Source organism: Oncorhynchus keta, chromosome 3 (genome assembly GCF_023373465.1).
Source record: "Oncorhynchus keta strain PuntledgeMale-10-30-2019 chromosome 3, Oket_V2, whole genome shotgun sequence".
Lineage (NCBI taxonomy): Eukaryota > Metazoa > Chordata > Actinopteri > Salmoniformes > Salmonidae > Oncorhynchus > Oncorhynchus keta.
In genome coordinates, this window is record NC_068423.1 from 14,488,423 (window position 1) to 14,554,651 (window position 66,229).

At 42.7% G+C, this 66,229-nt stretch overlaps 6 protein-coding genes across 10 annotated transcripts in view; 2 read left to right on the plus strand and 4 right to left on the minus strand.

Moving 5' to 3' along the window:
* Nucleotides 1–1,929, minus strand: part of LOC118367281 (uncharacterized) — a 6,815-nt gene extending 4,886 nt beyond the window's left edge. For 2 of the 3 annotated variants that reach the window (XM_035750607.1, XM_035750588.1), the window contains exons 1-2: nt 1,780–1,929; nt 330–602 (exon numbers count right to left, since the gene is read on the minus strand). In XM_035750607.1, coding sequence (XP_035606500.1) covers nt 330–573 — 244 coding nt within the window. In that variant the 5' untranslated portion in view covers nt 574–602; nt 1,780–1,929. Of the gene's footprint in view, nt 1–329; nt 603–910; nt 936–1,779 lie in introns of all 3 variants that reach the window. The other variant, XM_035750598.1, reaches the window with a different exon arrangement.
* A 1,942-nt stretch (nt 1,930–3,871) lies between these two features.
* On the minus strand, nt 3,872–16,375 carry LOC118367296 (progranulin-like). 2 transcript variants are annotated; one of them, XM_035750617.2, is made up of 15 exons: nt 16,167–16,375; nt 15,908–15,967; nt 14,737–14,877; nt 14,451–14,588; nt 14,155–14,268; nt 11,418–11,553; nt 11,095–11,204; nt 10,450–10,579; nt 8,828–8,925; nt 8,305–8,556; nt 7,753–7,989; nt 7,173–7,442; nt 6,193–6,426; nt 5,805–6,062; nt 3,872–5,420 (listed from the first exon to the last, which is right to left on the minus strand). In XM_035750617.2, the coding sequence occupies exons 2-15, from the start codon at nt 15,908–15,910 to the stop codon at nt 5,271–5,273; spliced, it is 2,271 nt and encodes a 756-aa protein (XP_035606510.1). In that variant the 5' UTR covers nt 15,911–15,967; nt 16,167–16,375; the 3' UTR covers nt 3,872–5,270. The 2 variants fall into 2 exon arrangements, with proteins under 2 accessions (XP_035606510.1, XP_035606518.1); XM_035750625.2 differs by having other exon boundaries at nt 11,095–11,201; nt 16,167–16,374.
* A 3,655-nt stretch (nt 16,376–20,030) lies between these two features.
* LOC118367308 (general transcription factor II-I repeat domain-containing protein 2-like) lies at nt 20,031–23,504 on the plus strand. The gene is made up of 2 exons (XM_052490616.1): nt 20,031–22,036; nt 22,217–23,504. The coding sequence occupies exon 1, from the start codon at nt 21,105–21,107 to the stop codon at nt 22,017–22,019; it is 915 nt and encodes a 304-aa protein (XP_052346576.1). The 5' UTR covers nt 20,031–21,104; the 3' UTR covers nt 22,020–22,036; nt 22,217–23,504.
* Nucleotides 23,505–32,513: 9,009 nt separating this feature from the next.
* On the plus strand, nt 32,514–46,648 carry LOC118367313 (delta-1-pyrroline-5-carboxylate synthase-like). 2 transcript variants are annotated; one of them, XM_035750645.2, is made up of 18 exons: nt 32,514–32,662; nt 32,863–32,997; nt 34,210–34,361; nt 34,534–34,683; nt 34,866–34,970; nt 35,076–35,234; nt 35,830–35,920; nt 36,474–36,598; nt 38,886–39,030; nt 39,835–39,908; nt 40,318–40,417; nt 40,662–40,882; nt 41,599–41,736; nt 42,053–42,248; nt 43,067–43,188; nt 44,351–44,537; nt 45,147–45,242; nt 45,334–46,648. In XM_035750645.2, the coding sequence occupies exons 1-18, from the start codon at nt 32,644–32,646 to the stop codon at nt 45,537–45,539; spliced, it is 2,421 nt and encodes an 806-aa protein (XP_035606538.1). In that variant the 5' UTR covers nt 32,514–32,643; the 3' UTR covers nt 45,540–46,648. The 2 variants fall into 2 exon arrangements, with proteins under 2 accessions (XP_035606538.1, XP_035606547.1); XM_035750654.2 differs by having other exon boundaries at nt 35,076–35,228.
* A 1,623-nt stretch (nt 46,649–48,271) lies between these two features.
* On the minus strand, nt 48,272–52,956 carry LOC118367327 (gamma-crystallin M2-like). The gene is made up of 3 exons (XM_035750677.2): nt 52,795–52,956; nt 49,219–49,461; nt 48,272–48,894 (listed from the first exon to the last, which is right to left on the minus strand). The coding sequence occupies exons 1-3, from the start codon at nt 52,801–52,803 to the stop codon at nt 48,619–48,621; spliced, it is 528 nt and encodes a 175-aa protein (XP_035606570.1). The 5' UTR covers nt 52,804–52,956; the 3' UTR covers nt 48,272–48,618.
* A 995-nt stretch (nt 52,957–53,951) lies between these two features.
* On the minus strand, nt 53,952–56,048 carry LOC118367333 (gamma-crystallin M2). The gene is made up of 3 exons (XM_035750690.2): nt 55,890–56,048; nt 54,710–54,952; nt 53,952–54,278 (listed from the first exon to the last, which is right to left on the minus strand). Exons 1-3 carry the CDS (start codon nt 55,896–55,898, stop codon nt 54,003–54,005), a joined length of 528 nt encoding a protein of 175 aa, XP_035606583.1. The 5' UTR covers nt 55,899–56,048; the 3' UTR covers nt 53,952–54,002.
* Between the last annotated feature and the right edge of the window lie 10,181 nt (nt 56,049–66,229).

Here is a 66,229-nt window from a genome sequence, read left to right on the forward strand (position 1 = left end):
GGAGGGCCACTAGGAGGCACTCTTTCCTCTGGTCTAAAAATAATATCCCAATGCCCCAGGGCAGTGATTGGGGACTTTGCCCTGTGTAGGGTGCCCTCTTTGACTCTCTGTGGTCACTAACGTATCCCATGGCACTTATTGTAAGTCTAGGGGTGTTAACCCCCGTGTCCTGGCTAAATTCAAAATCTGGCCTTCATACCATCATGGTGACTAAATCATCCCCAGCTTACAATTGGCTAATTCATTCAAAATGTTTCCAAAAAAATGTGTCACTGTGTAACTACTATGCATTTTGGAAAATAAGAGTTCTCCATTAGTTACTGGCTTACCCTCTGCTTGGGCGATGATGGAGACACATGGCACTTGGTAACTGTCATCATGCCCCCCTGTGCCCACCTGCTTGGCAGTGCCCTGCTCCATCACCAGGCTCAGGGTAGGAAGGACGGTCCGCACCAACGGGTCCTTGTTCTCTTCACCCTCCATGATGTTTTCCTTCCCCAAAGAGAACAACAGTGACACCCCCTTCACATCAATGAATGGCGGGTTTGAGTTGAACATCCTGGGTATGGCCATTCCTCTTGCACTTGGCACCCTTAGAGAAACTGAGATCAAATCAAAGACATGATAAATAAAAAGTCAAATGAGTGCCAACATGCTACTGGAGAGAAATGGGGTAAGTTTGCTTTTGGGAATAGTGAGAATGGTGACAAGCCCTCTCCTCAAGGTCTTCTTCAAGGAGATCTTTGTGGCAATAAGCACTGATGCTCAAGAGCTAAGGCTATGTGGTAGTTAGTAGTAGAATTTCATTTGAAGAGCTCTAGGAAATGTAAAGGGATACCAAACACCGAACAAGAAGCATTATGTCAATTAACCAAATTGTCTTATAATATACGGCAAAAATAATTCTCACCATGTCATAAGAGAGTTCTTGACCCCTAAGGGAGGGAAAATGTACATAACTCAACAGGCTTATTCACTGTGCGTATATGCTGGCGTTAGCTATGCATTTGGCAGGTATTTTAATGTGATGGCATTTGGTATGGTCGGTGTGAATGAACTGAGATGGCTAGTGATCCAAGCGAACATGTATAAATAGCATGCAGAGTTTCAGCATGCTCTGAACTAGTTACATGCCTTCCACTGGGCTGCTCAGCTGTCAAAGTCTCTCTTTCTTAGCGCCACCATATTGACAGTGAAGGCCGGGATCACAACAATCCTTTGTCAACTTACACACAGACAATGCTACACAGGTTATGTGTCCTTGTCCTCTCATAACTGCATTTGCAACTTGGACTAACTTATCCACTAACTTAACTTAGTTCAAGTATTTCGTATGTTTCTTAGTCCAAGTGTTTCGTATGTTTCTTAGTCCATGTTTTGGGAAACAATAATAAGTAGTATTTCTTAGGTTCTTCATTACATCTTTGTTCATTGTTATGTGTGTGTGTGGTTCCACTGCAAAGTTGTCGGAAGTTTAGATCGCCATCCTGATTCTTGAACATGCACCACTGTAACGTTCCCATTCCCTGTGAAGTTGGCATTCAACTAACACCCTCAACCCTCAAATCTTACTGTATGAGAACCTTTATATCTAAGTCTTCTGTTCACTTCAGGGAAAATAATGGCCCATCTTTCCCATTACTTCCTGTTATCTTCGTTGTCTGCCAACACCTACACTCACATCCCCTTCCTAGCCCTAGTAGAAATAAAACATTAATACCAAGAAAATACATTGGTTTGAATGACAATAAAACATCAATAGGTAGTAATCCAACATACCGTAAAGGCGAAACAGTTGCTCCTTTTCTGTGAGAAGTTATCTTTGTATTAGTAGAAGTAGAGACAGAGTACTTCAGCCAGTTGGACTAAGCTATTTGCTTCTGTTCTGTCAATGTGTGTGGGTGTCTGTGTATGTCTGTATGTGCTGTCTCCAAGTGTAACCCACCGGCTTTCTGCTGACAGGCCGTGCTGATTGGTGGGCCATATGTGAGAGTTATGAGACAACGTTCACCCCCGACCCCCGGCACACATTACTGTTAGTGAATCGAGACTCGGGTACTGTCTTGAGTCTATCCATTTTTTCCCCTTTCAATGTGTCTTTTGACTAACGATGTAGTCATTGTTAATTAAATAAACAAACACATACATCCACCTCCCCTCATGAAACTGTGCTCCCCAGTCTCTGTCCTCATCTCATTCTTTTGTACAATCACCTCCAAACAAACGTTCAAGTTTGTATTGATAGCCATGGCAGTCCTAGATAATGAAATGCATTGGTATAACATGGATATAACGTCAATAAATAAGCAACAAAAGAAAGGTAAGAACCACAAGTGCAAAGAAGTGTAACTCAATGTATGTAGAATATCAGTATTGAGACTGATTGACAAAAAAAGTGGAATTTAGTAACAGATTTAATCAAAGTGACGCTGGTAAAAGTTATTGTAGCGTCAAGTCAAACTTTTCATACAAGTCTGGTAGTTGGCACTGTTTCAGTTATTCCTTCCCATTCAACACCTGTGTGCTGCCCTTTCCCAAATTCGGATCGGCAGAATTTGCACATTCCTATGGGAATTAGCAACATGCCAGAGGAGGGGGTGTCAGCAAAAAACACATACTACCCATGAGCCATTTTCCCTGGCAACATCTGAATGGCGTAGGGACAAACCAATGGTGAGGCACTCAGCAGAAGTACACATAGGCAGGTCAGCGAGTTTCATCCGTGTACTGGTCGAGTGCCCTGGGATCTATCTATACATAGACTTGGAAAAGGTCCATTATCAGAACTCCGTCTCAGAGTGGTGCTCAAATTCAATTCTGTTTCTAACCATTCATGACAAAGTGGTACAGTTGTACTTTATCTAATTACGGTACAAAATGTATGAATCGTATTCTTCAATCATGAATTGAAATGACTGGAAACCTTGGACTTGTGGCCCTTTTACAATCGTGTCCATTGGGCAAATACAACAAAGGGTTGTAAAAAGCCAAAGGGGCCATGGGCCAGAGCATTATAGTGCAGACGTGCCTCATTGGAGTTAAACCTCGTTCTCTCTACCCGTGCTCTCCACTGAGGCTGATTAGTCCATGGCTCTTAGCTGCCAGCAGAGAGCACCAGAGCCAAGCTTGGCTGTGTCCACTGGTAACTGGGACACATCTCACCAGCTGTGATATGCCAGGGTAGGGTCAAGGCTTCTGTTACTCTTCATGCCTCTGCTTGCTACTCACACCTCTTGTTTTCATTGGTCGTCATAACAACTTCTAAGGGGAACAGGGAAAGGGGGAAAGCAAATAAACATAATGCGTTTCTATGGGCTTATTTTGGACCTAAGCTTGTCACCTGCCTTTTCGCCTTCGGGACGATTCCCATTGTTAGAGCGGAGACATGAGCATCTTGTCATTATATACAGATCTCTGTGTAAAGGGAGAGGGGAGAAGTGCATAGGAAGTGAGGTGTCCTTTCCTTGGGAATCTCTATGAACAATACCCTCCAAGGTTCAGGCAAAAATATGACTCATACATTGAGTGTAGGCAGCCTAGCGCGTTGTGCATTGGGCCAGTAGCGAAAGGTCGATGTTTAAAATCCCTGAGCGGACTAGGTGAAAAATCATTCAATGTGCCCTTGAGCAAGGCACTTAACCCTAATTGCTCCTGTAAGTCACTCTGGATAAAGGCATCTGCTAAAGGACTAAAATGCAGTTGTCCTACAGTACAGCTCAGGAAATATGACGTCTAAATTCAAGCACACAAATGTAAAGAATGTCAGATAATCCATTCACACATGAATGACTGGAAAAGGACTAGTCCCCAATGGAGTTATATATAGTACAACATAACAATAATTTTAAAAAACACAAATAAACTAGGCATGTCAGTTAAGAACAAACTTTTATTTACAATGACGGCCTACACCGGCCAAACCCGGACGACACTGGGCCAAATGTGCACCGCCCTACAATGCCACAAATACACCCAAAATGGTTGTTTTTCAAACGAAAACGATGAAATATATTAAAGATATTTCACCTCAGTTTGCATACACTTAGTGATGTAAATTCACCCCCTCTTCAATGTCCTTTAGAAGGAATTTATTTTTTTAATTAAAAATAAATAAGAACAGAATGTTTGGTGTAGATTTGTGTACATTTTGATATCAACTAACATTGTGCAAAACAATCATACATAATTCCTATGAACTAGACGTACTATGAAATAGGGACGTCTATCACTTTTGTAAAAGCACCACAAATTTCATGAGGAAATCATTTAACTGGGGTTTACCAGTAATTCCTATACTGAAAATCAAAAAAGGCACAACCATAGAATTAGGAATTAGAATAATTTAATAATATCTCTATGGGCACAATCCTGTTTAAATAAAGTTATTTATGATCATTTGTATTGATCACAATAGTGATCAACAATAAGTATTATGACATCAAGATAAAATGACTAATTAAAAAGTTTTGCTTTAAATAAATTGTATGCAACTGATTGTAATGTATTCCAACTATATGATTATAAAGATGTACATAGATCGATCGATGGAAATTACACATTTAAGAAAATGTCTATGACTTGATGGGTTTGAGTGACAGCATTCTAAGTTTAAAATGACAGAAAACTGTCAGAGGTTGGACCATCCATCTCGATCCTCACTTCACAGAAAGTAAAGAACCAGCAGCCAAAACATACATAAAATCGCAAAAAATGTTTAAATTACATTAACACTGTCGGATGATCAATGGCTATATAAGTACTTCCAGGCAATAAACTAACAGTCACTTACTAATGCTAGGTTGTGCCCTGCATCAACGAAACATGAAAATCAGCTTCCTTATACTATGTAGCTGTGTTCTTAAGAGTTTGGTATAGAAATACATTTTTGATGCGTCTCAAAGCAGTTCCAACAAGAGGCTATAATACATTCATGTTTCTCATATGCATAGAGAAAATGGCATGATCTGGGGCAGTAGTAACTAAACGTAAATCTAAAAGACATTAAGGATAAACGGAGAAGCTAGCTACATAAAAAAAATAAAAACACTTCTGGATGTACATTGGGTGGAGATGCTGAATTTTCAAACATTTCTATTTCCTGGTTCTACCCCAAATAAAAATCAGGTCAAAAAAAAGAAAAGAGGATGGATAGAAAAATACAAAATCTTCAGTCCCTTGTCCATAAGGTCGTGTTCCTCCTATGGCATGTTCTGCAGGTAGGTAAGTGTGCTGGAGGGAGGAACATCAGATCAATGCTGCTCCTGATTGGCTCAGAGTCCAAAAGGAACAAAGTCTCTCTTTTTGTTGTGAGTGAAGAAAATATCCCAGGTCAACTCAGTCTGCTGGGAGCAGCCTCCCTGCCCTAGGTTGCATGTGTATCCCATGGGGCAGCAGTGCTTGGCGTCTGCACAGCATACTGCCTGTGAAGAGAAAGCGAGTTTAAAGGAGTAGTTCAAGATTTTTCAACTTGATGTTAGATGGTTCCTCACCCTGAAAGTAGTCTATGGGTCGGGAGAAACTGTAATCCATGGTAGGTTCTCTTTAAACAACCACCACAAACGTCAGCATATTTTATCCACAACAAGCTAACAATCAATGGAAGTGATGGGGGCTTGTAAGCATGTTGTTTTTGTATTTTTATGCATTTACCGCCCACATATTGGAGGCCTATTCACTTGAATTGACGGGCATGTTACCGCCTAAATGGGCAGAACGTTGTATAAAAAGTTGAATGGCACTTTACGGTCAAAATCCAAAGTTACATATGTCAAGTTAATATTCAAAGAAGCCATGTCGCTCGCTACCTTTGGTTCGGGGCAGCAGGACCATTCTGTGGGGGAGGTCTTGCAGCATGTCTGCAGTTTGGGACAGCTGTACTCTCCAGCACCGTCACACTTCACATCTATCCCCGCCTCCGCTGCTCTCTGCTGGGACTCTGACACCTTTGTCTGGGGAATTGTATGGGGGAGAACACCCTCTACCGGTTTCTCACAGGTCCCAGTCTGCATGTTGCAGCTGTAGCCCTGTGGGCAGCAGTGCTCGTGGTCGGTACAGCAAACAGCCTGTGGATAGAGGGAAATAAAGAGAGATAGAAAAAGAAAGAGAGAGAAGGAAGGAAAGTGTCCCAATTATACAAAGTGTGTGTACTATATAAATCCAACCCATTATCACAGAAAGTCAATAGAGACGCACCTTGACCAGAGGACAGCAGCCCCATTCTTCTGTGGACAGCTTACAGCAGGTGGTCCTAGAGGCACAGCTGCTCTTGTTGTCACACTTGACGTCTTTCAACATGGCTCCCACAGTCAGGGCCTTCTCCTTGCGGTACCAGGGGATGGTCAGGCGGCCCTTAGTGCAGCAGGTCTTTTGGTCGTCACAGCTGTAGCCGCTGGGGCAGCAGTGGTCTCCGTCGGCACAGCACACCGCCTGGGGAGGAGAAGAACCTTACACTGAGGTTACACAGAGATTACTACCGTATAATCACCATTTTACCACATCATTTCAAATAAAACTTTGTCACATGTGCCGAATACAAGTGTAGACCTTAGCATGAAATGCTTATTTACAAGCCCGTAACCAAAAGTGCAGTTCAAAAAAAGAGTTAAGAAAATATTTACCAAATAAACAAAAGTTAAAAATGATAAAAAGTAACAATAAAATAACAACGAGGCTATTTATAGGGGGTAGCGGTACTGAGTCAATGGGTACAGGTTAGTTGAGGTCATTTGTACATGTAGGTAGGGGTGAAGTGACTATGCATAGATAATAAAGTGAGTAGCAGCAGTGTAAAAACAAATGGGGGGGGGTCAATGTAAATAGTCCAGTGATCATTTGATTAATTGTTCAGCAGTCTTATGGCTTGGTAGTAAAAGCTGTTAAGGAGCATTTTGGTCCTAGACTTGGCGCTCCGGTACCGCTTGCCGTGCGGTAGCAGAGAAAACAGGTCATCAATCAGGTGACTTGGCCCCAGTGATGTACTGGGCCGTACGCCCCACAAGGAGTAAAGATGAGTGAGTAACCCCAAATACTATTTTCATAACTTCAACTATGTGGTAATTTTCTGTTATGTAAAATAACGACAACTTCCAATTGCCTTGTTCATCATAAATAATAATATTTTGAAAAGGTTGCCGAGGTTGCCACAGGTAAAGGATCCATAGTAAACTCCTTACCTTGGGTAAGGGGCAGCACCCCCACTTGCCAGCCTTTTTCACGAAGCAGCAGGTGGTATCTTTGGGGCAGCTGGTGTGGGGGTCACACATGTTCCTGACTGGGTGGACGGAGGGGGCACTGGCCTGGGGAAGCCCTCTGTGCAGTGGCAGACCTGGCAGCTTGGGGACCCAGGGCAGGCTGAGGAGCCCGGGCTTGTCACAGGTCTGTTCGGCCACGTTACATGTGTAGCCTTTAGGGCAGCAGTGCTCGTGGTCATCGCAGCACACCGCCTAAGGGGCAACAATAACATTATTGCAATGCGGAACTTCTACTTAAGAGCACCTTGTTTTGTAACCACAACAAATCTGCGCCGGTATTCATAAAGAGTAGGCATGTTGAGACACTATGAATATTGGCCCTAATCTACAGTATCTAGTATCTTAAAGTGAGAAAACATAAGATATGGCAGCTTAGGACACTTCTGTAACACACACCCTGGGCCCGAAGTCGAAAAACAACGTTTCTCCAGAATTATACACAAGTCTTCAATTCTTCTCAGTCTCTATGAAGGGAGTCATTGAATGGGAAAGTTAAACTCACATGAGGTAGAGGACAGCATGCCGACTGTCCCGAGTTCTGCCTGCAGCAGGTGGTGCCCCTGGGGCACATGGTCTGTTCGTCACACTTCTCAGTGGCCAGTGGTGTCTGGGTGGCAAGGGCTGGCACCTTGGCGACCCACGGCATGGTGAAGCCTGAGGGATCATCACAGGTACTGGCCTCCAGGTTACACACGGTGCCGTGGGGGCAGCAGTGGAGGTGGTCGTTGCAACACATCGCCTGAAGGACACAGAACGCACAGGCTTGTTATCACTGAGATAAGTTAGGCTAAAACGCGATGCTTATTTGCCTCTAATTTAATGAAATTACTTACTGAGATGACTGGAATAAAAAGACTACTCATGTACAGGGACAGTTGTGGTTTTCAATTATTAGAGTCGAGAAAATTCAATTTCATGTCTAGTTACTTCCAGAGTAGAATTTAACATTGACATCATTCAAATCAGATTCAACCTAAGGCAAAGTTGCCTAAAGGTTAGACCCTTAACTTAGCAAGGAACAAGTCAATGGGGGTATATGTGGAAATGGCCGTACATTGGGCAGGGGGCAGCAGGCCCAGTTTCCCGTGGTGGTCTCGCAGCACGTGGATTGGCCTGGACACGATGTGGACTCGTCACATTTGCTGTTGGGCAGCGGCTTCTCCTCCGACACGTAGCTGAAGGTGGGCACCTTGTCCAGCATGGGAACCAGGGCAGAGCCCGAGGAAGGGTCATCACACGTACTCTCTGCCAGGTTACAGATGGTCCCGTGGGGGCAGCAGTGGAGATGGTCATCACAACACACAGCCTATGGGGGAGCTCAAAGGAATCAGTGTGGGGTTCGCTGGTTCAGAAGAGTCCACAGTTTATATAGTGTTTCTGTTCGCATATCTTTAACGTTACAAGACAAATTTAACACCACCGACCGTAAAAGAATGGCAACACTTGCAACATGAATAAAGGGAATTACGCAAGATTTCATAATCACGCGAGTCTCAAGGGCTGAGCTCTACTGTCAAGTGTGATAGGAATTATAACGGACTGACTCTCTCACACACATACACACACACACACAGTACCTTGGGCAGGGGGCAGCAGACCCATTCTCCATCTAGTGATTTACAGCACGTACTCCCATCAGCACAGGCCACAGAGTCGTTGCAGGGCACAGCATTGACTGGAGGACACAGACCTTCACATGTTAACGTATGGATTTGACACCTCTGGCGAGATGCAGAATAACAACAGATCTGCCCAAATATAAACTTTCATTCCATTGGTCACTATGCAGCCGTCTATCTTGAATAGCCCGACTTTGATAGTCGGTTGCAAATTGATGTTAACATCACGTGCTAATGTTTGATTGATTGTGTTACGTTACAGCCTGTTGGATCGTTGTCCTGTTGGAAGGTGAACCTTTGCCCCAGTCTGAGGTCCTGAGCAGGTTTCCAGCAAGGATATCTCTGTACTTTGCTCCGTTCATCTTTCCCTCGATCCTGACTAATCTCCCAGTCCCTGCCACTGAAAAACATCCCCACGGCATGATGCTGCCACCACCACCACGCCACACCGTAGGGATGGTGCCAGGTTTCCTCCAGACGTGACGCTTGGCTTTCAGGCAAACGAGTTCAATCTTGATTTCATCAGTCCAGAGAATCTTGTCTCTCATGGTCTGCGTCCTTTAGATGCCTTTTGGCAAACTCCAAGCGGGCTGTCATGTGCCTTTTACTTAGGAGTGGCTTCCGTCCGGCCACTCTACCATAAAGGCCTGATTGGTGGAGTGCTGCGGAGATGGCTGTCCTTTTGGAAGGTTCTCCCATCTGAACAGAGCAACTCTGAAGCTCTGTCAGAGTGACTATCAGGTTCTTGGTCACCTCCCTGACTAAGGCCGTTCTCCCCTGATTGCTCAGTTTGGCCGGGCGGCCGGCTCTAGGAAGAGTCTTGGTGGTTCCAAACTTCTTCCTTTTAAAAAATGATGCCACTGTGTTCTTGGGGACCTTCAACGCTGCATAGTACCCTTCCCCAGATCTGTGCCGACACAATCCTGTCTCGGAGCTCTATGGACAATTCCTTCGTCCTAATGGCTTCATTTTTGCTCTGACATGCACTGTCAACAGTGAGACCTGTTGCTTGGGTGCCTTTCAAAATCATGTCCAATCAATTGAATTTACCACAGGTGGACTTCAATCAAGTTGTAGAAACATCAAGGACGATCAATGGAAACAGGATGCACCGGAGCTCAATATAGAGTCTCATAATTTTTTTTATTTTACCTTTATTTATCTAGGCAAGTCAGTTAAGAACAAATTCAGCTCAGGTATTCGAACTTGCAACCTTTCGGTTGCTAGTCCAACGCTCTAACCACTAGGCTACCCTGCCGCCACTAACAAAGGGTCTGAATAATTATGTAAATAACGTATTTCTGTTTGTAATTTGTATTAAATTTGCCCCCAAAAACTAAAAACCTATTTTCGCTTTTACATTATGGGTTATTATTGTGTGTAGATTGACGAGGATTTTTTATTTAATCAATTTTAGAATGCTGTAACGTAACAAAATGTGGAAAAAGTGAAGGGGTCTGAATATTTTCCAAATGCACTGTAACCACTCATTCCACTGGAAAGTTACACGCTTACACTACAAACTCAATTAGTAACATCCCAGTAGCCAGGGATTAGGGTGAGAAGTGGTGGTGCCTCACCATCGTTGGGGATTGCAGGGATCTTCTTGGCCAATGGAGTCTGTGTATTGGGAGAAGTGCAAATCTCATGCTCCAGGTCACAGGTTGTGTTGCCAGGGCAACAGTGGAGTTTGTCAAAACAGCACACAGCCTGTACAGAACACATGATTTAAGACAGTACATCAGTTTTTAAAAGTTCAATCTCTACATCTCCCTTTAGCTTCACTTTCCTCACATTGAAACACTTTTTCTTAGACTAAGACATATGTGACTGACAGTTACTACACATCCGCCTGTGTGTAACACACATTGTGCAACACACAGCTGAACAAAATGGCTTAAGATTGTGTGACCCAGGATCTACTATGAATTATAAACTGGGTGGTTTGAGCTCTGAATGCTGATTGGCTGACAGCCATCGTATATCAGAACATTTATTTCTACTGCTCTAATTACATTCGTAACCAGTTTATACTAACATTACGGCACTTTGGGGGTTTGTGGTATATCGCCAATATACCAAGGCTAAGGGCTGTATCCAGACACTCAGCGTTGCGTCGTGCGTAAGAACGAGCCTTAGCTGTGGTATATTACCATATAATATTACCATATACCACACCTGCTCATGCCTTATTGTTTAAATGACCCAGCACCAGCTCCACTCACCTCAGGGTAGGGGCAGCAGCCAAAGTCTCCACTGGCCAGCAGGCAACATGTGGTTCCGTCTGGGCACAAGCTCTTACCACCTGGGCAGGTCACTGCTCGTCCAACAGCTACTGAGACACCAGGAAGAGAACTGTGTTGTGTTCATTGGGCACCAAATTGAAGAAAACAGAAAAAGGAAGGGACTGTGGACTTTTCCCATTAAGAAACAAAATATTGATTTTTACGTTTTCCTTTGTGTGCCCTAATGAACACAACCCTGGAACATAATTCAAAAACAACTTCCTGGTGATCTTGTAGTTTATTTCAGTCTGTCCCTTCAGTACCTGACTGCCTCTTTCTTGAAGGTACTTTCTCCCTCATTGGGAACGTGTCTAGGGTGGGCGACACACACTTGGAGTGGGCTAGGTCACATTTGGTGCTCTCTGGACAGCAGTGCATCTTGTCCTCACAGCACACCGCCTTGAGAGAGAAGACAAGGTTTAGAATTAGTTCAGGTGGGCATTCACGCTTCAGCAAACAAAGGAAAGGAGCTTAACAATTACAAAAAGGGCTTGCCCTCACATCAAATTACTTCCAATAATATAATAATAATATAATAATATATGCCATTTAGCTGACGCTTTTATCCAAAGCGACTTACAGTCATGTGTGCATACATTCTATGTATGGGTGGTCCCGGGAATCGAACCCACTACCCTGGCGTTACAAGCGCCATGCTCTACCAACTGAGCCACAGAAGGACCATAGGCTGGCAGTTTCCACCAACAGATTCGGGGTACCCCGATGTGAGCTGCATTCACGATGTGAGCTGCATATGTGAATGTATTATGGTACACTGGAACGAGACCTTCATTTATATTTATATTTATATATATATATAAAAATATATATTTATTTATATTTATATATATAAATATATATAAATATAAATATAAATATAAATATATATATATATATATATCAATATAAATATAAATAAATAAATAAATAAATAAATATATTTTTTTATTTTATTTTTTTATTTTATTTTAATTTGTAACCCTTTTTCTCCCCAATTTCGTGGTACCCAATTGTTGTAGTAGCTACTATCTTGTCTCATCGCTACAATTCCCGTACGGGCTCGGGAGAGACAAAGGTTGAAAGTCATGCGTCCTCCGATACACAACCCAACCAAGCCGCACTGCTTCTTAACACAGCGCGCATCCAACCCGGAAGCCAGCTGCACCAATGTGTCGGAGGAAACACTGTGCACCTGGCAACCTTGGTTAGCGCGCACTGCGCCCGGCCCGCCACAGGAGTCACTGGTGCGCGATGAGACAAGGACATCCCTACCGACCAATCCCTCCCTAACCCGGACGATGCTAGGCCAATTGTGCGTCGCCCCACGGACCTCCCGGTCGCGGCCGGTTACGACAACGAGACCTTAATTTAACCCATATTTTCAGAGCGTCGCCCTTTGGAAAAGATACATAGACGACATCCTACTGGTATGGAGCAGTACTGATGTTCTCCTTAATTTCTTATATTAACTTATCTGACCTCAATTTCAAATTTACAGCAGAGAGAAGAAGTCGGTAGAAAATAGACTTCTTGGATCTTACAATTCACAAAAATAAAGAAAACAAGTTGGAGTTTGCTTCTTGGGGGAGATGGTAGAGTAGGAATAAACTTTTACATGTAACCAGTAACCATCCGGTACACCTTAAGTGGAACATAACGGTGGGTCAATTCCTAAGACTCCTACATAACTGTAGTAAAGACATAGATTTCGAGCACAAAGCTAATGATATGCGCACCAGGTTCCTGCAACGCGTGTATGATAAGAGTGTCGTTGAACAGACAAATACCCATGCTAGAGAGACTGAAAGTCAAAGCCCATTGACTGGCACTAATTAAAACAAGAACAACACAGCCCCACATGTGGGTATGGAGTACAGACTATGTGCGGGTCACATCAAACCCATTGTATTGAAACACTGGAACATCCTCAAAAAGTGATCCAGGGCTTGGGCCCCTCTCTCAGGCGAACCCATTCCAGGGTGCCCTGCCTCAGAAACGTGGGGGCAAGTTGACATAGGGTCACAAAACTGTGAACCGCTATATAAAAATTTGAAATAAAATTGTAGGAAAGTATTTTGAAATACAAAACACCATTCTCTGAAGCATCTTGCTCCAAATGACATGATGATTTTTTCCCCAAGACCTTCAACTACATATGACTAAATACTCAAAAGTAATTCAAATACCTATTTCAAATACATGAAGCTAAAAGAAATAGGCCAACTGCCCATCTCTGTGTATATGCACACCCAAGTCAACTCAAATACACTTGCCAACTGGCACAAGCACGGTTTCAAAGTATTAATACCCTAGGCTGAAGTAGCATTTTGCTCCCTATTCTGGAGTGTTAACCATTACAATCAAATATTTACCAGCAAAATTCAGAGACCAAGGGAGTATTTCACAAGGCAAGGGTCAGTGTGCGCACATTTGCAAATACTATATAAAAAGGAAGTAAAAAAACATTACATTTTCACGTATTGTAACCAGCTCCATGCTTCTGATTAGTGAAAAACCCCTCCAGCCATCAAGGGGACTAGCTTCATTAACTATGTCTCATCTGCTGCATAGTAGTCAGGTCAAGTCACTTTCTAAACAAAGGCTTACTCTGTTAATAGCTGAAGCCAAGCTTACCATTTTATTATCATGCTCAAGAAGACCAGAGGAACTTAGAATGTGCAGATGAATCAATTATTTCAATAAATGTCCCTGTGGTATTTTAGTGCGCAGTGTTGACAGTTGCAGAATCAACTGAAACATTGTTTCAACACATTACAGTGGTTGTTCCAGGTGTATATTGTACGACCACAGGAAGAAAGAATGGTCCTGAGGCAGCAGTTAAACGCAAGGAGCCTCATTTTGACAGCAATCAAACATGCAAAACACTACGGTATTATTCACCTACAGATTTTTGATCAACGCAATTTTATACTCTCAAAATGTCACCCAATGAGAACTTCCAAATATGGAATAGGCCTTATGGAAAAGTATGTAACGTACCTTGGCCAGGGGACAGCAGCCCCAGGAACCACCTGGGAGTTCACAGCAGGTAGTGTCGTCTGGACACTCCGCCTCGCCGTCGGGACAAATGACTGCCTTCACTCCCTCCAGCATCTAAAGGAGTGAAAGGCAACGCATATCAAATGAGCGAGTTTGAAATATGTGTTACATTTATTCAGGCAACAAAGTTAATTACCATGAATGAATAGGCTTGATAAAATGAAGACAAAACAGACACAATAGATTATAATAGACAGAGATACACAGATATATGGATATGGTTGTATTTCCTTTACCAGGGGGCCGATTAGGCGTTTGGCAGGAACTCTTCTGACCCACGGCAGAGAGACGGTTTTATTAAGGCACTTGGAGTGCACTAAATCACACGCTGTCCCCTCATAACAGCAATGCAGGTGGTCCGAGCAGCACTCCGCCTGGAGACGGGATTTAAAACAGCGTCATGTTTCACACTATGGGTACGATTCAAAGCAGGGTCTGCTGGACCATCAATATGTCCTGCAGTAACCTCATTTCATCAAGCAATCACACAAACAAACTTTAGACCAGAGACTAGTCACTTACATTCGGTAGTGGACAGCAGCCATATCCACCGCTGGGTGTCTTGCAACAGGTGTTCCCCTCTGCACACATCCCACCGTCGGGACAAATCAGGGCTGAGGTCAGGCCTAGCAGAGCCAGACACGCCACCCCTATCTGCACAGTCTGAGGAGAGATGAAGAAAACATTTACATTACATTTACATTTAAGTCATTTAGCAGACGCTCTTATCCAGAGCGACTTACAAATTGGTGCATACACCTTATGACATCCAGTGGAACAGCCACTTTACAATAGTGCATCTAAATCTTTTTAGGGGGGTGAGAAGGATTACTTACCCTATCCTAGGTATTCTGAGACTGTGTGCTTGTGTGTGTTTGAGATATGTTTCTTCATTTGTTTGATGATGCTATGTCAATAGGTGGGTGGTGGTGAATAACGGTTGAGCACAGGGTGATCAATGTTTCAGCTGTAAGCCTACTGGGTTCACCCACATTAGGAATGCAGAAGTCTGTGCTTAACTCCATACATTTGCTCTGAGGTTCATGTCCTTTCTAGGCAAATATATGTGTGTGCTGGATCACACTAGAACATTTAAACTACAATATTTAAGTCTTTATCTACACAAAACCGCAATAGATAGTATGTCATCTGGGGACTTATGAACCTGAAATGGACTACTTCACTCACTCACTCTAGCCTAGTCAGCCATTTCGAGAAACATGATTGCCAAAATGTTATCAGAATGGACTTTTAGCACATCCAACTCATTCCAAATAAGTACTGTAGCTTGCTAACTAACTAAGCTACAATACTTATTTAATACTATGGTGCTCAAAGCGGGGTCTGCTGGACCGTCAATATGTCCTGCAGTAACCTCATTTAATCAAGAAATCACACATATGACATATTACCTCGACTAACCGGTGCCCCCCGCACATTGACTCTGTACCGGTAACACCCCCCTGTATATAGTCTCGCTATTGTTATTTTACTGCAGCTATTTAATTACTTGTTAAATGTATTTGTTCTTATTATTATTTTTTTCATTTAAACGTAATTGTTGATTAGGGGCTCGTAAGTAAGCATTTCACCTGTTATATTCGGCGCACGTGAATAATAAAACATTTAATTTTAATACTACTACAATGCTTTTAATTTAGTCTCAACAAAGTGTTAGAGGGGAATATCTTACCATTGCCAGAGAGTCTGAGAAGAGGGCTTATGGGGGAATATTGTCATATAAATTAGCCTTCTAAAAGATGAAAGAAAACAAGAGTAACATTACGCCATTATCAGACGATCACAACAACAATGAATGACAGCGCTGACAGTTGTCGCTAGCGAACGTTAGATAGCTGGCAGTGGCTAGTAGCATATTAGCTCGCAAGTTAAGCAAACTCAATTGGTCAGGCGTGACACCCGACAAAAAAAGTATGAAATGTGTTATCTACCTTCGTGTGCGATGTACAAGTTCAGACTTGTTAAATTATCATTCATTCGAAGCGACGTTGGGAGTATTTTGCGATCTGGGGTGACTTCGGCTTTTTTCTGAAAACAAGATACGCGCACCGTGTGACCATGGGCCTGGTTCCAAATCGTTATCCGTCGTCCTGCTGGGGAGCGAGGCGACGCAGCAACCAACGTTGACTGTGTCATCGACTGACAAATGGCTACGACATATGATGTGGTTAGCTGATAGTTAAAATACCTATCCAGGCGTTGTAAGATCTGTTAGGCGTCAGCAACGTCAAAGTATCGGAACCGCCCATTAACTGTCATATTTTTCTCTCAAAGTTGGAGAACCTGTAGCACTGACTTCTCAGCAAGGAACTACATCAATATAATACATTATTGTTAAATGTATTTGTCAATACTGTAACTAACCAAGCGTTGATAAAACCGTACCAAATTGGTACAGGAATAACACAGATAGAACAAAGGGACACGTTTCACCACATGTATAAATCAGAAGCATCAGTTTGGGATGTCCATTCCCCTCCAAATATAGTGAGGAGAGGAAGCCCAGTGACTGGCAGTGGGAGAGTTTGGAGTGAGATGGAACTGGGACGACATTCTACAGATTTAATGTGTTATGACTTTTTAACCTCTGTCATATTGTGGATTCAGAGCTATCTATCTAATAGAAAACAGAAGGTTTTATTTTATGGAAGCTTATCTAATGTTAAACATGTCAAGTGTGGTGTATCGCAGGACAGCTATCTTGGCCTTCTACTCTTTTCTATTTACCAATGACCTGCCACTGGCATTAAACAAGCCTGTGTGTCAAGGTATGCTGATGATTCAACCCTATACGTGCCAGCAACCACATATTTAGATCAAGTTTATTATTCCACCAGGGGGAAATTCATTGGGTAATGTGCTCAACAAGACAGGACATAAACCATGAAAACACAGAAACTACACAACAGAATCCAATCAAAGTGCCACAGCTACACACTTAAAGTGAACGTGCATTATGGTGTATACTCAAGGGACCAACAGACTATGTATTATACAGCCTAATGGCTGTTGAAATAAAAGAGTCCCCATATCTATCTGTTTTAATTGTCTTTTGAAGAAGTCTCTTTCCCCTTGTTCGGCTGCTGCTGTGACTGAGTTTTGAGTGCAGGGGATGAGTACTGTCCTGTAAAATGCTTTTAAGTTTTAGGAGGATGAGTTTTGTGTACATGTTGGTGGCTGATTCTTGATCTATACAAATTATCCTTCCAGTCGTCTTAATCGAGAGCTGAAGCTTGACTTGGTCTTGCACTCGCATGTTTCCAAACACGCATATCAGACCAAAGGACAGCACACTCTGCAGGACAGATTTATAGAACATTTGTAAGATGTGGCGGTCGACATTAAAAAAATAATTCTCTGTTGCAGTTTCTTTATCTTTGCAAAGGCACAATCATTGAATTTCAGTTTATTGTCTATTTAGATTACCAGTACTTATATGTGGTCACTCTAATGACTGATTCCCTATTGATCTTTGTAGGGGTTAGTGGTGTTGTTCCTTCTGAAATCCATTTCCATCTCTTTTGTTTTCTCAGCGTTTATTTCAAGAAAGTTATCTACCACTGGATGAATTTGACAATTTCTATGTCAAAACCTTGAAGAGAGACTTGGTCTGGGTGGAGCAAATCCACAACAGCTGTGTCATCTGCATACTAAAAATGTGTGGGCTGCGTCAAAGGCTTGACAATCATTTGTATACAGTGTGTACAATATCGGTAAAGGACCCAACCTTGAGGGGCTCCCTTATTCACCAATCTAGATGTAGAGATTGTGGAGTTAAACTTCACTTGTTGAGTACAGTTCGCAAGGTAACGATTAATCCACTTGATCAGTAAAGCGTTGACACCCAAATTTACCAGTTTATCCACTAGTAGGTGTGGATGGATGATCTTAAACGCGCTACTGAAGTCAATCAATACAATTTTCACTAGGCTATTTGCCTTTTCTAAATGTTCGTAGATATTGTTCTGCATCACCAGTATCGCATCATCAACACCTCTGGAGGCACAGTAGGCAAATTGGTTTGAGTGTAATTGGGATGAAAGACAGCAAGTGAAATCACTACAACCCTTAACAAAGTTTTGCAGTCAGTTTTAGAATGGGTTGCCAGTAATAAACTGGTCCTGAACATCTCTAAAACTAAGAGCATTTTATTTGGTACAAATAATTCCCTAAATTCGAGACCTCCGCTGAATCTGGTGTGGCTGTTGACCCAGTTTAGGAGACTAAATTACTTGGTGTTACCTGAGAAGCTGTCATTGTCAAAACATATTGATTCAATGGTTGTAAAGATGTGGAGAGGTCTGTCCGTGATAAAGAGATGTTCTGCTTTTTTGACACCACACTGCACAAAGCAAGTCCTGCAGGTTCTAGTTTTATCTTATCTTAATTATTATCCAGTCATATGGTCAAGAGCTGCAAAGAAGGACCTAGTAAAGTTGCAGCTGGCCCAGAACAGAGTGGCATGTTTTGCTCTTCATTGTAATCAGAGGGTTAATATCAATAATATGCATGCCAGTCTCTCTTGGCTAAGAGTTGAGGAAAGACTGACTACTGTATCCCTTCTTGTATTTCTAAGAAACATGAATGTTTTGGAAATTCCAAATTGTTTACTTACACACAGCACTGACACACACATTTATGGAAATGTACAGTATTATACAGAGCCATGATTTCACGGAACTCCCTTCCATATCATATAGCGCAAGTGAACAGCAAAACTGGTTTCAAAAAACAGATAAAGCAACACCTCATGGCACAAGGCATCTCCCCAATGTGTCCTACTTTTTGTGTGTATTTTTGTACTGACAATGTATGTGTAACTGATAGATGCAATCACACACACTACATGTTAATGTTTTAAAATGTATGTAAATTGTAATGGGGATCATAAAAATCTAATCCAAAAAGATCTAATTGAAGAAAAGCCCAATATCAATACAGTTTTTACTTCCCACAACTATAATCTGTTATGAACATAGTGCACTAAGTTATGTAGACATGACCCTTTGTCAAAGTTTCTGAAAATGGCATTATTTACCAGGAGCCAGCAGCATACAACCCTGCATACCACTACTGGCTTGCTTGGAAGCTAAGCAGGGTTGGTCCTGGTCAGTTCCTGGATGGGTGACCAGATGCTGCTGGAAGTGGTGTTGGAGGGCCAGTAGGAGGCACTCTTTCCTCTGGTATAAAAAAAAAATATCCCAATGCCCCATGGCAGTGATTGGGGACACTGCCCTGTGTTGTGTGCTGTCGTTCAGATAGGAAGTTAAACGGGTGTCCTGACTCTCTGAGGTCATTAAAGATCCAATGGCACTTATCGTAAGAGTAGGGGTGTTAACCCCGGTGTTCTGGCTAAATTCCCAATCTGGCCCTTAAACCATCCCGGTCACCTAATAATCCCCAGTTTACAATTGGCTCATTCATCCCCCTCCTTTCATCTGTAACTATTCCCCAGGTTATTGCTGCAAATGACAATGTGTTCTCAGTCAATTTACCTGGTAAAATAATGGATAAATAAAAAATCTAATAAAAAGGAGCACAAGGGTGAAATGAGCTATTGTGCACATCACAGAGAAGGTGTTCCTTAACGGAAAAATAAATGCTAGAATGTGCCAATAGGATCTCGCTTGGCTCTTCCCACCTCCTTGCTTTTCTGCCCACTATGCTTCATTTGCTCCCATTGAAAACAAAATAGATGAACTATTTTGGGTTAGTTATGTGACAATCTTTCAAAACAGGGCTAAAATGAAGATGACCTGGAACGCGCCCAATCTTTGCCTACAGCTGATTTCTGACCAATCACTGGTTAGGTGTATGGTTCGCTACTTCCGTTTCCGCTCCGCTATCGAAGCCCTCTCCCTTTACGGATACGGCCCTCTGAACAATACCAGAGACCCTATCGATTTTTTTTTCCTATTTGGCCTCCAGAAAAAAAATCCTAGGCCCGGCCCTGTCAAAGAGAGAACGGAATAATGGCGAAAAGGTTAGGTAAGAGAAAAATTGATTCAGAATGCAGGGTATTTAACCTGCAGTGGACAAACGATTATTTTTTTGTTCAATGCAAAGAAAAGGCTGTGTGTCTCATCTGTCAAGAGACGGTGGCGGTATTCAACGAATACAATCTTCGCCGACACTATGAATCCCGTCACAAAGACAAGTACGATAGCTTGCAAGGCCAAATACGAGCAGACAAACTCTCAAAGCTAAAAAGTGGACTACTATCTCAGCAGAATACATTTGTACGCCAAGCTCAGCTGAACCAGGCATCCGTTCGGGCCAGCTTTCGGGTTGCTAAACTGATAGCAAGAAGCGGTAAACCTTTCACTGACGGAGAGTTTGTTAAGAAATGTATGGATGCTGTCGCGGAGGAGGTGTGTCCCGAGAAGAAAGATGCATTTAATGCCGTAAGTCTGTCGGCGAGTACAATCACCAGACGCGTTGAAGAAATCGGGAGTAATGTATATGCCCAGCTGCAGCAGAAGACGAAAGAATTTGACTTTTTTCATTAGCACTGGATGAGAGCACGGACGTGCAAGACACAGCGCAACTGCTCATTTTTATTCGTGGAGTTAGCGCAAACTTTGAGATATGCGAGGAGCTGGCAGCCCTCCAAAGTCTCAAAGGGACTACAACGGGAGAGGATATTTTTGACAAAGTGTGCCAAACCATGGAGAAGTTGGACCTGGACTGGTCAAAGCTAGCTAGCATCACGACTGACGGGGCTCCTAGCATGGTGGGCGAAACTCGCGGTCTAATAGGACGCATGAACCGGGAGTTGGAAAAAAAGGGGTCTCACCGCCCCGCTACGAGTCCACTGCCTAATTCACCAGCAAGCACTGTGCTGCAAAGTGTTGACGTGGGATTCTGTAATGAAGGTTGTGGTGTCGTGCATAAACTTCATCAGAGCAAAGGGACTTAAACACAGGCAGTTCCAAGAATTCCTGTCTGAACTGGAGTCTACGCACGGAGATGTGCTGTACTACACAGAGGTCCGATGGCTGAGCCGGGGCAGAGTTTTGAGGCGTTTTTACGAGCTGCTACCCGAAATTAACGCATTTCTTCATTTAAAAGACAAAACGGTCCCAGAGCTGATCGACCCAGAATGGAAATGGCACCTCGCATTTTTAACAGACGTGACAGAAATACTTAACAGCCTTAACTTGCAGCTACAAGGCGAGGGGAAACTCATTTGCGACATGTATTCACACATAAAAGCATTTGAGGTGAAATTAGCGCTGCTTTTGGAACAAGTGAAAAAGCGCAACTTCGTCCATCTTCCTGCTACCCAAAACCTGTCGACAGAGAACCCAGCGGTCCCGTTCCCAGCTGAAAAGTGCGTGGAAGCACTGGAAATGCTGAAGGCGGAGTTCGGTGTGCGATTCAGTGAACTACATGTTCATGCAAAAGAAATCCGTCTTTTTCAGAACCCCTTTGTTGCCGACATTGATGAAGCCCAGCCTTCATATCAGTTTGAGTTGGCTGAGTTACAGAACTGTGATGTTCTGAAAGACTCATTCAAGCCCAACAGTCTCATTGACTTCTATGCCGCCCTCCCAAACGACACATATCCAAACATCAAAAAACACGCAATGAAAATGTCCACAGTTTTTGGCAGCACGTATATCTGCGAGAAAACCTTTTCTCGCATGAAACTGCTGAAAACCCCGATGAGATCAAGATTGACAGATGAACATTTGCATCAGTGCTTGAGACTGGCTGTAACTAGAATGGAACCTGATATTCAACTTCTCACCAGCCAGATGCAGGCCCACAGTTCACACTGATGAACATACATAGATAGGTAAGCTCACTTTTCTGACTTGAATGAGTCATTCTGAGCATAAACAAATATAATCATAATAAAATCTACTGGGATAAAATCCATCTTTACAACCATACTGGTAGTGAAATGTATTGTGCTGTGTAGGTGCTGTATCACTTAGTTCAGTTTCTCAACCTGCTTCTTTTGTGGTTTTCACAGGGAAGTTAATGAGAGAGAGAGCTGCAAACAGCGGTGTCTACAAGCCTACTGGAACCTACAAAAGGATTATAAGGAAGGAACACAAGAACTTTAAGAGACTGCTCATATGTGTCAGAGAGATTCTGCTCTGACAACTGAGCTGAACTTTTATCTGTTAAGATTGTGCATGGCACGACAGAAAGTTAATGTTCCATGGCTTTTTTTTTCTATGAAGAACCAAGAGAGAGTTATTTAGTTATTATTTATTTCCTGTTTTTTCTGTGAAGAACTCAGAGAGGGTTATTTAGTTATTATTTATTTCATTAATAGTGTTATTATTTGTTTCCTGACTTTTTTTCTGTAAAGAACCTGGAAAGGGTTATTTGGTTATGTGTGGCTTTCTGGAAAACAATACATTTTTTAAGCTCCCCTACGATCGTCACACTTTTTCTGTTACAAACTGACACCGGCCCCCCATCAGAGAAGGGAAAAGTTATGTGGCCCTCACAGGAAAAAGTTTGGGGACCCCTGCTTTACAGGCAGAAAGAGAATCGAGAACACCCAAAATAGTTTTAAAAAGCTTCTAACAGCTCGCATTTAAATAAAATAAACCACTGAGCGTAACGTGTGTGTGTTGAGGCAGGCGGAGTTTGCAATAATTTGTTACGAATTCAGGTGATGAGTAAACGCACCTGTCTAGCCACAGTAGCTAGCTGGCTAGGTACAGTAGCTAGCTGGCTAGGTACAGTAGCTAGCTGCCAGCACATAGACGTGACCCTTTGCCACATTTTCTTTAAATGGCGTTGTTTACAAGGAGTGCAAGGGCACTTCACAGAGAAGGCATTCCCTAGCGGAAATATACATGCTAGAATGCGCCAATAGGATCTCGTTAGCTCATGCTTGGCTCTGGCCACCTCCTTGCTTGTTCTGCCCACCATGCTTTATTTTAATTTGCTTTCATTGAAAACGACATAGATTAACTATTTGGGGTTATTTATTTACTTTGTGATAATCTGTCGTGACAGGGTTAAATTAAGCTGACCTGGAACGCGCCCATTCTTCGCCTACAGCTGATTTCCGTTTCTGCTCCGCTATTGAAGCCCTTCCCCCGTGCCGGCCAGAAAGAGAACCTAAAACACCCAAAATAGTTTTACAAAGCTTCAAACAGCTGTTTAAACCGAGAACCCCCAACACACAATGTCATGGTTTAATTATCACTAGTCTCTGATGTAACCCATACACATTAATCGAAGAATGGAGGTAGTTTTGTGGCAACGAAAATAAAGAGTTAAATAATAAACCACACCTATTTATTGCTATTTGGTATTTTATTAGGACCACGGTAGCTGTTGCAAAAGCAGCAGGAACTCTTCCTGGGATCCACACAAAACATGAAACATGACATAATACAGAACATATAGACAAGAACAGCTCAAGGACAGAACTACATGCATTTTTTCAAAGGCACACATAGCCTCCATATAAATACATACACACAAACTGGTGAAAAAAGTAACCAATTGTCATACTTGAGTAAAAGTGGAGATACCATAATAGAAAATTACTCAAGTAAAAGTGAAAGTCACTCAGTAAAATACTACTTGAGTAAAAGTCTAAAAGTATTTGGTTTTAAATATAATTTGAAATATAATAAATGTAATTGCAAAAATATACGTAAGTAGTAGTGGTTAGAGCGTTGGGCCAGTAACCGAAAGGTTGCTGGATTGAATCCTGGAACTGACAAGGTAAACATCTGTCGTTCAGCCACTGAACAAGACTGTTAACCCACTGTTCTCCTGTCATTGTAAATAAGAACTTGTTCTTAAACTGACTTGCCTAGTTAAATAAAGGTTACGTTTAAAAAATGTTAAAGTATAAATCATTTAAAATTCTTAATATTAAGCAAACCATTTTCTTGCCAGGGGCACACTTCAACACTCAAACATCATTTATAAAAGAAAGCATTTATGTTTAGTGACTCCGCCAGATTAGAGGCAGTAGGGAATGACCAGGCATGTTGTTTTGACAAGTGTGTGAATCGGACCATTTGAGTACTTTTGGGTGTCGGGAAAATGTAAAAAGTACATTATTTTCTTTAGGTATGTAGTGAAGTAAAAGTAAACGTTGTGAAAAATATAAACAGTTGAAGTACAGATACCCCAAAAAACGACTTAAGTAGTACTTTACACCACTGCACACAAACTATCTAGGTCAATTAGGGGAGAGGTGCTGTGCCATGAGGTGTTGCTTTATCTGGTTTTTGAAACAGGTTTGCTGTTTATTTGAGGAATATGAGATGGAACGGAGTTCCATGCAACAATAGCTCTATATAATACTGTACGCTTTCTTGAATTTGGGGACTGTGAAAAGACCCCTGGTGGCATGTCTGGTGGGGTAAGTGTGTGTGTCAGAGCTGTGTGTGAGTTTACTATGCAAACAATTTGGGATTTTCAATACATGAATATTTCTTATAAAAAGAACAAGTGATGTAGTTAGTCTCTCCTCAACTCTTAGCCAAGAGAGACTGGCATACATAGTATTTATATCAGCCATCTGATTACAATGAAGAGCAAGACATGCCGCTCTGTTCTGGGCCAGCTGAAGCTTAACTAGGTCTTTCCTTGCAGCACTCGGCCAGACCTGGACTAAAGCATCCGCCAACTCCTGGACAGTCTGTGGTGCAACGTGGCGTTGGTGGATGGAGCGAGATATGATGTCCCAGATGTGCTCAATTGGATTCAGGTCTGGGGAACGGGCAGGCCAGTCCATAGCATCAATGCCTTCCTCTTGCAGGAACTGCTGACACACTCCAGCCACATGAGGTCTAGCATTGTCTTGCATTAGGAGGAACCCAGGGCCAACCGCACCAGCATATGGTCTCACAAGGTGTCTGAGGATCTCATCTCGGTACCTAATGGCAGTCAGGCTACCTCTGGCGAGCACATGGAGGGCTGTGCGGCCCCTCAAAAAAATGCCACCCCACACCATGACTGACCCACCACCAAACCGGTCATGCTGGAGGATGTTGCAGGCAGCAGAACGTTCTCCACGGCGTCTCCAGACTCTGTCACGTCTGTCACATGTGCTCAGTTTGAACCTGCTTTCATCTGTGAAGAGCACAGGGCGCCAGTGGCGAATTTGCCGATCTTGGTGTTCTCTGGCAAATGCCAAACGTCCTGCACGGTGTTGGGCTGTAAGCACAACCCCCACCTGTGGACGTCGGGCCCTCATACCACCCTCATGGAGTCTGTTTCTGACCATTTGAGCAGACACATGCACATTTGTGGCCTGCTGGAGGTCATTTTGCAGGGCTCTGGCAGTGCTCCTCCTGCTCCTCCTTGCACAACGACAGAGGTAGCGGCCCTGCTGCTGGGTTGTTGCCCTCCTACGACCTCCTCCACATCTCCTGATGTACTGGCCTGTCTCCTGGTAGCACCTCCATGCTCTGGACACTATGCTGACAGACACAGCAAACCTTCTTGCCACAGCTCGCATTGATGTGCCATCCTGGATGAGCTGCACTACCTGAGCCACTGAGCCACAAGTGGAAAACCATACTACAGGCTGATCCAACTTTGATGTAAGGTCCTTAAAACAAGTCAAAATGAGGCTCAGTAGTGTGTGTGGCCTCCACGTGTCTGTATGACCTCCCTACAACGCCTGGGCATGCTCCTGATGAGGTGGCGGATGGTCTCCTGAGGGATCTCCTCCCAGACCTGGACTAAAGCATCCGCCAACTCCTGGACAGTCTGTGGTGCAACGTGGCGTTGGTGAATGGAACGAGACATGATGTCCCAGATGTGCTCAATTGGATTCAGGTCTGGGGAACGGGCAAGCCAGTCCATAGCATCAATGCCTTCCTCTTGCAGGAACTGCTGACACACTCCAGCCACATGAGGTGCACTACCTGAGCCACTTGTGTGGGTTGTAGACTCCGTCTCATACTACCACTAGAGTGAAAGCACCGCCAGCATTCAAAAGTGACCAAACATCAGCCAGGAAGCATAGGAACTGAGAAATGGTCTGTGGTCACCACCTGCAGAACCACTCCCTTATTGGGGGTGTCTTGCTAATTGTCTATAATTTCCACCTGTTGTCCAACCATTTGCATAACAGCATGTGAAATGTATTGTCAATCAGTGTTGCTTCTTAAGTGGACAGTTTGATTTCACAGAAATGTGATTGACTTGGAGTTACATTGTGTTGTTTAAGTGTTCCCTTTATTTGTTTGAGCAGTGTATATCCTAGATATAAGACAGACACTTTAAAACCTTTTTCATTTTGACTGTCTTTTTTTCTCCATTTATGAATGTGTTATTCAATGCGTTTCTATGGGCTAAATTGAAATATTATCCCAAAAAATGTATATACCTAAAGGAGTCCTACAATTCAAAATCAAATAGCTAAATGATCCAACCATCTTAAAATAATTTCATATGTGAGCTACACTCTAAAAACTAGGGGTTCAACTGGAGTTCTTCTAAGATCCTCAAAGATCCCAGAAGAACCTTAGGGTTCTTGACAATGAAAAACAGCCCCAAAAGGTTCTTCAAACAACTTCTTAGGAGGTGGGGTTCATCGAGGAACCCCCATTGTTAATGGAGTTCACAATTTTCGGCAAGGCCCCCCTTCTTTCTTGGAATTGCAAGGCCTGGCACACTTCAGAATCATTTTGGTAGCTCATGTTGACCAGTAGTGTGTGTCACAAAGTTTTTGACTCAAAATTGAGGAAATTAGAAGAGGGGAGGATTTCGGCAAGGCTATTTTCTTGCCTGCTGAACCCCCCTTCTATCTTGGAATTGCAAGTCCTGGCACACTTCAGAATAGTTTTTGGTGACCTATCATGCCCTCTGATGTGTGCCACAGGAGATATTAGACTCTAATCACAAAAGGAAGTAGTTATTTCAGCAAAAATCGTTTTCAGAGCCCTCTACTGTTCTCTCTACCCATTCCTCAATCCTCCATTCCATTGTGCCATTCCACCATTCCTCTTATGGCTTTTCCTACATTTTTAAAAACTTTTTCTGATTTAGCTTTTAAGAATGTAGGTACATTAGTAATAATAACAATAATATTAACAGTAATAAATCCAAAAATGTGTACTCTGGGCGAAAAAGAAAGTTCAAATATATAAGTCAACATGAGTGCATATCCATAATCACAGAAAATGGTTATAATAATAGAAACAAAATAAGAAAAAAAATGCATAATAATATAACAAACAAAACTATGACTGAATGTGCCTACATGAAGAATCCCCTCCCCAATAGGTCCCATCGCCCTCAATAGGACACCCCCATCATCATCCTCGCAGTGGCCGACCACGTGTAACAACACCTGCACAGGATCGGTACATCCGAACATCACACCTGCGGGACAGGTACAGGATGTCAACAATAACTGCCCGAGTTACACCAGGAACGCACAATCCCTCCATCAGTGCTCAGACTGTCCGCAATAGGCTGAGAGAGGCTGGACTGAGGGCTTGCAGGCCTGTTGTAAGGCAGGTCCTCACTAGACATCACCAGCAACAATGTCGCCTATGGGCACAAACCTACCGTCGCTGGACCAGACAGGACTGGCAAAAAGTGATGGTCGGATTTGTGTTTATCGTCGAAAGACTGAGCGTTACACCGAGGCCTGTACTCTGGAGCGGGATCGATTTGGAGGTGGAGGGTCCATCATGGTCTGTGGCGGTGTGTCACAGCATCATCGGACTGAGCTTGTTGTCATTGCAGGCAATCTCAACGCTGTGTGTTACAGGGAAGACATCCTCCTCCCTCATGTGGTACCCTTCCTGCAGGCTCATCCTGACATGACCCTCCAGCATGTCAATGCCACCAGCCATACTTCTCGTGTGCGTGATTTCCTGCAAGACAGGAATGTCAGTGTTCTGCCATGGACTGCGAAGAGCCCGGATCTCAATCGCATTGAGCACATCTGGGACCTGTTGGATCAGAGGGTGAGGGCTAAGGCCATTCCCCCCAGAAATGTCCGGGAACTTGCAGGTGCCTTGATGGAAGAGTGGGGTAACATCTGACAGCAAGAACTGGCAAATCTGGTGCAGTCCATGAGGAGAAGATGCACTGCAGTACTTAATGCAGCTGGTAGCCACATCAGATACCGACTGTTACTTTTGATTTTGACCCCCCAGGGACACATTATTCCATTTCGGTTAGTCACATGTCTGTGGAACTTGTTCCGCCTATGTCTCAGTTGTTGAATATTGTGTTCATACAAATATTTACACATGTTAAGTTTGCTGAAAATAAACGCAGTTTATTTTTTTTGCCTTAGTTTGCCTTAGTTTTTTGCCTTAGTTTTGCCTTAGTTTATGTTCAGATCATTCCTGAGAGAGAAGGGGTGTAGTATCTCCAGGTGGGCATGTGGTACCCTTCCTCACCCATGCCAACAAGATGTTAATTCTTGTGGGGTCTTTGCCTTGAAAGTAAGTATGAGAGTATAAGTAATGTACAATTAACCTACTGAAATTATACTGACTAAAAGGCAAAACAGAACTGTCAAATTATATAGCTGTGTCGTTGTATACCTGCGAATTAGAATCTTAAGCGTAACATCATTTTGTTGGGGAAAACTGAAATGCCCATCAAATTTTTTTTATGTTCTGAAGGAGGAGTCGATAGTCTTTTCAAATACGGACAAAGATGTTAACATCATGAGAGAAGAAATAGCAATCACTCTCCTCCAAAACACTGGTATATTCAACTTCTAATTTAATATAATTGTAGATTTTAAAAAAAACATTTATATGGCTCTTTCAAGGTTATCTTTGATCCAACTTCTGATTAGATGGCCACTAAAACACATTTATTTAAATAATTATGCTACAAGAAACCTATACTATTCCCTAGTTCCCTGTTTGCTGAGAAAAATATATGTAAAGATATTGACTATGTGACATTATGTTTTGCTGGATGACCTGAGCCAACTGTGCCACTTCTGTGGGGAGGTGGACAGTAATGAGGGTAATTGCTTGTTCACTTCTAAAGGAATTTTTAGGAGTACGAATTTGTATAAGCAGTAATATTTCTAGAGGTAGGATCATCCGCATTGTCTGATAATGAAATAATTGTAATTCAAGAAAATGTATTTAATGTTTTAAATATATTAAACATTTTCATCATACATTTCAGGTTGGTTGTGACCGCTGCCCACGATGGTTCCACCAGTCCTGTATGAAAACCATCCCATCAATAGAGGATTATTATCATGACACTGTCACATTCTGACCTTAGTTACTTTGTTATGTCTTTATGGTCAGGGTGTGAGTTGGGGTGGGTAGTCTGTTGTTTTTTCTATGTTGTGGTTTTGTGTTTGACCTGGTATGGTTCTCAATCAGAGGCAGGTGTTGTTCGTTGTCTCTGATTGAGAGTCATACTTAGGCAGCCTTTTCCCACCTGTGTTTTGTGGGTGATTGTTTTCTGTTTAGGTTGTTTCCCTGACAGAACTGTGCGCTTTCGTTTTCTCCGTTTGTCATTTTGTTTGAGTGGTTTTTTTTTGTGAACATTAAATATGAACAATTTCCACGCTGCGCTTTGGTCCTCACCTTCTTCCACCGACAGTCGTTACAGAATCACCCACCAACCAAGGATCAAGCAGTGTGGTATTGGGCAGCAGCACCTCTGGACTCATGGACATGGGAGGAGATTTTGGATGGAAAAGGACCCTGGGCACAGGCTGTGGAATATCGCCGCCCAAAGGCAGAGCTGGAGGCAGCGAAAGCTGAGTGGCGGCGACATGAGGAGGCAGCACGGCAGCGCGACAGGCACGAGAGGCAGCCCCCAAATTCTTTTGGGGGGAGGCACATGGGAAGTGTGGCAGAGTCAGGTTGGAGACCTGAACCCACTCCTCGTGCTTACCGGAGGAAGCGCAGTACTGGTCAGGCACCGTGTTATGAGGTCAAGCGCACGGTGTCACCAGTACGCGCTTATAGCCCGGTGCCCTAAGTGCCAAGCGAGAGTGGGCATCCAGCCCGGGCGTGTTGTGCCGGCCCAGCGTGTTTGGTCTCCAGTACGCCGTTTCGGCCCAGGGTATCCTGCGCCGGCGCTGCGTGCTGTGCCTCCGGTGCGCTGGGAGGGTGCAGTGCGTCCTATGCCTGCCCTCCACCCGTGCCGGGCGAATGTGGGTATTAAGCCTAAGGGAGAGGTGCGAGTGGTATGCACCAGATCTCCAGTGCTCACTCACAGCCCGGTTCAACCTGTGCCTGCACTCTGGATGGTCCGGGCTAAAATGGTGATCCAGCCGGGAGGAGTGGTGCCAAGGCTGCGCACCAGGGCTCCAGTGCTCCACCACAGCCCGGTCCATCCGGTGCCTCCTCCAAGCACCAGACCTCCTGTAGGTCTCTTCAGCCTGGTGGGTCCTATGGCAGCCCCACGCACCAGGCTGTCTCTCCGTCTCCTCCCTCCAGGTTCGTCCGTCTGTCCTGAGCTGCCAGAGCCGCCCATCTGTCCTGAGCTGCCAGAGCTGCCCATCTGGCAGGAGCTGCCAGAGCCGCCCGTCACTCAGGAGCCGCCTTTCACTCCGGTGCTGCCTGGAATCACCCTTCTCTCCGGAGCTTCCGGAATCGCCCTTCACTCCCCTATAGGTTCAGGTTTTGCAGCCGGAGTCCGCACCTTTGGGGGGTACTGTCACGTTCTGACCTTAGTTCCTTTTTTATGTCTTTGTTTTAGTATGGTCAGGGCGTGAGTTGGGGTGGGTAGTCTATGTTCTTTTTTCTATGTTGTGGTTTTGTGTTTGGCCTGGTATGGTTCTCAATCAGAGGCAAGTGTCGTTTGTTGTCTCTGATTGAGAGTCATACTTAGGTAGCCTTTTCCCACCTGTGTTTTGTGGGTGATTGTTTTCTCAGTTTGTCATTTTGTTTGAGTGTTTTTTTTTGTGTGAACATTAAAAATGAACAATTTCCACGCTGCGCTTTGGTCCACACCTTCTTCCACCGACAGTCGTAACAGACACAAGGCGAGACCCAGACGCAGACACAGGAGGCAGATGGTTGGAGGCTTACAATGTTTATTCATCCAAAAAGGGGTAGGCCAGTTCAGAGTCCAAAAGGTACCAAAGGGCAGGCAGATTCAAGGTCAGGGCAGGCAGGATGATCAGGCAGGAAAGTAGTCCAGAGTCAGGCAGGGGTCAGAACCAGGAGAACTAGCAAAAGAGAATAGAAAAGGAGTATGGGGAAAACCACGCTGGTTGACTTGACTAACATACAAGACGAAGTGGCACAGAGAGACAGGAAACACAGGGATAAATACAGTGGGGAAAATAAGTGACACCTGGAGGGGGTGAAGACAATCACAGGGACAGGTGAAACAGATCAGGGCGTGACAATTATATCTGCGTTGCCTGTCAGTACTAGGTTAGGTAAGCTTGAGTTCCAGGCGACGGCATCACCTGGAAAACTTTCCATAAAAAGTGGACTAAATGTTCAGCTTTCCAATATATGTTTATGTTATTTATTGTATTTTTTTATTTGATTTATTGTCATTTTATATCTTATTATGCAAATATCTGAATTTGTATTTCTTATTTAATGTTTGTTAACAAACTGAACTTTCTGTGATGTTTTTCTGTTATTGTGTGATGATATTTGTATATTATCATTATTTTCTGAAACATTACAAACAAATTCTAAAAAATATGTTTGTTTCTTTATTAGGGATAGCCCCCTTTTTAAAATGTTCACCTAAATGACATACCCAAATCCAACTGCCTGTAGTTCAGACCCTTAAGCAAGGATATGCATATTATTGGTACCATTTAAAAGGAAACACTTTGAAGTTTGTGTAAATATGAATTGAATGTAGGAGAATATAACACAATAGATCTGGTCGAAGAAAATACAATGAAGAAACCAACCAGTGTTTTTTACCACCATCTTTGTTAAAGCCATCACTCTGGTAGGTTAAATGCAGCATTAGAAGTGTACATTTAACCTACATAGCAGTCAATACAAACTGAAATCTATTAGCATACAAATGTGTGCAAATTATCTTTTCAGATATTCTCAGAAATTAATAAAGTCCATGAAATGAATATAGACAAGGGTTCTTCTAATAACTTTTAGGGGTTCCCTGCACAGTTTCAATTTCACCTTTAAAGGATACCCCCAGGAACCTTAACTTTTTAGAGTGTAGAACCTCCTCACTGCTTAAACTTTCAGAGGTTAAACTGTGCCCGTGTGAAAACATTAGCAGCTTTTTTTGATCAAGAAAGGGCACGTAATAAGTGATCCTGCAAGTAGGGACAGTTTCATCAGCTACCTCATATAAGCACATGAGGGGGAGGAGTTTCTGTGATTTAGGCCGGCTTCGACTCTGCCATTGGTTGAGGGCAGTTCTTGTTTTATCTGTCTGGAATGTTGGACAGTAGCCCATTTCAAAGGAGATGGGCTTGATAGACGTGGCTGGATAACAGACATAAACAGGACTTGGATGCTAAGCAGGTATCACCGTGAGTTTTTCTTTCCTTTATCCAAGTGCAGAAAGCCTACGTCATTCAATAAAACGTGGAATACTAACTTCTGTGACTTTTTTGAAGTGTTTAGCTGTGATGTGAATTCTGCAAGTTCAAGAAATGAAAAGAGAGATAGAACATTGAAGATTCGACAGTGATTTAATGTACCTCTCTCTCTCTCTCTCTCTCTCCTCTAGCTGTTGTAGCGGCTGAAAGTTCGGGTCAGTTAACCATGCTGTTACAGAGGCTGTCTCTTCGTGCCGGGCTCCACCCGAGCCCCAGGACTCAACGCACCACCATCTTCCCTCGTCTAGCCAAAGCACTGACACAAGGCAAGTGGGAGGGGCAAACTTATACATACATTCACATACCCGCACACATAATATAGGCCATAAAATACTAGGCTATTATTCCAGTGATTACAATTTCAATGATTTCAGTAGCTTGAGTTTTTAGTAATAACATGATAATTTCCCCAAGCAAGAAGGATAGCCTAGTTCCCTAAATTCATCAAGTCCAGATCATTCAATGATATCATCTTGCATACTTGTGTATACTTGTTTATCCTCCTGGGCCACTCTTAACATGAGATTGATAGCTTTAAGATAATGGAGGCCTATCCATTTTTGTCCATCTCTATCTCTCTCTGATTCTGTTATTACCCCTCACCCCTGCACCCCAGTCTTTTTCTGCTCCCACCTCTGTTTCTATCTCCCTCTCTCGCTCATGCGGTTGGCTGCTCTTCAGTGGAGAGATGTGTGCAGTCAGCGCTGGCTTTTGGAGGTTGCCATGCTGATGTGGCAGTTTGCACCCTGTCATTTTCCATCTCCATGGATACCAGGGAATTTAGGGGGGGTGAAGGGGGTTCCTGGCTGCTCTTAGCCTAACACTTTATATAATCAGTGATGGACCAAAACAGAACCCAGCACACACACTTACTGGTAGGAGATGTACTGTTGTGTGCTGGGTATGCACAGTGTTTATGAACATTGTCTCAAGCTAACATGGTGTGTGTGTACAGCAAAATGTAAGCATATGTGAAATGTGCATGAAGCTGATCTGTTATCTTATATTGTCCTTCCTCCATTTAGGCTTTGCTTTAATTCATCTTTCATCCAAATAAGGGAGGGAGGCAATATACATGTATAAAGCATTTGAACAGGGCTTCCGACTAGAGCTGGGACGATAAACCAGAAATGCTCGACAACGACCATACCAATCATTTATCGTAAGCATTCTGCTGATGTCGTTCATTGCGATAAGTAGCCTATACTAGAGAAATGTGACGTTTGAAAATGTAACACGTTTGCTGCGTGATTGTTAACGGGACAATTGATGGCTACAACCATCAAACTAGTAGTAGTAGTTTAAAGGATCGTCAGAAAAACAACTGTGGTGCACATTCATGTTGTAAATGCGTCGTTCTATTTATCGTTAGCGCATCAATTCAGGTAATTTAGCGCAATATAGATTTTTGTCCATATTGCCCGGCTCCACTTCAGACTCGCACTATAAAGCACCAAATTGTGTATTCTTTCTCACAGTGGGTCTGGCGCGTGCCAACAGTAACTCCTTCACCCACCGCGGGGAGCTCCGCAAGGCCAAGAGGATTGTGGTCAAGCTGGGCAGCGCCGTAGTCACCCGGGGTGATGAGTGCGGCCTGGCGCTGGGCAGGCTGGCCTCGGTAGTAGAGCAGGTGAGGAAGGTCTTAAGGCTGACGGGATAACAAGACCTCCACACAAGATGTCTTGAAGCTTGTGTTTTTAACAACTATCTTGCTTATTGTAGTTTATTCATTGTTGCAAGAAGACTTAAAAGGCTTTAGATGTGGCTCAATGAGGTAGAAAGTGTTTTGTGTTGTGTTGCAGGTGGCCATGCTACAGAACCAGGGGAGAGAGATGATGATCGTCACCAGTGGAGCGGTGGCCTTTGGCAAGCAGAGACTGAGGCATGAGATCCTGCTGTCCCAGAGTGTCAGACAGGCCCTGCACTCTGGACAGAACCAGATCAAAGACATGGTGAGACAACAGTCCAGTTCTTATAGAACCTTACCAGCGCAAAGATATGACGAGTCCAGGTCTTATACAACCTGCAAAAAAACATGTTGATATCACTTATTATAAAATCAACTCAAAACATACCTCCCTCTCTCAATCTTTCTCTCTCTCTCTCCCTCTCTCTCTCTCTCTGTCGGTTTCAGTCAGTACCAGTTTTGGAGGCGCGGGCCTGTGCGGCAGCCGGACAGAGTGGTCTGATGGCCCTGTATGAGGCCATGTTCACCCAGTACAGCACATGCACTGCACAGGTACCTATGCTATCTCTATGTATTTGAATTCACACTGTGTTACCCAGCACAATTACCTCTCAATAAAGTTTTATCGAAACAGGATTTGCTCTGATGTAATCCCAGGTCCTGGTCACCAACCTGGACTTCCATGACGACCAGAAGCGGCGGAACCTGAACAGCACGCTGCAGGAGCTGCTCCGCATGAACATCGTACCCATTATCAACACCAACGATGCCGTGGTGCCCCCGCCCGAGCCCAACAGCGACCTCAAGGGGGTAAACGTGGGTAAAGGGCACGGGGGGGACCGGAGGGGCAAGAACAGGGGCGAGAGGTGTGTATAGCGGAGTAGTGTTAGCTACTAGCATACTAGCATACAGCTATTATGTTTCACCGCCTCACCTCGCTCTACCCGCCCACTACCCCTCCTTTCCCCCCAAAAGATGTGCATGCAGGGATGGTTAGAGGAGATGGGAGGGGTGCATGCATTGCTTTAGTTCCCTTCTGGATGGTGGCGGACTGGGCCTAGAAGTGTGGCTGTCTGGGGGTGACTAATGGAGGTAGAAGCACGTTTCTATACTCCGTTCTCAAGCCCAAGTGAAACTAACAAGTTCTTCTGCTGCTGGAAACGCACTACTACTAGTAATAAACGACTAAATATTGTAGTATCAGTGGCTTTGCTAAACCACACAGTAGACAAGTTAATATCAACGATAGCTTAACATGAAATGCTTCGATTTCAATGATGTATTTTCTTATACACTGACCTCAAAATTTCAACTGATAACAAACATCAGAAACAGTCTGGTCATTGACCCTTGACCCAATACATTTCTATCTCTTGCTGTGAGACTAACTCCTTTTTTCCCTCCCCTGCAGGTCATCAGTATAAAGGACAATGACAGCCTGGCGGCACGCCTGGCCGTGGAGATGAAGGCAGACCTCCTCATTGCTCTCTCTGACGTAGATGGTACGCTGCTAACACAGCAACACATTTATTATTTTTTAAAATTTTTATTTAACTTGGCAAGTCAGTTAAGAACAAATTCTTATTTACAATGACGGCCTAGAAACAGTGTGTTAACTGCCGTGTTCAGGGGCAGAACAACAGATTTTTACCTTATCAGCTCGGGGATTCGATCTAGCAACCTTTTGGTTAATGGCCCAAAGCTCTAACCACTAGGCTACCTGCCGTTAGGCAGCACACCATCTGCCAGCACTCTGGGTCAAAACCACACACGCTCATTTAGGATAATTCATGTAAGAGGGAGAACTACAGGTATTTTGGGTTGTGTTTGTCAGGCACAGAATGGAAGAAAACAGACTGAAACAGGAAGTGACCACCTGGACTTGTACAATAGGAAACACACATTTTCCATTGCAAAATGTTTTAAAACGTTTTCGGTTGCGTGCCCTAATTAACACAACCCTGGTTGTATTTGGAAATATCACTGATGGATTGGAAGGTAATCTTTGTGCAATTAAACAATCACGCAACCATAGTTACCTCCCATCTCTCGTAGGACTGTACGACAGCCCTCCTGGAACGGATGACGCCAAACTCATTGACATCTTCTACCCTGGTGACCAGCTGTCGATCACCTACGGCACAAAATCCAGGGTGGGGATAGGAGGCATGGAGGCCAAGGTATGTACACAGATGTCAATGTTTAGATTTAGTCTAGTTATTCTCAAAATGATGAAAATAGTGGGCCATTTTAGTCAACTAAATACCCTTTCATTTTAGTCACATCATTGTCATGACATTGCCCTCTTTGGGTACAGCAAGCCCCACCCCCCTCTCCCTGTCTCCTACACTCAGGCTGCTGTGGTCAGAGAGAGGTCGTAAATTCCTGGAGGAGATTATCTCCTCATGGCCACAGTATAGAGACAGAGTGAATTTCCATAGAGAACAAAGGATTTTCTTCCACCTCACAGGTCTGAACAACATTTATGTTCCAGAGAAGGTATAAAAGATCGGTGAAGAATCCAGCTACGAACTGGTCCGTTTGGTACAATTTTGTAAAACTCAAGGGAGACAATACGGCCACATTACCATAACGCTGTTTATATAATAGCTTCAGATATGAGGTTTACATCTAATTCTTGTATAAGATGATTGAGTGAGGATGATACTGTCGAGACAGCCCTTTTCGATGTTCCGAATAAAACCCCACCTGGGTTTTCTATCACCAGACCATATTTCTCTCAATTACGAGAGGACAAAGGTTGCAGACCAGCTTACCTCGATAACGAGAGGGCCAAGGTTGCAGACCAGACTGCTGAATCTTTTAACCATCCCACGTGGTTAAACTCTTAGACTATCGATACCGACAGAATAAGAAGTCTTTGATATTAATTACTAGTCTGTATTAACTATATTAATTACTAGTCTGCAGCTAGAAATTCGGTATCATTGAACGCGAAGACTGACAACCGCCGAAACATCTATCCATAACGACATGAATGAATGTCACTCTGAACTATCCATTCTAACCACGACAGAGAGGGCGGACAAACTCTCCAACAGATACAAACTTTTAAACAGAGACCCCGACGACACACTGAGCGTAAATATATATATTGATTGCAATTGTTCCCAAATGAGTGAGCGTTCATGTGCAAAGGATTAGCATTTCAATAATTATCAACTGTGTGTTGTCTTATCTCAGTCGACCCTCACTTACCTTTTGTACACCAAGCCGTGATGCCGGTTTATCCCACTGGGGAAACTCCGTTATCATTTCCTTGTAACTAGCTACTGTTTGTTTATGCATTTCTGTGAATTACTTAGTTAGTAAATAAATGATTTTAAGACAATTGATGTATGGATGACTCATAGTGAAGACTGGGTTCGTGCAGATAACCAACAATTTACGACGTTTGGAATGAGACTAACATGAGGTAAAGAAGAATTAACTAATCAGAAGACTATTAATCAGATATGAAAATATCTGAAAAGTTATATTAGGAAAATGATAACTTTGTAATCTGAATATTTTCCTTGGTGCCCCGACTTCCTAGTTAATTACAGTTACATGATTAATCAGTTTAATTTGCGTAATAATAATTACAGAGAGTCATCTGATAAAAACTAAAAGTCTTAATTTAATGATAGTAAAGACACAACATCATATTTGTATTGCCTCATTAACCTATAGTAAACATAAATCACTGAATTCCATGTGCGCAAACATACGTAGCCTTATAAATAAAAGAAACACCAACGAGCCACCAGAAACACCAACGAGCCACCAGAAACACCAACGAGCCACCAGAACAGCTTCAAGCACCTTATTACGGAACTTGTAGAATCTATGCTAAGTCCATAATTCCATAATTTTGTGTTTTGTTGATGATGGTGGAAAACACTGCCTCAGGCACTGCTCCCGAATCTTCCACAAGTGTTCAATTGGGTTGAGATCTGGTGACTTAGACGGTCATGACATATGGTTTACATCGTTTTCATGCTCATCAACCCATTCAGTGACCCCTCGTGCCCTGTGGATAGGGGCATTGATAGCCATGGGAGCCAAAATAGTGGCTTGCCCAGCATTTTGATACATTGCCCCTAAGCATGATGGGATGTCAATTGCTTAATTAACCCAGGAATCACACCTTTATGGAAGCACCTGTTTTCAATATACTTTGTATCCATCATTTACTAAAGTGTTACCATTATTTTTGCAGTTACCTGAAGATTAGAATAGGAAAGTGTGTCGATCAAAACATGTAAGAGTGGAGGACTACAGAGTGTCTAGGTCTACATCTCTGTAATAAGGTGTTGTGAAAGTCTTCTGAAGTCAATGTGTGTCAGACTGAGATTTGGCTTCAACCAACAGTTAAGCATGTCTTTACATTGGGGGCCAAATCTGTACTTGAGAAACAAGTGGGGAATAGAAAATTGTCAAAGTGTCCCCCCCCTCTACTTCCAGGTAAAGGCGGCCCTGTGGGCCCTACAGGGGGGCACTTCGGTAGTCATTGCCAACGGCACCCACCCCAAGGTGACAGGCCACGTCATCACTGACATCGTGGAGGGCAAGAAAGTGGGCACCTTCTTCTCCGAGGTCAAACCTGCCGGTGAGTTCACCCCGGGTCATCTCTGTGTGACAGACACTGATGATGAAGGCTATTAGATTGATGATGATCACCATGACAACAATGAGCATAGTGATAATGGTGATAATTATGGTGAGGATCACAATGATGAGTATGGTGGTTCTTATGATGAAGAAGATGTTTGTTATTCTAAATGATGATGATAATTATGGTCACCGTAGCCTCATCAAGAACCAGGCTTCCCAAATCGGTAAAGCCTGGTGAAGTCTATGGCAGAAAGTAGCTACAAAGGGGTGGAAACCAGTGACGCCTCGCAACACGTCAAACCAATCAAATGCCTTGCTTGAGTGGAGCTCAAAAGTGTGTGAAGATGGCTGGGAAATCGCAGATTAAAACCCCATCGAAATGTGTTGATATATGCCGGATTTGTCGCGGCTTTTAATTTCAATAAATGGCAGACAGTCGGGCTCACACTTGATACTCTAAACATTTACCATATCCTGCAGGTAGATATGGGATATTGTCTGTTGAGTGATCAAGCAGAAGAGTTGCATTGCCTTCATCGACTCGGAAAACAGTGACGAACATAACACACGTGCTGCCCTTCTATGGGCATGTGCGGGGAGGGTTCTTGAAATGTAACATCCAATCAAAATGTAGCCGATCCTCTGGAATCCAGCCGACCGTTCTAGTCGTTTCGGCTAGCACAACATTATCCAGACTATGGCTACACTTGACTATGATTACGATGATGCATGCGAATGTTGGTCCCTTTTGTTGTTGGTTTGTGTTGCCTGTGCTCATCACTGTAGTGTCTATCTCCAGGCCCCACCGTGGAGCAGCAGACTGAGATGGCCCGGAACTCTGGCAGGACCCTGGCAGCCCTTCATCCAGAACAGGTCAGACCCTCATACACAGTTCTACAGTATACAGTCAGACCCTCATACACAGTTCTACAGTATACAGTCAGACCCTCATACACAGTTCTACATTATTCAGTCAGACCCTCATACACAGTTCTACAGTATACAGTCAGACCCTCATACACAGTTCTACAGTATAAAGTCAGACCCTCATACACAGTTCTACAGTATACAGTCAGACCCTCATACACAGTTCTACATTATTCAGTCAGACCCTCATACACAGTTCTACAGTATACAGTCAGACCCTCATACACAGTTCTACAATATACAGTCAGACCCTCATACACAGTTCTACAGTATACAGTATACCTGATCCCAGGCGTGTCAGTAGCACTATTCTTACTGCGGTTTGTTTAATTTTATTGAACTGTCTCCACCCCAGAGAGGTGAGATCATCTGTCACCTGGCAAACCTGCTGGTTGAGAAGAAGGAGGAGATCCTTGCTGCTAACAAGATGGACATGGACCTAGCAGTCAATGCAGGTAACTATTCCTATCTTGTCTATCTCTCTGAATGGGTTCCTGGTATTTGTCAAACCAGCTCATACTTGTAGGGACATTTACTTGTCAACATCCCATTGTGTGACTATGTGAGGATGTGGATAATTAGAGGGTGTGGTTGCATTTAAACGTTCTGTATATACGAGCTGCTCTAACTGAATAGTCAAAGTGATCGTCCAGTGTTTTCTGCTGTATTGGATTCTTTGTGGTCTCCATCCCCTATCAGGTCAGTTGTCGTCAGCCTTGCTGAACCGTCTGAGCCTGTCCCCGGCCAAGCTGAATAGCCTGGCTATAGGCCTGAGACAGATAGCCCTGGCCTCTCAGGACAGCGTGGGCAAAGTGCTGCGTAGGACTAGAGTAGCCCACAACTTAGAGCTGGAGCAGATCACTGTGCCCATAGGAGTACTGCTGGTCATCTTCGAGGCCCGCCCTGACTGCTTGCCACAGGTCATTTGTGTGTGTTTCTGTGTGTTTGAGCTCGTCTGTGTTTGAGAGAGAGTTTGGGGTTCTGTTTGTGCACTGCTGATCCTTTTTTGGTAAGATGGCGTGTTTGTGCTGGGGGTCATGCTATATGTTCAGTACCTGTGAAAGTGAATGTTTTTTACACACCTACTCATTCAAGGGTTTTTCTTTAGTTTTGCTATTTTCTACATTGTAGAATAATAGTGAAGACATCAAAACTATGAAATAACACTTGGAATCATGTAGTATATGGACTTGGTCTTTTTACCAAATAGGGCTATCTTCTGTATACCACCCCTACCTTGTCACAACACAACTGATTGTCTCAAACGCATTAAGAAGGAAATAAATTCCACAAATTAACTTTTAACAAGGCACACCTGCTAATTGAAATGTATTCCAGGAGACTGTCATGAAGCTGGTTGAGAGAATGCCAAGTGTGTGCAAAGCTGTCAACAAGGCAAAGGGTGGCTACTTTGAAGAATCTCAAATATAGAATACATTTTGATTTGTTTAACACTTTTTTGGTTACTACAGGATTCCATGTGTGTTATTTCATAGTTTTGATGTCTTCACTGTTATTCTACAATGTTGAAAACAGTACAAATAAAGAAAAACCCTTGAATGAGTAGGTGTGTCCAAACTTTTGACTGTTACTGTAATTCTGTGGCTAAAAGGCTGTTGCTCTCATTTGCGTGTAGGTATCAGCTCTAGCCATAGCCAGCGGCAATGCTCTGCTGGCGAAGGGGGGCAAGGAAGCAGCCAACACCAACCGCATCTTACATGAGCTGACCCAGGAAGCACTGGATATCCACTGGGTCAAAGAGGCTGTACAGCTGGTAAGTATCAGCTGGAAAAACATCCCATTTAAGAAAAACAGCATGGAAAGTTATTTAAATAACATAATTTTTGCTAAAATCTGAGTAATTCTGTGTTACTCTGCCGGTAGTAAATACAGTCACCATGCAAAAGCAACCTTTCATTCCTCATTTACTAAGGTGAGTGATTCAAATGTAGCACAGTGAATTTCCCATATAGAAAAATACAAAATAAATCCTAGAATTATTTTGAGTCTGGATATGACAATCTGTTGCTAGTAAATTGGAATGCATACACATTTTGTGTGTGTAACTGTGTATTCTATGTGTGTTCCAGGTGAGTACCCGTGAGGAGGTGGAGGACCTGTGTAGACTAGATGAGATGATAGACCTGATCATCCCGCGAGGCTCATCCCAGCTGGTCAAGAACATTCAGAGCGCAGCCAAGGGCATCCCAGTTCTGGGCCACAGTGAAGGCATCTGCCACGTCTACATCGACTCGGAGGCCGCCATCGACAAGGTCATCAAGATCGGTCAGTGGGACAACACACACAGACGCACATAGGCCAGACCGGGATTCGAATACATGCTTATTTAATTATTTGAATTTTAAAAACAAATGTTCTGTGTATTTTAGTATTTTCAAATAAAGTAGCCAAATCAGCTACCACTTCGAAGTATTTAAAAAATACTATTAGTATATTTCAAATATCCCTATGACTAAACAGACCTGGTTCAAATGTATGGGAGTATTTAAATATTTGTATTAGAAAATATACTTTTTAATAAGAGTCAATGTGCAGCAGGTGGGACGGAGTCAGGCGCAGGACACAGAGAATGAGTAAGAACGGACTTTACTCAACAAAACAGCAAAATATTCCACGCAGGGAAAATATACCAGCTCACAAATAAGCAGCCACTTAACACAGAACAAACACGCACAAAACCATGGGGGGAACCAGAGGGTTAAATAAGGAACATAATTATGGGAATGGAAACCAGGTGTGTACAATGAAGACAAAACAAATGGAAAATGAAAGAAAACCGGTGACGTCGAATGCCGCCCGAACAAGGAGAGGGACCAACTTCGGCGGAAGTCGTGACACTTGTCTGTGTTTTCAAAGAGATGCCAATACTTTTCCAAATATAATAATAATATAAATATTCAACTACCTGATGTATTTTCTAAGAAAAATATCTAAATACTTAATGTAATGTATTTGAAAGTAATTGAAATACCTTTTAACTGGTATTTGAACCCAGGTCTGACAGACACGCCCACATCATTGAATGGTTGTTTTACTACCAATGAAGGAGAAGGAAGTGATTGATTGACATTTTCTCTCACCAGTCAGAGACTCTAAATGTGACTATCCTGCGGCCTGCAATGCTATGGAAACACTGTTGGTTCACAGGGACATACTCAGGACTCCTCTGTTTGACCAGATCATAGACATGCTCCGCACCGAACAGGTAAGACCACACACACACAAACAAATACACAGGTACAGACACACTGACATAAAGTGATATTCTCCTTTTTGTTGGGGTGAGGTGGATGGGTTTACACGTGTTGATTAACCACATTAATCATGTCTCATTGATTTATGCTCCTAAAACCAAATTCACAAAAATGAACACTAACAGCTTACTATGCAGTTGATGATAACCATAATAAGAAGACAGACTACCAAGTATCACTAAAAGTTAGGTTGTGTTTCACAGGATCAGATCAATCTATTGCACTCTATGGAAACTTTGGTCATTCAACTTTAAAGAAAAAATATTTCCTGTAAAAAAAAAATCTCAACAATGACAATTTGGAATTATTTCTGCAACTCTTCAACCTGTCTTTTTTCACAACTGCCACCAGTTTGGTGTGAAAACATTAACAAAGACATATTGACATAGTAAAATAAATGCATGTGTGTAAAAAAATATAAAGAACATTCCATGCTGAAACACTCATTTAAGTTGATGGGCTATATTTAGGATAATGTTTAACAGCTATGTTATTCTATTTAGAAAGTAATCTTATTTTGTTTTATATATTTTACATGTTAGGAAAATTCCATCAAATCCTTGAATGTTTCAAAAAATTCCAGCAGTTTACTGGTAAACTTTGAAAGTTACTGGCAATATACCCTCCCTGTAACGGTTTTCTTGTGGTGAAGGAGAGGCGGACCAAAACGCAGCGTGGTTTCTATTCATGGTACTTTAATAAAGCAACTACACATGAACAATCTACAAAACGTGAAAACCTAAACAGCCCTATCTGTTGCAAACACAGAGACAGGAACAATCACCCACCAACACACAGTGAAACCCAGGCTACCTAAGTATGATTCTCAATCAGAGACAACTAATGACACCTGCCTCTGATTGAGAACCATACTAGGCCGAAACATAGAAATACCCAAATCATAGAAAAACAGACTGCCCACCCCAACTCACGCCCTGACCATACTAAATAATGACAAAACAAAGGAAATAAAGGTCAGAACGTGACACTCCCTTTGTAACCCTAGATCCAAGCAAGTTGTCTGACTCAACCAGTTTAGCAATCAGTCAATCTTAACTCCCCGATTGATTGATTAATTGACCGCTCGTTTTATGTAATGATGACCCCCTCTAGGTGAAGATTCACCCTGGCCCCAGGTTTGCCTCCAACCTGACCTTCAGCCCGTCAGAGGTCAAGTCTCTGAGGACAGAGTACGGGGATCTGGAGTGCAGCATGGAGGTGGTGGACAGTATGCAGGAAGCTATAGACCATATCCACAGATATGGCAGCTCCCACACCGACGTCATTGTGACTGAAAACAGTAAGGCTGTCTGTCTATGTAATTGTTGTGAGGCGTTTCTGTTTTCCCTCTTCCTATTCCTTTGTTTTTTTTTATCCTGTTTGATTCACCCAGATTAGTCTGGGTCAGAGAGACCACATCTCTCTTTCAAGAGAGACCTGTCCTTCAATCTTCCTACCACTTCTTTCTCAAAGTGATGACAGCACTTTTTGCCTCTGTGTACAACCTCCCTATGAGACTACTTTGAAGGGGACAGAACTGATTTGAATGTAGAACAGGTTTTGCTAAGGGAACCGTGTTATTCATTTATATTTAGTTATATGATTTATTGTCATCTTAAATGTTAATGTCTACTCAAGTTTGATAATTCATTTTGATTGAGTACTTTACTGACATTATCCAATACAGGTTGGGTTATAGATGTTTTTTTAGTCAGTTCCCTGCAGACAGAGCATTTCTGCCTCAGTTCTACCATCTAGTGGTCAGATTGTACAACACGTAGAACCACATTGAATTCTCCATTTTGTGTAATAGAAGAAATATACTGACAGTGACAATGATGGTAGTTGACTATGAAGATGATGGTAGTTGTTGTGATGATGAGGATGATGATGATGATGATTCTTACAGAGGACACAGCGGAGCGGTTCCTGCAGCAGCTGGACAGTGCTTGTGTGTTCTGGAACGTCAGTTCGCGATTCGCAGACGGATACCGCTTCGGACTGGGTATGCATTCATTATTTACTTTTTTATCACCTCACTTACTGTTCAACTACCCTACTCACTCACTCATTCTCTGTCTCCCTCCTTCCTCTAGGTGCTGAGGTGGGCATCAGCACATCTCGTATCCATGCCCGGGGCCCCGTGGGCCTGGAGGGTCTCCTCACCACTAAGTGGGTCCTGAGAGGAGACGGCCACACTGCTGCAGACTTCTCTGAACAGGGCACCATGGAGTACCTCCACGAGAATTTGCCAGTCACACAGCCACAGCCCAGACAGATAGCTGCCCAGAGTGAGGAATGACAGAGGACCTCCAACTAGAGACACACCTAAACACACTTAACCACCATGAGAGAAAAGCTTTCCCCTGGTACCAAAGAAACAATCCCATTGTCCTATTCATTCGATCTGGATCAGAGTTTACATTAATTCTACATCAGCTCTCAAAAGTTTTATTGCAGTGATTACCTCACTCAGTATTCAGTGAATCAACTCATGATCTGTTACATTGACCCTGTTAGACTGTAGAAGGTCTCACACCATTGGTCTAGACATTAATTGGTCTAGATCTTATGCACAGTAGTGGTGAGTTTGGTAAATATGCTCTCCAGGACCTACACTTAAAGGGAATTTTTGCTTAAGCTAGTTTACATCTGTGTTATTATCTCTATCAAGAGGCTCCCCTCTTGGTTTTAGTTCCTATTGATTGGTCTGTTGTGCTGTGCTCTACCGGATGAGACCCTTACCCTCAAAGTATTGGTTCGGTGATATGAATGCACAACCAAACAGTGTTGATGCTAGGTTTAAAGCTCAACCTAAGTTAGGAAAGTTACTGATGTGTCATTTAAATTGGGCTTGAATTGTAGGTCCTCAAGGCCACAAATTGTATGAATTGCTATTAACATTAATACTGCATCGTTTTGCAGTTCTACCAACACAATCCTTATTTATATGCAGTTAAATGACCAGTGATGAACCATTGGATAAACAATATTTAATAACCTTAAATGTGTTTTGTCATAGATATGGATGAATAAAACCATTTATTGACCCAATCTTATTCATAAACATTCAAGTTAGATTGAATTCTATAAGAAAGCACGTCCTTTTTTTATTTTCCTCAACTTTTGATGTCCTTTTGAATGCAAATGCTTTATTCTCCTGCTTTTGCTTTTTTTTTTCACACTGTCTATTTACGTCGACTTTACAGTGCCCAGAGCCTCTGTCAGATACAAGAGCTGCTTTCCGTCTCCTTCAGGGGACTACTGCCTTAAGATACAGCGCTGATGTTACATTCCAGCTTATGAGCTTTATATCTGATGTCAAGCGAAGCACACTACAGATCAGTTCTGTTTTCTTTTTTTGTAATTTGTAGACCATATTGTAGAATAAAAGTTTTTGGTGAATAACAATGGGATTTTCATTTTTCTCTGGTCCTTTGATTAGGAGATGAATAACTCAAGAATGCCAATGACTTTACATGTATGTTCGTCTCTGTCCCTTCACCACTCTTTTCTACTAACACAAATAACAAATTAGCACCAAAGAAGGAATACTGATCTGAAAACAGACGTCAGAAAAGGGACTTTTTAATGGTTCTCATCTGGGAATAAGGCTTTTCCGTAAGTGGGGCATGGAAGATGGAAGACAATACTACAGAGGTTTAATTATCCAGCTATCAGAAATGAAAAGAAAGAGGGAGAGAACTGAGACTAATAATGGAATCACAGAGTATGCTCTTCTGTGGTTCTTCTTCTCTCAGCTAAAGAATTCATCCTCCAAAACGCACTACTTACCCTTCAATCAGTCCTCCACAAGTCCAAAGGGTACATTGATGAAGAATAAATGAAGAAAAGACAGGATATTGTCAGATCTCACTGTTTTGGTACTTCTATGGAAGAAGCTTAATATTTGTAATGGAAAGTATTGTATTAATGACTTGCAGAGGTAGAGAGTCTGATACATGGATATTTTGCTGTTCTAGAATAGTCTATTGATGAGGGATCATGCAGCTTTTGGCCAGCCAAGTAGGGCCTGTAGTATGCATGTTCTTTGCATGTAGTGTGTACAGAGGTAAACATACTGAGACACACAAACATAACGTACATGGTTGATACTAGATTTGAATCATGTCAGGACCCCCTGCATTAACTTCCATTTACGACAGACGCCAAGCACCCTGTGAATCTTTTGTCGAATGTTTCCCCGTTTAGGCAGAGCCAGATCCCATGTTTCACCCTGTTGACGCACTGACGACCGTGGGGATTGGAGTCCACATATATCAGAGGACGCAGGGCATGTCACTGGACTTTTACAGCAAAGTCGATCGTTCTTTAATTGAACATTACTCAAGGCCAAAACTTATATTTCTTGTTTTGTTTGATCTAAAGAGACTCAAAAGTGTTCCCAGCTGGGCTTCCATTTTTTTAATCAATAATTCATTGTCAAAGTTATTTATTCATGTGTATCTTCACCAATTATGGGCGTCTAATTAACAATTTCAATAATTGATGTTTATTTCTGAAAGGGTTCCTTATCACACTGGCTGCTGAAAAATGCATGAGCAGGGAAGCAGACTTGGTTTAGTTTTTTTGTTCTGAGAGAGCTTGATGCTTGGGGCTAGTACCAGGACACATTGACTCTTCCTCTTTGAGTTGGCGCTAGCCCTGTGATGTGGGTCTAATACGGGCTTCTTTCATGGACCCAAAGCCCCTGCTCGGCACCATGTGATCTCATAAAGTCTCCTACATGCCCATCCTCAGATACCCTTTTTTTGTTCTTTAATTACCGGCTTCAAATAAGAATGTTTCCGTGTTCATTTTGCTTTGTGTATCGGGGGATGATGATGATGATGATGATGTCACAACAGTCTGCAGAGTTGGACCTTGATGTGTATGCCTCTATGGCTATCCAACTCCATGGCTTATGTTTAAAATGCCAAGTAATGAACTTAAAATAAAAGTATGCAAAACAAGACTGTTCCCGTAACCAACTTTGATAATGACAGTAGTTAATAAAAACAAAAGGCTCCTTGGTTGACTTTTATCAACTTTTCATTTATTTTGGTTCTTATAGGACAGGGGGTTGGGGACTGGCAAAGCAGATCATTTTGCTCTGCAGCAACCAAAGCTAGAGAGACCATCACCGTTACCATACGAGCATCGCCTGAGCACCGAGGTCTACTTTCCCAGTCTAAGCAAAGCAGCGAAGACCCAACACCAAATGGAACAAAACCCCCAATCACATTAATGTGATTTCAGGGTCAGATGACCATAGTAGATACACAATAGTCAAACAGTGCTAGCAATAGAGGTTAGGCCTTCAATACAGAATTTAGAATTGGGCTGCATTAGGGGAGGAAGAGGGGGGTCTCGATTGACCTTCAGGGGGTCTCGGTGACACGTCTCAGGGAGCCGATGGTGGGGCTGGAGCTTCCCCACTCGCTGTGCCTCCTGTACTCGCCAGGGCGAAGGAAGTACTGACGACCCCTGTAGTGGGGGTGCTCGTGGAGGATCCAGTAACCCTCCATGACGTTGGCGGAGGAGATGTCGCGGCTGTGGAAGCTCTCGTGCAGGTCGGGGCAGTCCTCCATCATCTCCATGTTCTGACCCCTGAAGTCAGAGCGCTCGTAGATCTTCATCCTGTAGTTTCCTCGATACTGGGAAAGAAGAAGACAGGCAAAATGGACAATGGATATTTTAAATGATACACAGACAGTATATAGGCATTAATGTAAGTGTACTATAATTAGAATGAAATATAACTTGAACCATGACATTTGTGAAGAAGAAATTGACCGTGTTAAAAAAAGGTGTTGGTTGGCATTTGTGAATCTATTTGTCATGCCAAATGTCAGTAAGAATCTAGCCAAGTAATTACAATAAATGCTAAGAAAGAAAAAGAAAACAGTAGACACTGAAGCCCTCAGCTCAAGAGACTGAAAACAATGTGGGACTGAGGACACACGATGTGGTACACTCACAGGGGGCACCATACGGCAGGAGCGGATGCAGTCGTTGAAACCAGCCCAGCGCTGGTAGTCGGGGTACTCGCCCTTGTTCAGCATGTACTGGTAGCCAGTGTAGTTGGGCTTCTCGTAGGCCACCCAACAGCCACTGTCCACCTTTATAGAGTTACAGCGGCTGAAGTGGTTGTGCATCTCAGCACAGTCGTTGCTGCACTCATAGTGGCGGCCCTGGAAGTTCTTGTCCTCGTAGAATATAATCTAGAAAAGAGAGATGGAAAGTTCAAATCAAAATGATACACACGATAAGCTAATGTAGCAGACGTAAAATAAACACCCGAGCAGAGTTTCCACATCCGCTTTCCAGCGGAAACTAGGTTGAATGAACTGTATCCCTGAAAGGCAGATGCATCCTGTTGTTGGCAACACCGCTAAGGGTGGGTGCACACATGATAACACAGATATTGGGGAAATGTTTTGGCTGTCTTCTGAAAAATGTAAATAACCTAGCACAGAATGAAAAACACAATTACATTTTCATTATCAGGAACTGCAATCCAACGTACACCATTTATGATGTGGAATTGAAATAGGCCAAGCCTACCTATAATATATACTTTTAATACATGTGTCGAAGAAGAGAGTGTTATTGGACCAATATGAAATTATCCACGGCTCATTTTCACATCCCAGAAACCGCACTGAGGTACATGCACATCCTTTAGGGCAGTGGTTCCTAAACCTTTTATAGTCCAGTACCCCGTCAAACATTCAACCTCCAGCTGCGTATCCCCTCTAGCACCAGGGTCAGCGCACTCTCAAATGTTGTTTTTTGCCATCATTGTAAGCCTGCCACACACACACTATAAGATACATTTATTAAACATAAGAATGAGTGTGAGTTTTTGTCACAACCCGGCTCGTAGGAAGTGACAAAGTGCTCTTGTAGGACCAGGGCACAAATTATAATAATAATCAATAATTTTGCCCTCTATTTAGCCATCTTACATATAAAACTTTATTTGTTGATCAAAAATGGTGAATAACTCACCACAGGTTAATGAGAAGGGTGTGCTTGAAAGGATGCACATAACTCTGCAATGTTGGGTTGTATTGGAGAGAATCTCAGTCGTAAATCATTTTCCACACACAGTCTGTGCCTGTATTTAGTTTTCATGCTAGTTTAAGCCCGAGAATCTACTCTCACATAGGTATGTGGTTGCAAAGGGCATCATTGTCTTAACAGCGAGATTTGCCAAGGCAGGATACTCAGAGCGCAGCCCAATCCAGAAGCCTGGCAGTGGCTTCTGAATAAATTACATTTTCACAGAACCGCTTGCTGCAATTTCGATGAGGCTCTCTTGTTCAGATATCGGTAAGTGGACTGGAGGCAGGGCATGAAAGGAATAAAGAATCCAGTTATTTGTGTCATCTTTTTCGGGAAAGTACCTGCGTGATTGCGCACCCAACTCACTCAGGTGCTTTGCTATATCACATTTGACATTGTCCGTAATCTTGAGTTCATTTGCACACAAAGAAATCATACAATAATGGAAAGGCTTGTGTGTTGTCCTTGTTGATGCATACAGAGAAGAGCTCCAAATTCTTAATCATAGCCTCAATTGTGTCCCGCACATTGCATATAGTTGCAGAGAGTCCCTGTAATCCTAGATTCAGATCACTCAGGCGAGAAAAAACATCACCCAGATAGGCCAGTCGTGTGAGAAACTCGTCATCATGCAAGTGGTCAGACAAGTGAAAATGATGGTCAGTAAAGAAAACTTTAATCTTGTCTCTCAATTTAAAAAAAGTGTCAATACTTTGCCCCATGATAACCAACGCACTTCTGTACGTTGTAAAAGAGTTACATGGTCGCTGCCCATATCATTGCATACTGTAGAAAATACACCAGAGTTCAGGGGCCTTGCTTTAACAAAGTTAACCATTTTGACTGTAGTGTCCAAAACATCTTTCTAGCTGTCAGGCATTCCCTTGGCAGCAAGAGCCTCTCAGTGGATGCTGCAGTGTACCCAAGTGGCGTCTGGAGCAACTGCTTGCACGCGTGTTACCACTCCACTATGTCTCCTTGTCATGGCTTTTGCGCCATCAGTATAGATACCAACACATCTTGACCATCAAAGTCCATTTGATGTCACAAAAATTGTCCAGAACTTTAAAAATATCCTCCTGTTGTCCTGGTTTCCAGTGGTTTGCAGAAGAGGATGTCTTCCTTAACAGACCCCCCATAAACGTAATGGACATATATATACCAGTAGCTGTGCCAGGCCCACCACGTCTGTTGACTCATCCAGCTGTAACACATATAATTCACTGGCTTGTATGCGAAGCCGTAATTGTTTCAAAACATCTCCTGCCATGTCATTGATGCGTCAAATGTTGTTTGATGAAGGAATTGTCTGTATAGTTTTTTGGGCCTTTTCCCCCAGCATTGTCCCAGCCATATCTGCGGCAACAGGAAGAATTAAGTCCTCCACAATAGTATGGGGCTTGTCTGTCTTAGCCACTCGGTAGCTCACCATATAAGACGATCTAGCCCCTTCTTATTAATGGTATCTGTTGCTTACTACTCGAAAGTCGTCTTAATTCTCGCTCAAAAAACTCCCGTGGCTGATTTTTTGTTTTAAATGTGAAGAATGTGAATCACATTTATATTTGGCATACCCCCGACGGCATTGCGCATACCACAGTTTGGGAATACCTGCTTTAGGGCCAGGGACAAAGGAATGTGTTGTATCATTGGAAAAAAACTGTGTTGTGTCAATTGTGAGTGTGCCCATGTTGCTGGGGATCAGAAGTGCCCGATACGAGAGAGACAGGTTGAGGTTGCCAGGGTGAGAGTAGAACAGAAGGTGTCATATGCTGAGGCAGTGAAGAGGATGATTGGTCATGGATGGGTAGTAGGCCTAGGCCAATACAGAGTGAATTTGAGACAAAAATATCTAAAGGATCATATTATTAAACAGACTTTTCAAAAATGAGTCTGTTGTAGACCCACTTCCTGTCTGCTTACCTCATGTCAAAATAAAAGTCCTGCACGCGCGCCATATGTGGGCAAAAAAGGAATAACTTGTGGGGGACTTTTATTTAGTCTGTTTATTAATAATACAATCCTTTAGATCCCTCAAACTCAACTCGAGCTCGAGGCCAGTTCCACTGCATTTTTTAATTGTTCTCCTCTAATCAGGGACTGATTTAGACCTGGGACACCAGGTGTGTCCAATTAATTATAAGGTAGAATAGAAAACCAGCAGGCTCCAATGCCCCTGCGTTAGATAACAAATACACCCGTGTTGCTAAAAGAACCTACCTTTGAGACTATGCATTTGTGCTCCCCTCCTCTCCATCCAGTCCATTCATACTTGCACATTGGCTTTGAGCCTTTAACACGTTCTATTCACCATCTCCTAAAATCCCCCTCCAATATCATTACTGGCCAATCATTTATAGGTAAATTGCAAGCTATTTCGTTATTTATAATACTATCCAGTGAATCCAAATATGAAATATGTATCACGGTTTATCACAGACAATTCCTGTATTTCCCCGTGAAACGCATGGTGTGTTCATGCTTACCTTGCTCATTGTGACTGTGTTTAGTTCGGACCGGACCGGGTAGTGAGCGGTACTGGACCTCTTTATAGACCCTGCAGGGATCAGGCCTTTGTAAATGTGACACAAAGCTTTGTCGTGTCAGCACAATGTGCTCTACGGGCTACAGAAAACTATAGAGCTGGCCCACAGCAGCAGCTCTTTGTCTCGGTCAAAAGCTCTCTATCTCTATGGGAAATACTGTACAACTGCACTTTCCAAAGTCACACAATAAGAGTTGCAACCTCTGCCTTTATTGGCATTGAGGCTAGCAATGTATAGACAGACTACCAGAGAGAGAGAAAAATACTAAGCCATCCTTAACAGCTTTATAATGAATTGAACTTGTTGCAATGAGTTTCTGATTTGCAGTTCATTCATTCAATCAGTAAGTTAATCAATAATATTCTTAATGTTAAGGCTGTGACATACCAGTATAGCGACATTTTTTCCTTGGCAAAAATGAAAACAGGAAGCAGACCAAACTCTTTGGTCCTTTAAAAACCTGCTGTATGTATAATATTGTGTGCTATAGCTTGGAAAATAGATAAATGTGACTCTAGATGACAACATAATGATGTTTATTTCCAACATGAGGGCTGTTTTACTGTTTTCCTTGCCACGAAACTAACAAGTATGGCGATACTGGTATCATCCCTGCCCAACTTAAAGGAAAACTCCACCCAAAATCTTTTTGCATTTTTTCATTAGTCCATTGTTGATATACTCCCCAAAAATGTGCATGTCAGCTATTAAGTTTTCAAGATATATAACTTTCAAAATACAGAAATACAGCTGGATAAATCATTAATGAGGGTGCAGACAACTTTTAGGGTTGATTATGGTATAGTATACATACTGTACACAGCAATTCTCCTGTCTAATAACCATACACTTAATGCCCCCGGGCGCCGAAGACATGGATGTCGATTAAGGCAGCCCCCCGCACCTCTCTAATTCAGAGGGATTGGGTTAAATGCGGAAGACACATTTCAGTTGAAGGCATTCCGTTGTACAACTGACTAGGTATCCCCCTTTCCCTTTCCCTTAATTGCTGGAACTTAATTATTTACACAAAAGCTTTGCTATTGTTTTGCCATTGATTTGAGATGGGGGGGGAAAAATCACACAGAGAAGCCACATTTGAAAACCAGCACGTTTAATCACTTTGTTACAGTCCAGATGTGAGAAGCTTACAGGCCACTCCTCATTCTCCTGAAGGAGCCCACCATGGGGTTGTGGCAGGCCCAGTCGTTGCAGGCCCTGTACTCCCCAGGGCGGAGGAAGTACTGACGACCCCTGTAGTTGGGGTGCTCGTAGAACACCCAGTAGCCTTCCATGACGTTGGAGGAGAAGATGTCACGGTGGCGGAAACGCTCATACACGTTGGGGCAGTCGTCCATGAACTCCATCATGTGACCAGACATCTCAGGCCTGTTGTAGATTCTCATTCTGTAGGCTCCTCTGTACTGTTGGTAGAAGAGACAGAAAGGAGGGAATAGGGAGGACAAGAAGTGATTTGGGGCAAAATGATCACAGAGGTCACAGTAGAGTTTTATACACTGGGCGATCTAAGAATTTCTACACGTCGATTAATACCAGAGACTTGCTTCCTTTAGAAATAGATATTCAGTCAAATGAGGAGAAACCTCTCAAAGCAGAAGTATAATACTGTCAAAAACACTGAGTGATGATGAATAGAATGAAAATTAAGAAGGTAAGTCTTTGGGTTGCGTTCCTATTCCTTTAAAAAATGACTGGATCTCCTTGTGGACTTTGATGCTTTGACTCCTCTCTGTATCTATAAATGACATCAAAAGGCTGGTGATTGACGCTGATTTCTAATGTGCCGTTTGATGTGTGGCAGGAGTAACCCTATCCATCAGTTTGACTGACTTACGGGGGGGAACATCTGGCAGGAACGGATGCAGTTGTTGAAGCCCATCCAGTGGTGGTGGTCAGGGTACTCGCCCTGGTTCAGGATGTACTGGTAGCCGTTGAAGTTGGGCTTCTCGTAGGCCACCCAGTGACCGCCGGTCACCCTGATAGAGTTACAGCAGTTGAAGTGTCTGAACGTGTCAGCACAGTCACTGTTGCACTCATAGTGTCGACCCTGGAAGTTGTGGCCTTCGTAAAAGATTATCTACAAAGAACAGAAATGTATAAAATAGTTTATGTGGAAAGTAATTTATACTGAGTTGGCGATGATGATAGTAAAATGACTTTTGACTGAAAGCCGTACTCATGGACGTAGTGTTGATCCTCAACAAGCTAGCTCCCTCAGCAAGCTAGCTCCCTCGACAAGCTAGCTCCCTCGGCAAGCTAGCTCCTTCGACAAGCTAGCTCCCTCGACAAACTAGGTCCCTCGACAAGCTAGCTCCCTCGGCAAGCTAGCTCCCTCGACAAGCTAGCTCCCTCGACAAACTAGGTCCCTCGACAAGCTAGCTCCCTCGGCAAGCTAGCTCCCTCGACAAGGTAGCTCCCTCAAGCTAGGTCCCTCGACAAGCTAGGTCCCTCGACAAGCTAGCTCCCTCGAGAAATGCTATTTGATTTGAAACTATGGCAAGCTTAACAAGCATTGTGCCTAAGCCTATGTATGCTTAATTTGGTCTGTAAAAGGTCGCTGCACACCCCAGATATCTCCCACAATCAACAGCCTGATCAACTCTAAGGAGATGTGTAACGCTGCATGAGACAAATGGTGGTCACCCCAGATACTGACTGATTTTCTGATCCACGCCCCGATTTTTTTTTTTTATATCTGTGACCAACTCAGATGCATATATGTATTCCCAGTCATATGAAATCCATAGATTAGGGCCTAATTTATTGATTTCAATTGACAGATTTTCCTTATATGAGCTGTAACTCAGTACAATTCTAGAAATTGTTGCATGTTGCGCTCATATTCCTGCTCAGTGTAGTTTCACAACTGAAGTCTTTGACATAGCTTCATAAATTGTATGCCTCACTTACTTTGCCAAATAGCTTCCCAATACCTTAAGCCTAACAGCATTTGGTGATCTCCCTAATTACATCCGCAATCATCGAACAAGTAAGCTAAACCTGTTAGCTCATACCTTTCCCATGGTTGGAGGGCTTGATGTCTGCACCGTAGCCCTCAGCAGACTCTCAGGCCCTTTTTTATACTCTTGTACTGACAGTGAAATAGACCTGTGTCTACATTGTAGTGACTAGAAGTGACCTTTTTAGACGTCAGGGACCATTCCAATTGTCTCTTAAACCATAGGCTACTCTTTACCCGCAAGTGCTGGAGTTTACCTATACAAATACAAAACCTCCCCCTCCACCCCATATGCCTACCTCACTCTGTGTTCTTTACAACGACCCTTGTTCAGCCATGACATGGTGATGCACCCATTGAAACATCACACAAAAGGCCTTTGGGTACTGTATGTAGTGTGAACAACCAAGCTTTTAACGTTTGCAGGAGGTTAGACTGTTCGTGCACTCTCTAGTAAACGAAACAAAGCCCTATATTCTACAAATACTTGGGGTTGATGTGAAAAAAAAAAATTGAACGTTGATATGAAAAAGTTATGAAAATGTTAAACGGATTATCATAGTTTATTTCAGTGTGGGTTCATATTTTCCCTCTCTCTGATCTCAGGTCACAGAATCGTGGTTGTGTTCCCTTCGTAGACCTGTGTGTGTGTGTAAGTGATTCTAATGTTATCGATTGAATCAAGCCCTTGTGTTGATGTAATCTAGAGTGATCTGGTCTCTTTTTGCTTCCATAGCCTGCAGACCTACTCTGATGTCATGTACAGACAACTGTGTTTGTGTGTGTGTGTGTGTGTGTGTGTGTGTGTGTGTGTGTGTGTGTGTGTGTGTGTGTGTGTGTGTGTGTGTGTGTGTGTGTGTGTGTGTGTGTGTGTGTGTGTGTGTGTGTGTGTGTGTGTGTGTGTGTCAAAGGGAGGGCATAGTTGTGTCTGAGTCTATGTGAAAAGTAATAGTGCTTTGGCTTGTAAACATACCCCAGAGCGGAAGGGAAAAGGCCAGAAAGAGTTGCCCTTGTGTGTTCTGTTCCCAAAGCCCAGCTGATGCCAGAAAGTTCAGTCACATCCTTTAGCCTTTCATGAGGATAAGAGCCCATTCACTCTCTCTACTTCTGCATTTTGCTGCTTCAAGTCTGTAAAAAGACTATATTTTCTGAAACACAATAGCCATTCTGTTCCTGGGCAAAAACCTGCTACTCTGGCAACGTTTCTAACCAAATGTGACTCATTATCAGAGTTAAAGAAAAGTTGATAAGCTTTCATTTTTTGATAATGGTTGCCTTGAAATTCCCCTAGGCTTCTTTAGGTTTCATGTTTTAAGCAGCTCTCTTTTTCGGTGACATAAGTAGATAATAGTGGTGTGGGGGCTGTGCTTTGGCAAAGTGGGTGGGGTTATATCCTTCCTGTTTGGCCCTGTCCGGGGGTGTCCTCGGATGGGGCCACAGTGTTTCCTGACCCCTCCTGTCTCAGCCTCCAATATTTATGCTGCAGTAGTTTATGTGTCGGGGGGCTAGGGTCAGTTTGTTATATCTGGAGTACTTCTCCTGTCCTATTCGGTGTCCTGTGTGAATCTAAGTGTGCGTTCTCTAATTCTCTCCTTCTCTCTTTCTTTCTCTCTCTCGGAGGACCTGAGCCCTAGGACCATGCCCCAGGACTACCTGACATGATGACTCCTTGCTGTCCCCAGTCCACCTGGCCATGCTGCTGCTCCAGTTTCAACTGGCCTGGGCCCTAGGACCATGTCCCAGGACTACCTGACATGAGGACTCCTTGCTGTCCCCAGTCCACCTGGCCATGCTCCTGCTCCAGTTTCAACTGTTCTGCCTTACTATTATTCAACCATGCTGGTCATTTATGAACATTTGAACATCTTGGCCACGTTCTGTTATAATCTCCACCCGGCACAGCCAGAAGAGGACTGGCCACCCCACATATGCTCTCTCTAATTCTCTCTTTCTTTCTCTCTCTCGGAGGACCTGAGCCCTAGGACCGTGCCCCAGGACTACCTGACACAATGCCCCAGTCCACCTGACTGTGCTGCTGCTCCAGTTTCAACTGTTCTGCCTTATTATTATTCGACCATGCTGGTCATTTATGAACATTTGAACATCTTGGTCATGTTCTGTTATAATCTCTACCCGGCACAGCCAGAAGAGGACTGGCCACCCCACATAGCCCGGTTCCTCTCTAGGTTTCTTCCTAGGTTTTGGCCTTTCTAGGGAGTTTTTCCTAGCCACCGTGCTTTTACACCTGCATTGTTTGCTGTTTGGGGTTTTAGGCTGGGTTTCTGTACAGCACTTTGAGATATCAGCTGATGTACGAAGGGCTATATAAATAAATTTGATTTGATTTGATTTGATAATTGATATCCTTTTATCACATTGTGCAGTGTATAATTGTATCTGACTTATCAGATGTCTGCTTCTGTAAAGGTTCTTGTGAGAATTTTGGGGGGGTGGAAAATGTGACCAAATTGAGGTATTGGATGTATAATAGGATTCAGTCTTCATCAGACTCTTCGTTAGTCTCTTCATCATTCTAGTTGCACTCATCTTATTTTTTTTTGCTAAAGCTTTTGGACTGCATATTCATCGTTGTCATTAACATCACTATCGTCATCCTCATCATCACCATAATCATTCTCCTCATCATCATAATTATCAACATCATCCCTCTCCTCATCATCATAATTATCAACATCATCCTCCTCATCATTATCTCAGGTTCTTTGCAGAAACTCTAGTTCTGAATCTTTATTATCATACTCATCATAACAGCATAGTCAACCTCCATCTTTGTTGTCATCATTTTAACCCTCTGGGATGGTTTCCAACCTTTCCACTCATTAAATCTGATCGCAGCATCTGTGTGCCCCTGTGTTTTGCAAAGGAGAACCTTATTTCAGAACTCTCAAATTATCATCTTTAGCAGTGCTACAAGACATCTCCTTCCCATCCTGTAGGGAAAGCAACATCACAGACGCCCCTGCCTGTTATCTCTGGTCCCCCCCAGTGGAGAAATAAAGCAGCCACTGTGGAGCATTCCACTCTTCATCTTAGAATGAGAAAGATGGAGCGAGGGAGAGAGAATGTAAAGGGGGGGGGTACATTGCAGCCATCTCTGTGTCATCCAAGGAACACATAGTGCAGGGGAGTTACATGTAATCTGTTTACAAAAATGAACTATAATCAGTTACGTACAGTATGTTACCAGAAAAAAATATTGTAATCAGATTACATATACTTTGGAAAAACTAGATGATTACTTCTTGGATACTCTTCTAAATTCAGAAAGGATGTTTGCCGGGGGAAAAAATACACTATGACACCTTTCTGTGACATAGTAACTGAGAGTAATCAGATTACGTTTCTAAGTTTAGGTAATCCAAAAGTTACAGTACTGATTACAATTTCGAATAGGTAACTAACTACATTTAGAAAGTAACCTACCCAATCCTGCAATATGTGTAGGCTAATCACATAGGAAATGATGAGATGCTCAACCTTTTTTAAATTTTACACACTTGGGAAAGAAAGAGCCATACCACATATTTGATAGGCTACCTAATTAAACTGAGCCTATAACATCCTGCAAACAGATTTCAGTCAAAACAAAGAGACATTGAATTGCACTAAAACTGAAAATGGCTTTAAATTCCAAACCATGTCTTTAAACTCACTGTCAAAAACCATCACAATATATCCCCAAAATATTGCAGGCAGAGATAGGACCAAGTAGGCCTCCAATGTCGCCCATTATAAGCAGTCATTTAAAGAACACTATCTTGCTGACTCTTCTGGGGTGTAAACAAGGGGTTTGTATATATATATATATATATTAATTCGATGGAGGCTTCTCTTCAGAATTGGCTAATCTGGTGTTGAAAACGCGGCGTGATCGCTCTGTGCTCGCCAAAGCCTCTCACGTGAATAGAGTGAATACCTGTTTTGCTCAGAGATCATCCTCCCCATTCTTCCATTAAAAATCTCCAGGCGGCCTCTCTCACTGTCGCTGCCAGCGCGCGCTCTATATCGGGTATGCCAGACGCAGACGCGGGAACTGCTATGAGCTCATGCCAGGGCTGGGATTTACCGCGATGCGTCTGATGTGCTCCATCTTTTTGCTTGGGGATAATTAAAAGAGGAAATGGTGCTGGAAGAACAGAACGGAGGAGGAGATGGAGGGGGGCAAATGGATGCAGCTGTCATTTATTTTAAGCCGTTCATACATGTTGTTTTTCCCTCATTTGAGACTTTGCTTAAAACTTTTCTGACCTTAGAATTTTGTACAAATCCCTCACCCTCCCACAAGGAATGCAGCAGACAACACACAGGTGGACATTTTAGCCAATATGCTTTTTCAGGGGTTACGTTTAGGCCTATTCAGCCTATATGCCTACATTGCCTATAGGCATTTTTCATTAAATAACCCTGCTATTTAGCCTACTTGAAAAGACCATAATCCACAATCTAAACACATAGCCTGAACCTTGCACCATAAACTAAACTTACTAAATAGTAAACCCACTTCTTCTTATCCAAACATTCACAATCAATTTCACATGTGGGAGTAGCCTAGATCTGAAATGGATCTTGGTCTCAAAGTGTTTCCCCTTCTTTAAACTCTATGTCTCCCATGCCCCAATGGTTTCAGTATAAAGAGCAACTTTTCACCCTGTGATCCACGCACCTTTTAAACAATTCATTCTGTTTACTGACACATGACAAAAAAAAGTTCAAATCCTCTTCATATCTCCTCTTACAAGGATAGGCTACACCTCACCTCAGCCGTGCTTGTGCATTTAGAGCCCGGTAGATGACTTCAATTGAGTCCCCTGAACAAACGGGAAATTCAGTTTGAAGGAGCTCTAACTTTCACCAATCCTTAAATTTATAATCACATGTGATGCCATTTCTTACTTCCTCAAATGTGTCATCAAAGCAAATGTGTTCTGACAACAGTAAGTGACAAGCGCGCCAAAGGAGAGGCGGGAAATCAGCGGTTGCGCTCGCTATCAATTATTGATCGCGTCGCGCCCGACCAACCAGCAGACGTATTGTTATAGGCTAATGAAATACATGAATTTAAAAACAAAAAAAGAAACCAAGGTCGGCCCCATTGTTGTGTGAAGGCTTGTGAGTTTGATTGACTGACTGCACATTTTTCTCGTTTGCTAGTGTGGCTGATCAAAGGAGGGCCCTTATTGCCCAAGGCCACTTGCAATTTATTTAGAGGGGCTGTGTCGCTGTCCCAGCAGGTAACAATACTGGGCCAAGCCACTCAAGATAATCATAGCTTTGACGTGTCTCCCCCTCCCCCATAGGCCACACATGCACACACACAAGCATGGTTAAGAGGAAACATCCATATTAGACTGATTTAGATCACATTGGTAATATGCAAGGGTGTATTTTGGGCTGAAATTCTGAAAAGCCTCAAAGGAATATCCACATTACCTTGATAAAAATCCATAGGCCAACCAAGCGTTAGTGTTTGTCATTAAGGCCTATAGCTTGGACTTTATTTATAGTTCATTTCGGACTCATGTCCTGATTTCCAACAGACCCATATGTGCGGAAAATACCACGTGACAATTCATCCTTCAATTTAGTTTAAATTTGAATTATTATTAATCGTTTACTTTGAATACAGTAGCCCAGGCCTAATAAAGTAGGCTATCCGTTACAAAGAAGTTGAGTAGCGTAACCAGCAGCTAGACAAAGAGAGGAGGGAAATAACGTGCAGTGTCACAAGAAAACGATTCTACGATATTAGAAATGAAAGGAAAATGCTTTCCATTAAAAAAGTTACTCACAACGGAATTCTAGTAATAGGTTGCTATAATTTAATGGGAGTAAACACATTTGAACATGTGCGAGAAATACATAATATTGGTGCATCCGGGAGTGGAAAACAAGTTAAATTTCCGCAGGAGCATCGGGTTGTCTTTTTAGTACGCAACATCTGCATGCCACCTTGATACGTTATTTTAGAAAGTGTGTTTGAAAACCCGTCCCGTGTACCGCATTAATAATACACGATAGAGAGCATATTAACAGTGCGCATATTCTGCGTCCAGACTCACTCGGGTGCTTACGAGGATGTGCTATAAACAACAGTCTCAGATCTCTTCCTCATAGAAACCGTCAAAAACAAAAGCCTGAAATACTACACCAGATTTACTCGTCTGACGAATCTTTTATCTCAAAATGTTCTAATTACAGCGAGTCCATCATTTCAGAAACGTTTTTAATAGTCAGAACCCAAGAGAGAGACCTTTTTTTATTTTATTTTTTACTTTTGTTAACACAGGTTTGAGTTCAGGTAGCATAGTGATCTGAACAGATAAGCTATTGTACTGAATTGTGTTGTATTGTATTACATCTAATATTAGTATAGTAAATGTAGTCAGGCTACGTTATAGACATAGCCTAATAGTAGCATAAGTATAGGCCTATAGGTGCCATGCTTTGATAAGAGGTAAACTTGAAAACGTTGCAAACAGACTTAATTTTTGGCTTTATTATTATAAACCTGTTTCTTTTTAATTCACTCTATTATTTTAGACAAATAGGCTAATTTACTATAATTGATTTAGTAATATGTTTCATAGGCCCTGTCAAAATATGATATTTATGTTTCGATAATGTAGCCTAATATTGTCTGATTGCACAGGATATTAGAAAGGTCTCTTTAGATGAAGACTTTTTCTCTTAAAGCACCATAAACATTTAGAATGCTTTTGTTGTCTCGTTTTAAGAGGAACATTGAATATGTAGGATAGGCTACAATCACTTTTAATAGAGGTGTATTTCATAATGATGATTCTCTTACCTTGCTGATGACCGTTTTTTTTACTAGAAGGATACAGTTTTTGTCAGATGGGACTTTTCGTAACAGGTTAGGATAATTAACGTAGCAGATTAGGATAATTAACGTAGCAGGTTAGGATAATTAGATTAAGGTTAGGAAAAAGGTTAGGATTACCTAAAATGTATTTTAAAAACTTTTGACGTTAATTTGACAAGCTGGATCGCTTCTTGCCATGACCCTATTGCCCTCCCAATAATGAGATTTATTCAAACTCTTGAATTTGAATAGACTCCAATTAATGAATTCAAAGTCCATGTGATGTGGGCATCACTTTCTCTCATTGCTTTTTTTCCTATCATTTGTCGAGCAGAAACCGTTTATATGGACGAGTGAATACTGTAATAACGTTGCTTTTTGGGATTTATCTTTTTTTGTGAACATGAAGGATGAGCCAGACCACGTGTTTCAATCAGTACTCAGCACTAAGTAAAAACACTACCGACTGCATCTGTATGCAACCTGCTCTTTTATGAGTTGAAAATAATGAAGTCCTTTGGTCAACGTTTTATTGCTTCTTGTAGATAGAATTCAATGACATTATCCATTTGGGATCTATGTGTTATCAAGACTCCAATGCTTTGTTGTACGTCTGTGGCTCCAACGTGTTAGAACGGCGACTCTTTACCACCAGAGGGCGCTAGAACCCAAAACATAGGCCTTTCTCGGATAATCTGTGTCCTGCCTTTATGCTGTATCTCTGAGGAGGTTTATTGAGAGAGAGTGAGACTTTGGGACACAGTCACAGATGTATATTTGCTGAGGGGGAGATGCAGGGGCACACAGCACAGATCTGTGTTTACTGGATCTGTGGTCCCTCTCTCTGCACTGAATCCTATCAGTGTGTGCAGACACAGGGTTTTGCCCAGTCGAGGCGGCACCAAGTCGTTTTAAGCAGCCACTGAGAGAGAGGTGACCGGTCACACAGAATATAACAAACATACATGTACTGCTGATGTCAAACAGGCTGCCACGAGAGTGAGTTTATCTATGGTACATGCTCACATATCTACATTGACATACCATTGTGACACACGCACGCACACACGCACGCACACACACACACACACACACACACACACACACACACACACACACACACACACACACACACACACACACACACACACACACACACACACACACACACACACACACACACACACACAACAATGGGCTTTGTACCAGTTTGTAGCTAGGTGGATGTGGATGCTGACTGAGAGATGAGTGGAATACCTGCAGGACTGCAGAGATGCCAGTTCTCCCAAAGGGAGGGGCTCTGTCCAGGCCTTTTGTTCTGTTGACCATTCACTCTATTCATTTAGCTTTGCTCTCTCAAATGCACCAGTGTGACCAATTGATCATTCAAAAGTGTGTCCTCAAACCAGTCTATCTGTCCTCATAGCATGCCATTTAAACTGTGTGCCATATGCTTTCAGTCATTTTTTAAAATGTGGAATAGCTGGGTAGCTAGTATACTCTACTACCTCATTCAAATGAAATAAAATGTTATTGGTTGTGTACACATACATTGGCAAGAAAAAGTATGTGAACCCTTTGGAAATACCTGGATTTCTGCATAAATTGTTCATAAAATTTGACTTGATCTTCATCTAGGTCACAACAGTAGACAATAACAGTCTGCTTAAACTAATAACACACAAACAATTATAAATGTTCATGTCTTTATTGAACACACTGTGTAAACATTCACAGTGCAGTGTGGGAAAAGTATGTGAACCCTTGGATTTAATAACTGGTTGACCCTCCTTTGGCAGCGATAACCTCAACCAAACGTTTTCTGTAGTTGTGGATCAGACCTGCACAGCGGTCAGGAGGAATTTTTGACCATTCCTCTTCACAAAACTGTTTATATTCAGCAATATTCTTGGGATGTCTGGTGTGAACTGGTCTCTTGAGGTCATACCACAGCATCTCAATTGGGTTGAGGTCAGGACTCTGACTGGGCCACTCCAGAAGGTGTATTATATTCTGTTGAAGCCATTCTGTTGTTGATTTACTTCTGTGTTTTGGGTTGTTGTCCTGTTGCATCACCCAACTTCTGTTGAGCTTCAATTGGTGGACAGATAGCCTAACACTCTCCTGAAAAATGTCTTTATAAAATTGCAAATTCATTTTTCCGTCGATGATAGCAAGCTGTCCAGGCCCTGAGGCAGCAAAGCAGTCCCAAACCATGATGCTCCCTCCACCATACTTTACAGTTGGGATGAGGTTTTGATGTTGGTGTGCTGTGTGTGTACCTTCCAAACAACTCCACTGTCGTTTCATCTGTCCACAGAATACTTTGCCTGTAGCACTGTGGAACATCCAGGTGCACTTTTGCAAACTTCAGACGTGCAGCAATGTTTTTTATGGACAGCAGTGGCTTCTTCCGTGGTGTCCTCCCATGAACACCATTCTTGTTTAGTGTTTTACTTATCCTAGACTCGTCAACAGAGATGTTAGCATGTTCCAGAGATTTCTGTAAGTCTTTAGCTGACACTCTAGGATTCTTCTTAACCTCATTGATCATTCTGCGCTGTGCTCTTGCAGTCATCTTTGCAGGACAGCCACTCATAGGGAGAGTAGCAACAGTGCTGAACTTTCTCCATTTATAGACAATTTGTCTTACCGTTGACTGATGAACATCAAGGCTTTTAGAGATAATTTTGTAAACCTTTCCAGCTTTATGCTAGTCAACAATTCTTAATCTTAGGTCTTCTGAGATTTATTTTGTTCGAGGCGTGGTTCACATCGGGCAACGAACCTCGTCCTCCTCTTCGGAGGAGGAGAAGCGAGAAGGATCTGAGGACCAAAACGCAGCGTGGTATGTGTCCATAATGTTTATTTTACTACATAAACTGAACACTACGAAATACAAAACAATAAACGTGAAATGAACGAAACAGTCCCGTGTGGCGACAAACACTGACACGGAAGACAAACACCCACAACCCAAAACTGAAACCCAGGCTACCTAAGTATGATTCTCAATCAGGGACAACAATTGACAGCTGCCTCTGATTGAGAACCATACTAGGCCGAACTCAACAACCAACATAGAAAAACAAACATAGACTGCCCACCCAACTCACGCCCTGACCATACTAAAACAAAGATATAATAACAGAACTAAGGTCAGAACGTGACACATCAGGCAATGCTTCTTGTGAATAGCAAACTCAAATTTCATGAGTGTATTTTAAAGGGCAAGAATGCTCTAACCAACATCACCAACCTTGTCTCATTGATTGAACTCCAGGTTAGCTGACTCCTGACTCCAACAAGCTTTTGGAGAAGTCATTCGCCTAGGGGTTCACATACTTTTTCCAACCTACACTGTGGATGTTTAAATTATGTATTCAATATAGACAAGAAAAATACAATAATGCGTGTGCTATTAGTTTAAGCACACTATGTTTATCTATTGTTGTGACTTAGATGAAGATCAGATTAACGCTATTCCTCTTGTCCAGATGGGATATGGCGATTGCGTAATCTGTGGATCTGTTGGGGCGGTATGCAAATTG

Coding starts and splice junctions, on each gene's coding strand:
- LOC118367296 (XM_035750617.2), bottom strand. Junction 11,205..11,417: donor TTCAAGAAAGAGGCAGTCAG/GTACTGAAGGGA, acceptor CTGGTGTCTCAG/TAGCTGTTGGACGAGCAGTG. Junction 6,063..6,192: donor GCTGCTGTCCTCTGGTCAAG/GTGCGTCTCTAT, acceptor CTCTATCCACAG/GCTGTTTGCTGTACCGACCA.
- LOC118367308 (XM_052490616.1), top strand. CDS start 21,105: ATGAAGGTTGTGGTGTCGTGCATAAACTTCATCAGAGCAAAGGGACTT.
- LOC118367313 (XM_035750645.2), top strand. Junction 44,538..45,146: donor CGTCATTGTGACTGAAAACA/GTAAGGCTGTCT, acceptor TGATTCTTACAG/AGGACACAGCGGAGCGGTTC. Junction 45,243..45,333: donor CGGATACCGCTTCGGACTGG/GTATGCATTCAT, acceptor TCCTTCCTCTAG/GTGCTGAGGTGGGCATCAGC.
- LOC118367327 (XM_035750677.2), bottom strand. Junction 48,895..49,218: donor CCTGCCGTATGGTGCCCCCT/GTGAGTGTACCA, acceptor CTTCTTTCCCAG/TATCGAGGAAACTACAGGAT.
- LOC118367333 (XM_035750690.2), bottom strand. Junction 54,279..54,709: donor CCTGCCAGATGTTCCCCCCC/GTAAGTCAGTCA, acceptor TTCTACCAACAG/TACAGAGGAGCCTACAGAAT.